The sequence below is a fragment of the Pinus tabuliformis genome, chromosome 9, assembly GCF_031772625.1.
Source record: "Pinus tabuliformis cultivar Carrire ecotype Pingquan chromosome 9, CPIR1, whole genome shotgun sequence".
In the NCBI taxonomy this organism is placed as follows: Eukaryota; Viridiplantae; Streptophyta; class Pinopsida; order Pinales; family Pinaceae; genus Pinus; species Pinus tabuliformis.
Window position 1 is genome coordinate 568,318,506 of NC_142307.1, and position 72,089 is coordinate 568,390,594.

Consider the following 72,089-nt stretch of genomic DNA (forward strand, 5'->3'; position numbering starts at 1 on the left):
AGATAGAGTTGAAATATTCCAATACTGTCCCTTCTCTTTTTTATTCATTTACAACTCCCAATAGCTCGTTGCTAATAAGCACAAAAAACCCCTAAAAAAATCTATACCCCACGGACTTGTGCTAGGGTCTTTATCTTTCTAAAATATGCTTAAAATAAATTTCAATTCCTCTTCATATACCTCCTCCATTAGAGCTCTATTTTCTTCCTCATTCATGAACCTCAGGAATAATTGAGTAACCCTGATTACATCTACAATACTCGCCCCTTCAGGTTCCTTCAATAGATTTTAAAATGGTCTTGACCTAAAGAAGCAAGGCCTTCATAATTAGAAACCTCTCTATATTCCCAATCTTGTAGATTCCATATTGTATTACACATCTTCCTTCCCTTAGCAAAGGCTTGTAATTTTTTTTTATTCTCATCACCATCTTCTAGCTAAATGAATCTTCTTTTTGATGTGAATGAATCTTCTTGCACTTCTAGGATGAAATTATTGTGAGATTCCAGAAGGACTAAAGATTCTATAGATTACACATTCATATATCCCCCTTCCCTTGTTTCAGAAATAACTAAAATATCACACTCTATATCAACACGTGCATAGCCAATCAATAACCATACCCTTCACCTATTTAAGTTTACATGTGAGTTGTCTAGTAGTTGATAATCTATTATCTAGGTCATAAGGAATCCATCCTTGAATGTATGAATAAATTCTTCATCTTTAATCCATGTAGCATTTATCTTAAACGACTAGGGCCATATTATTTAATCTCCATAAGAATGGGAAAATTGTATGACTCTCCACTAGATCCAACCCATTGAGAAATAACACTAAATTCCTCCCCCACTATTTTAGCAACCAAGAATAAGTTAATCCTTTTTTCAATTCGATTGTTCATGATACACCTATTTCTGTAAGAAGTTTTCAGTTTAATAGGTATATTATCCAAAACAAAAATATCCACAAGTTTACTATAATAGAAATAAAAACGTTATGAGGTTTGGCCGTAGGTCCCATAGACTCAACAACACCCAAGGAGAAATTTAAACGCACCCCCCACTCCCCCGCCCCAAAAAAAAAATCAAGTTATCGGCTGAAACCACCTTCAGTGCAAAGAGGTTATTTCATAATTCCACTCTATTTCCATAAGGCCCATAAAGATCTTTGAAAGTAAGTAGATGATCACCCAAATCAAAGGAGAATATTTGAAGTCATATCTTAGAGGTAACTATTCAAATATTATGAACATAAACTTTACAAAACTCCCAACCTGCAGCAAGACCCCCAAAGTAGTGTCAAGCATTGCAGGTAATAAACGAGAACTGTCCCAGTAAACATTCCAATGATTTTGACACTGCCTCACCATCTCCCAAGGTTTCCTAGAGAAAATTGATATCTAGACACTCAAACATAACCATTCGCTTAAGAAAACATTTTTCAAAGGAAATTGTCAAACATATGCAATTGGAGGATAGATTTTTCATTAGGAAACCACCCCTTGGGTGTTTAAAGCTATAAGAATCCCAGTAATAGATAATTATTTACCTACCATCATCTATCTTTAGCTTCCTCTTTGTCTTTGGATAAAGCAGATTTCCTCCCATGAGTCATAAGATAGGACAACACAATTTGTGCTAAACCACTTGGTTGGCTATCAACAAGGGGGGAAATATACATAGATTGAAAGTTATAAAAGATATCCCTCATTTATTGTCCCCCCAAAATAATAATAATAATAATAATAATAATAATAATAATAATAACATTGGTTCTTGGTGAGTAAAGGACTAGAGGTGGGGAGGCGAGAGGGCAATGGACTATGGCAAAAACAACCTTAGAAGGTGTATATGCGACATAAAACCCTAGACTTCCTGAACAAATACCACAACCATTCCCAAAACTAAAAGGATAACTTGAAAGCTTAATTACATGAGGGAGGTATGAAGTAAATCCTAAAGAATGTGTCTTAGGGAGTATCCAATCTACTAGTGGCTTCAGGTGAATTCTCGAAATAAGAAAGAGAATCTTGAGATTGTGACCCAACATCCAAATGATTGGAACATGATGGGTTCATCATAGTTTTTTCCCCTCCTCTGCAACCACTTCTCCATATTTTAAGCTTACCTCTGGTTCAATATATGGATACATATTCATTTTTTTCTTGGTATCCCGCTATTTCGACACTTTTTTTAAATGTGATATTGCAATGGGCAATGACGTGCTTGTATTTGTGACATCATTTACATTGAAATAACAACCCCTTGATAGTTAAGCACTTGGGTCACTCTTCTTCTCTCAAAATGTTTATGAATACATGGAAGCCATTACAAAATCACAGTTAGACAAGAATTTTGGCCAAAGACATGTCCTTAGTCACTTGGAATGAAAAATTTGCTTCTAGGAAGGTCCATATACTATTTTGAATATCTCTAAAACTCTTCGCATTGCACATATTAGAGGGAAAGAGAGGAAATATAACCTATATGGGAACCACATCAAACTGCTCTTAGCATTCATCGAAGAGAATGGTTAATAAGTTGAACACGATAGGGGTCGAATTGATGGACCAAATAGATTTTGCAATTTGAACTGCCTCCACATGAGAGTTGAAATTGATTTGAATCCAACCTCCTACTAAAATGAAAATTTTAGGAGGATTATTTACCTTTGGGTCTATCATGACTAGAATCCACTCCTAAAATGTCTTGATGCTAAATTTTATCCTTCTTTCCCTTTCAACCAATGAAGTTTCTTCTAGATACTTTGCTTGCTCCATTTCCAAACCCTCCCTTAGACTGAGATTGTAAGTGGTAGAGATTTTGAAACTTTAATTCCCTATTTTTCTTGGATTTTTTCCCTAATCCACATGGCGATTTAGTAATAATATGAGATTCTTCCTCCCCCATGCATTCCTTGTCTTTATCATAAAAAAATTAATTCCCTTGTTCGCCACCATTTCCTTCCACAAAAAATGACCTCAGGAAACTACTTGTAGTAGGCTTAAAGTCATTAGCCACCCCTTTAGACATCAAAAGTTGACCTAAGACCAGGGAATGGAAGTCAATTTCAACAAGTGAAAAATGTAAGTCCCCCTCGGCTGCCGAATCAATGGGTTTTCAAACCCATAACCCAGAAATTTCGTCAAATTCACTCCTTTTGAAGAAAAACCTAGTGTTCTAGAGTAAGGAGGTTCCAATGAGTAAGGGGGTTCAAATATTTTAAAAACCTTGACGATGCCAAAGACATCAAACCATCATTTACATGAGTAGGGGTAAAAACATGGGTAACTTGAGGTGAAAATCCAAAGTAACCAAACAAGAATCACCGCTTCAAGGACTAGAAGACCAATATTCCTCTGATGAAAATCCTCCTACTAAGACCAAACCCCTTTCCAAGCACCCAACTAGCTAATTCAATAGTACCCTAGATTAGGGTTGCCAAAAGAATATATCATTTCTCGCACCTCCATTCTACCAAGCCCCTATAAACCTAGACCATATAGTTGTAATAACCTATTTCCCATCACAAATTTATCATGGTTATTATTTCTAAATTTGTATTTTATCACTATTATTAATTCTATTAGTTAATCTACAAATAAGGTGATTTCCAATACAAGGGGCAGGGAGAAGGAGGTTGGGGGACTTTGTGCTACCATTGTGCCACCTGACCTAAAGACTGGGTGGAGCGGAAGACCAACCTTGTGATAGGTTTAATTAATCTAAATTGAATCATGTTGATCATCACTTAGTTCATCTTGCAATACACCCATGGTGCTCACTCAAACATTTTATTTGTCATTTGGGAGCTTGCACGTGTTCTCCAACAGGAGCAACATTTAATCATGGCCCCATGGTTCTATGCAATTCTTTATGCAATGTCATAGTTCCTAGAGGGCAGAAGCCTCTGTCTATTATGAGAGATACGGAATATAAAAAATCCACCCACAACCAAGATATGCTTGGTTCATTGGATATTTTGTTTAGGAAACATCAATTTCCCTAGCTAGACATTTGTAATTTCAAGGAAGCAATTCAATCTCCCATCCAATAACACTATAATGAAAATGCTATATTTCATTTTCATAAGCGTGTTCTTTCTATTTTGAATTCATCCATATTTTGTAGCATGATGAGGTTCATTGTAACTTTTGTGCTCAGAATTCCCCACTTTCATAGGATCCTCTTCATGAGATAAACCAGTCATCAAGAGTCTTATTACTAGTTTTTCATCGGCTCATTAGTCATCTTTGGCATTTCATCCTTTTTCCCATCCCCCAAATTTATTTCGACCCTCATGCACTCCCTTTGATTGACTCCCTGGCTTGTCCTTGACCTCAACTCGTACTCTAACCCTAGGTCCCTTAATGTTTCAATCCACAACGGACTCATCTTCTTTTAGTCTTTGTTTCACTTCCCTTTCATCTTCCACCATATCACCAATTTGAATGGTAGAAAACTCCCTATGGCAATGATTTCCCTGGCATTAAATCTCCTCAATTTTCTTGAGTGACCCGGCATATCCTTAAATTTTGTGTTTCTGCCCCCCCTCCCCCCAACCCCCACTAGAAATTGCCCCATTTAGTAACCCACAGGTTGCATTAGTGAGCCTAGGTGTGTAGAGGAGCGACCAATTATCAAGAAAGGTCCCACAAAGACAATATCCATATGCATCATCTCTTGGGGGAAGCAACCTTCTATTATTGTGACCTCATTCTAAGGCCCATCTAAGAATATTTCGCCTATGTGGAGGGTGAATGATCCTCCAATGGACTTCATCTCTCGAACATGGTGACCCTTGTTATACACATTTTTGGGAAATGCAACCCCAATCATAAATGTCCATAAACCAAGGGCTCTTAAGTCCCTAAAAGTGTCGTTCCAACCCCTAAAAGAATAAGTTCAGCTGTTTACATCATCTCCTAGAAGTTCTCCATGAAAAAACTACTCAGAACTGGTCAAAACTGGGCCATCTCACTTGCTCCATGGTCAAAGTGCGCTGCATCCCACCTAAATGCACATGGGAGGTGCGATGCATACTGAAAAGCCCTTCTATCAGGTGCGATGGGCGAGAGTGGACAAATGGCAGCGTCAATTTGTGAGGTGGAGGATCATGGAATCTTCCAGAAACTTCTCTTGTGACACTAGCGTCTCTGCATTCGCCCAGGGATGAGTAAGAGATCATCAATCTCCAAGTGGAGTCAAGAACTATTAGAGAGAGGACACTAATCAAATCTCAAAAGCTGACTCACCCCCCTTGCAAACATCTATATATGGATCTCTCATCCTAGAGATCCGGAGGCTGGAATTTTGTATGTTGTAAGGAAGTGTTGTTGGTTTCTTGGTGCAACATCACAATGTTGGGTGATCTAAGCTTTTCATGAGGTGAAGAAGGGCTTTCTTGCTGAGAGGATGACACTGGGTCAGAACAATTGGTTGTAATCCTCTTTGCTATTCTTTATTATTAATAAAGCTATTCATGTTTTCCTCCACATTCTTGTATGATTGATGATATATGCATTTGTGTGGTAAATATATCTTTGGTCCTATATTGTTTATGATAGTAGATCTCTATTCTTGGATAGTGTTATGATGCTTTGATTCCATAGGTGCTCTTTGAAGCTGGGTAGACGAGGAAGCGAGTGGCAAATATCTATTAGAAGGGAGAGGAATCGAGCAAGGAACCAAGCGCAAGACAGAGGTTGATCTCCTTTATTCCCCTCTTATCTACTTCTCATAAAGGAAAACAAAAGTGGTTTTAGTTTGTTTGTTTCTAAGGTAGCTACTAGCCTTAGTGGGACTAGCAGCTCTACATAGACACTAGATTTCCCGATAACAAAATGGATACTCTGCTGGGGAGCGAATAGATTGTTTGTTTATCTATATTTTTTTGCTTTATAAACTTACAGATGGAGCCTGAAGTCAAGCTAGCTAGCATTCGAACTACATTTGCTATGCAAGTGTAAAGTAGATCAATGTTGCTTCAGTCTATCTCCGGGTTTTGTTTAAGAACTGAACAATCGATATAAAAGCTCTCTAATTGCCCTTGTGGTGGCTCTAATAACCTCCTTAGATCTACCCCTGTGATTTATTTACTGATTACCACTTGCTCGACCTAAATCCCTGAACTGTGCTGCAAACTGTGATCAAGAACTGGATCAAAAGTCTCGCACTATACCATCGCACCCTCTCTTCAAGGATATCAGTATGCATCGCACTTCCTGTGTGTTGTAGGTGGTATGCATAGTGGAATCCCTGTGTAACAGGTGCGCTGATAAAAAAGGGCTAATTTTGCCTCCAGACTTTGGTTTTTTCACTCTTTTTAGCTCTATTCAGGAGTTTTGCTGTCTGTAGTCAGTATACCTCTATTGGAAACCCCATTCCTTGCCATTATTCCACCTCCATTGTGCAAAGAACTATAAATGTTTTTATGTATTGTGAGCCATTTTCAGCTCTCTCTTACAAATAAGTAGTGTAATTGAACTGTCGTTTCTTGATTTGAAAGTGTTGCAAGTGTCGTTTTTAATCATAGAAGAGAATCCGATTGTTCTTGATAGTCGATTACACTGTTACTCTTGTATTTTATTTGAATTAATATTTTCTTCAAGTGTCAAAAGCAAGTTTTGAATTCCAAATCGCAAAGTGTCGTCATTGTCTTCCTTTTGTCTTGAAAAGAAACTTGTTAGTAATGTCGCTTTGAAAAATAATTCAGATTTGCGCTTAGTTTTCTTTTTATCATTCACACATTAAGAAGGCTAAAAAAAAATACATGCATGTGCATTTTCCTTTAGACTGTTTGTTGGTTTGATTTAGGACAATGCATATAGTGTGTGCTCCCTTCTCTGTGTTGAAAGAATATCATGTCTCTTTCCTTAGTAGCTAGGATTTTCATTGCAAAAATAAGATTAAACGATTGTTTATCATCTTAGATTGCATTTCAGGAATTATATATATACATCACGTGGTGAACCTGAAAGCAGAATTTCTTAAGCAAGATCAACTGTAGAATAAATTTAATGAATCTAAAAACGCTTTGGAACCTAACGCACAACATTTAGAAGTCTAGGCTAGAGACGTATTCTAGTGTCGTAAAGCCTGGTAACTGTTGTTTTCATTGCTGGTTGGGTGATTCCTCCACTTTGAGACGATAAGTGCCAGTATGGACTTCTTCTCCCACATACCGTCGAGTATATATTGGGATACCACAATAGGCTTTATCCTTTATCCATAGGAAGCCATGTGTGCTGCCCTATCGATTGCAATGCACTGAACACAGCATTCGGGAAGATTAACTGCCGTACCATAAAAATTATTCTGCAGTTTTCTGATTGGTTTGGTAATCCCTCTGTCTAGATTTCCAGAGTAGTCTCTTTCATTCCTTTTCAGACTCCTTAAAGGAAAAGGTCCATCTGAGCACTTTTCACTTCAAGCTCATTAAAAATCGAAGGCAGCTAGAGTCATCTTTTGTTTTTTCTTGACTCTTAAAAATTGAAAAAACAAGTTGTGTCAAAGCGTCTAAATTTATTTTAATCAGAATAAACATCACCTTTCCTACGTTGGTCTTAGGTTGAGAAAAATGGATTCCACCAACCAAGGATTCCCCTTGGAGGAAATCCTAGTCCTTTCTCCTCTTGGGGAGATGTTGGTGCACTCCATATGGCCATATTGTCACTTCCAGGATTGACAATCGGCTTGCCCGTATGGCTCTTCTCGACCTCTGCCATTCAGAACACCATGATTCCTAAACAATCGAGTCAGCAACTAAACGATACCAAAGTTACCCCCAACCTTCTACTTCGTCCAGTTCTCCCTCTCCTCCTTCCTCTTCGCTTGATGAAGCTGGTAAAGCAAAAAATCAAGTAACTGAGAAGAAGAAGGAAAAGAAGAAGAAAAAGAAGAAGAAGAAGGAGTCAAAGGTGAAAAGGGGTAACCAGGCATCATCTAGCGAAATTCCACACATGGCACCATCCAAGCCTAAATCGCCATGTTTCATTTGCAAAGGAGACCACTATCATCGAGATTGTTGTTGCATCCCTCGGATCTTAAGTGACTGGTCTCCTCGTTTGCACAATCCGGTGTCATCAACCTCTGACAATCATGTTGAGAATACACCGTCAACAAGTGAAAGTGAAGCCCCTGGACAAAAAGGAAAATGTAAATTTCCTTGTAAACTGTGTGAAGGCGATCACTCCATCCACCATTGTCCTTCTTAGATGAGGCTAAAAGAGTTTTGGACGACTGTTTGGTTTCACCATTACGGCGTCCTCCTGGATATAAGAAACTCTTGCCGAGTCCATCGCTAGTTGAAAATCTGGCTAACACGCCATTGTGGTCGGCCGAAGCATCTATCATTGAAGATAAACCCTTTGAATCCACACTAGATGAAAGTCAAAAGGTCGAGGCGGCAGTTGACCCGGTCTTGCCTTCAGAAGGTCCATCTTCAGATGATACAGTCACCGGAGAGAATAAGAACAACACCGTTCAAATTCTCTTCATAAGCACAAACTTTGATGAACATGGAGGTAGTATACCCGTTCCTTTTTCACAGGAAGGAAGTTCATCAGAGTCGTATCTGGCCGTCTATTCGGTCCCACCTCCAAGCAACCTAGTTGTTTCCTTCGATTGGAATCTACTAGGCAGACCCCGTTTACTAGCTATGTACCATTTCGAATCATTGCTCAAATATATAAAATGGTTATGGCCGGTACCATCATAGATGAAGGGGCTTCTGTGAGTATCCTTTCCTCAACTACTTGGAAAGTGCTTGGTTTTCCATCGCTTTTGCCTGAAATGAGAAATCTAACAGGCTTTGACAAAGGAACCAGTCGACCGTTAGGGATCCTTTCCAATGTGCCGATAACATTGAGAAGGAAAACTGTTCACATGAATGTAATGGTAGTCCAAGGACCCCTGGATTATAATCTACTCCTTGGACGCGACTATATTTATTGCATGGGAGCCATTGTCTCCTCACTCTTTAGAGTAATGCGTTTTCTGCATGAAGGAAGAGTGGTCAAGCGCGTAGACCAACTTTCATTCCCCGGTTCACACATAGCAAATAGTCAAATACCATCCCTGAAAGGTCTTTTCACGCAAGGAATGTCTCGTCAATCCCCAGTCCGTCCACCTGATGAGCGCGAGTGATTTGGAGGACATGATTGAAACCCAGGGGGCATGCACCCTGGTCTGTTTCGACAGGAAAGCCTTGGGTATAGGGTAGGTTTCTGCGAAGGATATATGACTAGTTTATGAGATTAGACTGGAATAAGATTCCTTCGTCAAAGTTATGTGAGTGGAGCCAGTTACACCACTCACCTTTGTTTATTTCGGTAGACATCGCCGAGGAAGTGTTTTGTCCACAGTGCAGATAGAACAATCTTTGGTAACTTGGAAATTTTTCGCTATACCCGGGGGAATGTAAACCTTTTGGCGTGTAAGCGAAGAGTGACCATTTATTTTTTAAATTTGTAGGTCCTCTAACCCTTTAAACGCGTAGGATTGGTCGTTTCCTAACTTTCATAAAGAAAGGATGTGGGGCAAAGCTTTGAAAAAATGCAATTTGAAATGAGACATCTTTATTATACGACTGGATCGAGCAGTTTTAACACAAAATTAAAGCTCATTAAAAAATAAACATAAGCAATGAGCAAACATTCCCCCAGAGTTTAAAATCATTAAAAAATGAACCAATTTTTGATAAATAACCATCGTGAATGCATTATCATCAGCCTTTGAAGCCTTGGTCGTGTTCTCATCATCACCTCCATTATGTATTGGTCGATCATTCACCTCCATTTGATTGTTTACCCTTTTTGAGGAACAGTTGTGAAGAGTGATCCTGTTAGCCATCCTTATGACACTGCCATGATTGGAAAATTCCAAACCTTACCTGGAATTAGTTGCTACCTGAATTTATCACTCGTTCCTCGAAAAACGAGTCTCCTTTAAGCTCTTTTCATCTGACTCGTAAAATATAAAAATATTGTCGAGAAATTGGCCTCTTCGGCTCATTAAAGTGACCGGAAGTGCTATCCCTCCTTTAGATTTTAATCTTTTTGGACTTGAGGGATTATTACACAAAAAGATTGAGCGCTAGTTTCATTCGGCTGGTTAAAATTACCGAAAGTTCATCCCTTTTGTATTATTTTATACTTTTTCAGACTCAAGGGATTATATGATGAAAAAGGATTATTGGAGTTTTCTTTACATCCCTTTTTCAGACTCTCTGAAATTGAAAAGGACCGAGTTATCTTTGTCGTTAAACTCGTTAAAACCGAATAGCGACAAACTTGTCCATACAGACAAGAACGAGTTTCACTATCGCTAGGCTCGTTGAAACATAGCGATGGGTTTGCCCGAAGGGCAAATTATAGAACAAGCATATGCTATCCTCCTCAAGCTTGACAAAAATAAAGAGGTACTGGTCGGCAATGATTGGGGAAAAATTGGGAAGAAAACTTGAAGAAACTTTATTGGTAGCAAGTCGCTCTTGAACATGACACTTTCACTCCGCATCCATGTCAGGTTGGGTTGTTCTGTTCACTGGTGATATCACCATTGGTCCATCACACCATCCATATTTGGGGTTAATGCTACCAATCCATCATGTCAGTGTCACCGGTATGTTCAAGATAAGTCGCTCAGAGAATTCACTTGTGTTTCATCCATTGCAATACATTTACACTCCATTCTTTCATGACCGCCACCCTGAACCTTATATCATCAGATCGTTTTCACCTTCGTTAAAATAATTTGCTCCGTTCTGTGTCATTGATGTGGGATTCACTAAGGCCCTCCTATGACGGATCGCTTCTTGTCGACATCAGCTCATTATCCAGGAAGTCGATCTAGGAACCACCCTTTCAGTACTTTGAAGCTTGCATGCCTCAATGGCAAGTTTCTCACTTCCGGCGACAGGTTTACATCAATGGCCTTCAACCGAAAGATTTTGCGTGGTGTTTGGCGCCAGGTCCCTTATTCACACCACGTGAATTGTACTGTAGTACCTTGAGGGTCATCATCATTATCAGTGATTCCTCTCGCGCCTGTTAACAACTTACATCATTGGCTGGTAATTAGGCGATGTCTTTCCATGTTCGACTCCAGAACATCTCTCACATGGATCGACTTGTACTTTGAGTGAAGATCGAATGAGATTGAAGACCCTGGATCTAGTTTCATCCATCCGGGCTGTGATATATATTAAGGAAAATAAATACATCAAATGTACATCATTGCTGCACAGATAATTATCCAATCCAAGGGATGATGGCTCTACTAGAATCATCAGTCTGAACACAGACGATTTTCTGTCTTATGTACATGAAAATGAAGTTATAAAGTTAAGCATGGGAATGCCCGCCTCAGCTAGATCAGGAAAATTTTGTGAAGATAATTTGTTGTATTGTATCTTATTACAGGTTGCCTCCAGCTTGAAAAAAACTTCAGATCCTCATGATAAAGCATTTCACCGAACATCCAAATATTAACGACCTCATGCTTTAAGGGGCAACTGTTATAGACATTTTTGGGCACTGCAACCCCAATCATAAATGTCCATAAAGCAAGGGCTCTTAAGTCCCTAGAAGTGTTGTTCCAACCCCGAAAAGAACAAGGTCAGCTGATTACATCATCTCCCAGAAGTTCTCCATGAAAAAACTACACAAAACTAGTCAAAACTGGACCATCTCACCTGCTCCATGGTCAAAGTGCATTGCATCCCACCTAAATGCACACGGGAGGTGTGATTCATACTGAAAATCCCTTCTATGGGGTGCGATGGGCAAGAGTGGACAAATGGCAGGGTCAATTTGTGAGGTGGAGGATCATGGAATCTTCCAAAAACTTCTCCTGTGACACTTGCCTCTCTGCATTCGCCCAGGGATGAGTAAGAGATCATCAATCTCCAAGTGGAATCAAGAACTATCAGAGAGAGGACACTAATCAAATCTCAAAAGCTAACCCACCCCCCTAACATCTATATATGGACCCCTCATCCCAGAGATCCGGAGGCTGGAATTTTTTATCTTGTAAGGAAGTGCTGCTAGTTTCTTGGTGCAGCATCATAGTGTTGGGTGATCTAAGCTTTTCATGAGCTGAAGGAGGGCTTTCTTACCAAGAGGACGACACTGGGTCAGAACAATTGGTTGTAATCCTCTTCGCTATTCTTGATTATTAATAAAGCTATTCAAGTTTTCCTCCACATTCTTGTATGATTGATGATATATGCATTTGTGTGGTCAATATATATCTGGTCCTATATTGTTTATGATAGTAGATCTATGTTCTTGGATAGTGTTATGCTGCTTTGATTTCATAGGTGCTCTTTGAAGCTGGGTAGATGAGGAAGCGAGTGGCAAAGATCTATCATAAGGGAGAGGAATCGAGCAAGGAACCAAGCGCAAGACAGGGGTTGGTCTCCTTTATTCCCCTCTTATCTACTTCTCATAAAGGAAAACAAAAGTGGTTTTAGTTTGTTTGTTTCTAAGGTAGTGTTGTGGTAAAAACACAACACCCCCCATTATTGATGCGTCCACTTCGAATAATGGGGACCCTTTCTATAAAAATTTTGGCTAAGCACCTTTTTGGATTTTTATTTTAGTTGATTTCCCTACGCTTTTGTTAATTTTTAGTTTTCTATTGATTCTTGTTTTGATTGCTTTGTTAGAATCGATTTTCTATAAGCTTCCCATTGACGCTTGTTTCGCCTCATTTGGTCAACTGGTTTGAAAATGGCACTCCTTTGAAGTCTCATCATTTATCTAGCCTGGGTTAAAAATGTATAAAATGTACAATATTGCATTTTGTAAATAAATTAGTTCAATAAGGCATTCATTTTAAATATTAACCCGTAGCGAGTTTTTACTAACATTTTTCATTTTTAGTTATGCAGCCAAATTATTAATTATCGGGATTTTAAGAAATTCACTCTAATTTCCAAATCAAACTCTAATCCCAAAATCCAAACATTCAAGTGGCTGTAGTTTATTTTTCATTTATTTTTCAAGTGGCTGTAATTCAGTTAATTTCATAACTAAATTTCATTAAAAACAAAACATTAATTTTATGTATTAAATTTCAAAATAATTAAATTAATTATTATATAAAATATAATTAATTTAATTAAATTAAAATTTAATATATAAAATTAATATATATAAAATAAAAATAATTGCATCGGGACTTTTTATCGCATCGCAAGTCTTATTCGCAACACATTTTCAAAACCCCCGATATACCCCTTGAGCTACCCCCGATGCGATTTGCCGATTAACCAAAGGACAATGTAACATTAACCAACGTTTAAAAGACAAAAATTCAATGCGATATCGGGTTGGAACTCTTGAAGTCTTGTTCGCAATACACATCATAACACCCATAACCCCGATGCGATATCGCATCGGGGAAGTTCACTTGATGCGTTTTAATGAACCCCGCCATTCTCCCGATTGCCGATGCGAAAAGGAATAAAAAACAAGGTTTTATATAAGTGGTTCAAACGACTTGCTTATTGGATTCATACGTATGGTGTAGGTTGGTATATTAGTTTAAGTGTGGAGTTAATAAAGGGTAGGGGTATTTAATGTTAAAATTAATATTTGGTAATAATAAATTTTATATTAATTAATTTAATTAATATTAAAATTTAATTAAGTTAATTAAATTAAAATTTAATTATTATTTAGATTAATTAGATTATAAATAATTAATTATATTAATTAATCAAATTAATCAGATTAATTTGTTAATTATATTAGTTAGATATTAATTAATAAATAGTTTATTGATTAATTAGTTTATGTCATAATTAATAATTAAATTAGAATTAATTAGAAACTAATTTAGGATTAGATTTTTAATTCAAATTTTGATTTTTAGCCCAGCAACGCAATTTCCAGATTCATGCCAGATTTGACTCCTCAGCTTTGGAAGCTCATAGATTGAGTTATAATTGGCCAAATGAGGCCCAGGACAACTCATTGGAAAGATAAAATAAAGGAGAACATTTTGGAGGAGGTTTCACCAACAGATTTACTCATTTATTGAGTCAAAAATCAGGCAGAAGATCAGGCTCCGAATTTTGAAAAACAAAATCGATTTTCTGAGTTATTTTCTTCAATTTCATTTATCCAAAGCCTCTTCTAACTGCAGATCCATTGGCCAATGATATCCTTTGCCAATCAAATCATTCCAAGCATCAATACAGAGCTTATATTTTATTTTCAATTATTTATTTAAATAGAATTTGATTGGGTTTGATTTAATTGTCAGAAATGATATTTTGATTGCATTTTAATTTATTTTGATTTCTTTTGCAGGAAAATAGTGGAAAAGATATGGAGAAAAGGATTTCAAGCAATGAGAATGCTCCAGCAATTGAAGATCAAAATTAGGAGCAAGTAAAATTATATTTGGCAGATTTCTCTTCAACAAACTGTCCTCTCCAAAATTCCTTCACAAATATTATAAATAATAGATTGCAGAATGTAAACAGGGCTGCTCTCCTCTGCAATTTTAGAGACTTCTAAAATCACTATTGTAAAGGGAATTTAGAGTTGTAGGAGGGAGGAGTGAAAAATCTCAGATCTGGGGATTTTTGAGGATTTTCCCTTTGTATATTGAATTATGCATGAAGAACAAAGCTTGCACTATTGTGGCTCTAGTTTTGAAAGCAGAAGTTCAAGCAACGTAAAGGGCTGTTGGAGACCAAGGAAAGAGAAATGGATGCAATAAATTGGTATTTCTAATACTACTATTTCAAATATCAGTTTCATTTTTATGGTAACAGGAATGTCTCATTTTATTCATGTTTGTGCACTATTGTCAATATGGGTAGTTTGTCTCAATGTTGTTATCATGTATCTCTGTTCTCATGGATTAATTTCTGATTTCTGAGTAACTATTTACTCAGAAATCTTCCTTATTAAAACTAATTTATTGAATGGTAATATGTTGTGAACTATTTCCACATATTATTGTTTAGTTATTGGATTTGCTGATTTGATAATCAATATCATTTATGTGAACTACTTCCTGAGTGTTGTTGGTTTATTATTTCAGTTAAAAGGTCTCAATAGGATGTGTTTTGATATTCATAATATCAGTTAATTGAACTACTTCATTAACTTGATATTCATTATAAACAAGACATATCTAAATCCCAACACTTTAATTATCTTGCTCTTAGTTGGGTTAGATCTATATCTGCCTAATTAAGATAGGGTTTAGATTAGTTTCTTTTGCTTGCATCATAGAATAAGCTTGCATTTAGAGTAAATTCTACATTCTTTTAAGTCCTCTCCTCAAAGAGGCAAAACTTTAGTTGTGGCTTGGCTGAACCCAAATCAGCTTAAGGGTCATTCTCTTGCCTGATCAGCAAGAAGAAGTGATCTGATGTCCCTGTCTATTGGTAGTTAAAGATACATTATAAACCAATAGCAATAGGGAGAAGGTAACTGGACCTAGATGAACAGTTGGAGCCACCACACCAAACGGAAAAGGAGCTGCTTTTAAGGTCCGGACCGGGTGGTTATCCCCCAATGTTGTTGCAGCGATTTTCGAGGCATCAACATTTTTGGCGCTAGAAGGAGGGCCTGAGATTTTTGTCTGTTGGAGTCTTTTCAATTTTAATTCTTTATTTATTGTGATGGCTCCTCTTGACCTTCCAATATGGAGTTGTATCCATGGACGTGCATCCTCCAATACTCCACCCGAAGTGGTAAGACTCTTGTCTCAGGCAAAGTTTAATGGTAAGAGAAATTCTTCTGCTTTTAACCATGTCTTTCAATTTATTCAAAATGTTTCAAATTATGATTTTCAAGGAATTGATGAAGGCATTTTATGCAGAATTTTTACTCTCACATTTGCGGCAAAAGCCAGAAACTGGTGCAAAACTCTTCCAGTTGCCTCAATCCATAGCTGGGATCAATTTGTTTCAATTTTCATTTGTAAATTTGACGGCTACGATTATGAACAGGTATGTCAAGAAATTGAATATCTACGAAGGTTTAAAAATGAATCTGTTAATGATTTTCATATTCGATTTCACTTGAATTGTTTAAGATTTAGCGACGAAGATAAACGTACGGAAGAAGAATCATTAGATTGGTTTAAATATATTAGTTCTCTTCCAACCATTCCCAATCCATATGAAATTGATTCAAGCTTTGTTCCATCCCCTTCCAATACAAATGAGAATCCCAATTTGGATGTGCAAATAAATTGTGATAAAGTGGTTTCAAAAAGCTTGGAAAATATTTCCATTCAAATGCAAGAAGACAACAACAGCAATCTTGGATAAAAAGCCGCCTTGAAATATGAAAGCTACTTTGAAGTAAATTCGGAAAATCAAATCGCAAATCAGCAAGTACAAGCAGCAATCAAAATGCAAACTACTGTACAAATTTCTGAATTTCTCTATGATAAGCAAATGCCAAAATCAGAGCAGCAAAGCAGCGTTCTTCAAGAAAGCATATGCACGCAAAGGAATGATCTGCAATCTGAAATTTACAATGAGAATAATGCACAAGAGTTCTCAAACAGAGACAGTTTTAAATGCATTGTTTCAGGTTCACATTTTTCCCTTTATCCTGATATTTTCAATAATGGTAATATTTTTCCTCCTGGTATTAATGATATTTCAGAAATTAAAGAGGATGATTTAAATGAATTACCATTAAATTTTTATCAAGATAAAGAAATAATAATTGATCATTCTTTTGCCATTAATGAACCAGAAATTCTTGTTCCTCCTTGTTTTGATATATTGGATGAGATAGAAGGGAATTGTAGAAAATCTTGTGAAGTCATTTATGATAATTACTCTGACATTGAGGATGTTGATTTCTATTCCTCTTAAGAGAATCCTCATGAGAAAATTCAAATAACATCTGAAAATGAGGAACGCTTCAATTTTGGAATTATCCCAACTAATCCTCATTTTAGAGTAGCAAATTATTTTCATGATTTCATTATTCAAGAAAACATTCCAATTTATGATTCATATCATGAGGATCAAACTCCCATTCCTATTCATAATCATAATTCGTTTTCTATTTCACAAGTTGGAATTCAAAATTACCCAAATTCCATAATTCTGGCCATTCCTTGTGAAAATGAAATTATTTCAAAACGATTCCAATTGTGCTGTAACATTAGTTGTACAAATAGTGATTTCATTTCATTTTTGTTTCCTTAGCTATTTTGTTTAAACTTAGATTTATTTTATGATTTTATTTTGCAAAATTTTCACACTCTTCGCTGGCATATTGAACACCTTATTATCAAACACTCAATTGATGCATTGTCCGATTGGGAAATCGAAGTTTCATATTATAATCATGAGCATGAAAAGATATTAATATTCCAATTTATATCAATGCTAATGTTTCATCAAAAGATTCTATCTTTTCAAAGGCAATGTCAACAAGAGAATGTATTTTTGCAATCTAGCCAGCAATTCAATTCAATTAATAAATTGCCATTTTATTTGAAAGGCTTCCATCCATTTTTCATTGACTCATTTGAAAATTGTTTGGGAATTTTACCTTCAAGTAAAATTGACAATGATTTAACATTTGTACATAACACTAACAAATTTTTTCAGGCCTTTGAATTTAAAAGCTCATCTTCACAATCTGGCCAGTTATCTCTTCCTTTGAACATTTCTCAATCCTTAATAGAAATCCATCCAGATTTTTATGATCCAATTGGTAGTCAATTGGAAAGGAAATTTCAGGAGAGAGAGATTTTAATTAAATTCCTAACAATAACTGTACATTCTGATTTCATATTTATTTTCCTTAGTTTAGCCAAATATGTATTTTTATTACTAACATTTGAACTGTACATAAAAGCGGTAATAAAAATGAGAAAATGGCTACACTGGAAATATGACTATACCTAGTCATTTTCATGTATATGGTTAGAATAGGAGCAAAATTAATTTAGCTAGCTTGTTTTATGTAGTTAATTTATTTGTAATAGTTCTATAGATTAAAAAATAAAACAAAGCAATCAGCCTTCTCATACATGTTCAGTGGAAACATTTTTCCTTATCAGAAAATTTTAATTCTTGCTCTGCCTATTTTGAATAATGTCTTGATTAAATTCAATTAAAATTGCACTTGGTATCGATTGCCTCAAAGCCACTTTTCTTTATTTCGAGATTTCCTTTTAAGATTTTCTTTTGAAATTTATATGGTAAGGATTTGAGGATATAAAAGCTTCATGATCCCATTATTCCATGAAATGTATGACTGACTATGATAAGCCTAATTTTAATTCAATCATTATTAGCCGGTCCAACTTTTCACGGTAATGATATGAAGTTCATATTATCTTCCTTGGAATTTGCTAAAAGCTGATCTTAAGGATACCCATTTTTCCGAGTGCACACATTTAAATCTGTTTTGATATTTTTCTACAATTAGTGGCTTAATCTCATTTTAATCTTTAGTTTATTATCTGATGTTGTAAAATGCATCATCTTTATTTACTGAAGGCATCAATGAACAGTCACTATAATAATACAGATTTTTCTCAAGATTAATTCAGAATGAGCAGAGGAAATAAATTGTTGTTTCACTTCGAAAGGGAAGCATAGCTTAATATTTATTTCTGATAAATTTTATATTCCCTGGACATGAATAAACAGATTTTATTTAGGCTGATTGCACACTTAGCTTTAGAATAAATGATGAGATGATTTTGAACAAAGTCAAAATTTTGATAAATCAAAGGAAGAATTTGAAGATTCGTAAGGTAAAATTCGCAAACAATTTCCTTCCAGGTACGCATTTGCAAGTTCGTTCTCATCTCTTATTAGTTTCTCTTTTCCTTAGTTTATTTTTGATTTGTGTTCTGTTTTATTTGCAGGTTTGCATTTTGTTTTCAAAACTTGTAGTAAGCAGCAAACCCATTTCAAATTTGCAACAAGTTCAGGGAAATTTCATTTTTGATTCATTAGAATTTAAGCATCTTTGTAGATTTTCTTTCATTCATTAGAAAACCCAATTGAAATTTCAAGGAATATCATAAGACCATTCGCATCATAGGATTTCATCGGAAGTGGTTCTTAGTATTTCTTTTGCTAACAAATTGTTCATCAAAGACCTCCGATGTATTATCTTACTCATATGCCATATTGCATTTCACATATCGGAGTTTTCCAAGTGAAGTATACTTCCATGAACATGAATCTTCGATAATCGATTTTACCGATATTGCGATAAACACATAATTCCAGACCCGATATGAAATTCAAATCAAAGTCATAAAATTATCGCGTCCGTTTAATCACAATAATGGTAAGAGCATAACTTTTAAAGGGTCGATGTCTCGGATCCGATATGTTATCAAATTTTCATCATAAAATTATCGGGTCCACTCTTCATCACATATCGGCATATTGAAAATTGTTATATCATGCACTTAAGATTGCCGATTGCGATCGCCGATTAGTTATGTCATTCATCACATCACCGATATCACAATCGCTTCCTTGCAATTTTATTTATGGCCGATATCCTGGATCCGATATGTTATTAAAATCCCATCATAAAAAATTATCGGGTCCGCTCTTCATCGCATATCGGCATTGCAAAAAATATATTGTGTTACATCGGGTACCCAAAGTTTCTAATTGCCGATTAACTACGACATCCATCGCATCACCGATAGTGCAATCATTTCATCACATTTATTATGCTCACGTCACTTCTCTGAATCTACGATGTGCGAAACACAATGTAAATATTTTCTGATCCCCGATATAATGTTTCTTTAATGATGCGATCTCTTCATTTCATTGCACATGTTCTTATCAGCAATTTGCCATTGCAATCTCCGATGCGATAGCTTCCAATGCATGCCTTGAGCCATTAACATTTAATCGATATATGGCATAGCAATAAAGGTGAAGTTTTGCAGATTAAATTTGAAGCATGGTGAAGAAACATGTTATGTCAATCATCCGATACAGCAATGTGTTATTTTAAAAAGCGAGCTTGGGTAACCACTATGGTAAGAAAGCAGTTAATGACCAATTTGCAGCATATTTGAATTATTTCAATTTCTCATACATTTTAGTTTAAATATATAATTCCATAATTAAAAATGGAATTCAAGACCTCTCTATATTCATATTTAAATTTTATTATCATAGATTTGGTCTTGATTCTGGACAATTTATAAAATCATGGGGTTTATATGAAACTTATAATATTATGAGGAATAGTCATTACTGCAAATTCTCATTCTCATTTCTGATGCATTTGTTTTAATTTCAATTCCCCTGAGCACTAAGCATTCTATTTTGACATTTTACTGCTTGCTTTAGTTTAAATAAAATAAATAATGATTTTGGGTTATACGATTTTGGTTAGTGGGATTTCTTCATGTTTTTAATGATAATTAAAATAAGGAGTCAGCTAGTTTGAAGAAATTGATACCTTTCAGGTAAGATCAAAAGCAATTATCCAATGGTAAGATTCATGTGCCCATTTTCATTAATTCTCATTTCATCATTCTAGTTTCATTTTTGTTTTTAAATTATGCTGATATAAAACTCTGTTTTGCAGCTCTCCATTTAAAGCTTTCAATCCTCTGTCATATCATATTTTCGAAGTCCATACTCTTTTCCTGGCTTTATTTCAAGAAGCAGCAATAATCCTCATTGAAACAGCCACACCAGGAAGTTTCTGAACCTTTAGTTTGTTTCTTTAAGCATTCCTTTTATTAGAAAATGATTAAGATGATGCTTTGAAACAAGAAGATTAGTATCAGACATAAAGTTTTCATTGTGGCTGAATTTTACAATCACTGTTATCTAAAAACCTATAGCTTCACAACTCTGCAAGGTATGTTTTTCTAAATCTCAACATAAGAAGGAATGATTACATGCTTATTTTCTTTTTCTTCATATTGTTGGAGACATTGGTATAAACATTCTTGTTTGAGTTTATCTTGTGAAACTTGGATTTTCCTTTCCATTTTTAGAGATTTCTTTGTTTTTATTTTTATTGCTGATTTCTTTTCTCACTTTAGCATAAGACTTCTTTTCTTTTGGTTTTCAGTTTTGATTTTAGTGACTTTGCCATCATTTAAATGGAAGGCCTATTTGTTACCTAACAATGGTCAAAATACGCGGAAAAAAAAAATTGTTAATAGTCACCTATTAACTTTTTCTTAAATCTCTTAGTGAAGTTTGATTTTCTTATAAAGGTAGATATACTTAAGGAAGAGATTACCAATCAAGAGAAGTTGGCAAAGTATCATAAAATCTGAAAATTTCTTTTTCATCAAATTGTAATCATTTTGAGATTTCAAAATTTCATTAGGATCTTTCAAAGTTCTATTATCAGTCAAGAAAAGTTATTTTTAACCAAGTAAAGACACATTACAGCAAAGCACCTTCAACTCTGAAATTGTCATTCTTAACTCTTAAGGAGTCAATGATTCTCCCTGTCCCAAAGAGTTTTATTTTTCTAGAGTATAATCCAGAAATAAATTTAAACTTAAAAGATAAGAGGTCTCATCATGAGCCTGCTTACCATGATCATAGGGGAAAATAGGCTGACATTACCAACACTGCTAAACAAACCAGGGTAATGGCTTATGATTGCAAACAATTATAAGACAAGGGGTCTCATCACGAGCCAGCTTGTTCAGTCTGATTATAACCAGTGAATGGCATTGTCAACTATCTGCCACCAAACCAGGACAATGGCTTTTAAGAGAAATAAAAATAAAATTCAAAGAAAATAAACATATATAAATGGATTTATCTCTAGATCAATAATTCTTAAACAGATGGGATTCTGAATCATTTATGATTAAAAGGTAACCCTGTCGAAACTATAGACGTTTGCTGGCAGCAGTGGCTCTACCTATGACAAGCGAGTATATTTTGAAAGCTAAGCTGTAAAGTGACCCATGCTTTATCTCTACAACTAATTAAGGACTGATGTAGAGTTTTGAAATATTTTAATGTATGAGGAATTTTAAGAAAAATTACAATTAGATGATTCTTGCTTTTATTCAGACTAATGAACTTAATCAAGCATTTCACGCAAAATTTTCTCTTCTTTAATTATTTTTACTTTAATTTTAGGAAAATCTCATTCATAACAAAAAGAGATAACTGGTTCTTCTCCCGTGTGTCACCAATTTTTGTGGTAAAAACACAACACCCCCCATTATTGATGCGTCCACTTCGAATAATGGGGACCCTTTCTATAAAATTTTTGGCTAAGAACCTTTTTGGATTTTTATTTTAGTTGATTGCCCTACGCTTTTGTTAATTTTTATTTTTCTTTGGATTCTTGTTTTGATTGCTTTGTTAGAATCGATTTTCTATAAGCTTCCCATTGACGCTTGTTTCGCCTCATTTGGTCAACTAGTTTGAAAATGGCACTCCTTTGAAGTCTCATCATTTATCTAGCCTGGGTTAAAAATGTATAAAATGTACAATATTGCATTTTGTAAATAAATTAGTTCAATAAGGCATTCATTTTAAATATTAACCCGTAGCGAGTTTTTACTAACATTTTTCATTTTTAGTTATGTAGCCAAATTATTAATTATCGGGATTTTAAGAAATTCACTCTAATTTCCAAATCAAACTCTAATCCCAAAATCCAAACATTCAAGTGGCTGTAGTTTATTTTTCATTTATTTTTCAAGTAGCTGTAATTCAGTTAATTTCATAACTAAATTTCATTAAAAACAAAACATTAATTTTATGTATTAAATTTCAAAATAATTAAATTAATTATTATATAAAATATAATTAATTTAATTAAATTAAAATTTAATATATAAAAATAATATATATAAAATAAAAATAATTGCATCGGGACTTTTTATCGCATCGCAAGTCTTATTCGCAACACATTTTCAAAACCCCCGATATACCCCTTGAGCTACCCCCGATGCGATTTGCCGATTAACCAAAGGACAATGTAACATTAACCAAAGTTTAAAAGACAATAAATTCAATGTGATATCGGGTCGGAAGTCTTGAAGTCTTGTTCGCAATACACACCATAACACCCATAACCCCGATGCGATATCGCATCGGGGAAGTTCACTTGATGCGTTTTAATGAACCCCCCCATTCTCCCGATTGCCGATGCGAAAAGGAATAAAAAACAAGGTTTTATATAAGTGGTTCAAACGACTTGCTTATTGGATTCATACGTATGGTGTAGGTTGGTATATTAGTTTAAGTGTGGAGTTAATAAAGGGTAGGGGTATTTAATGTTAAAATTAATATTTGGTAATAATAAATTTTATATTAATTAATTTAATTAATATTAAAATTTAATTAAGTTAATTAAATTAAAATTTAATTATTATTTAGATTAATTAGATTATAAATAAATAATTATATTAATTAATCAAATTAATCAGATTAATTTGTTAATTATATTAGTTAGATATTAATTAATAAATAGTTTATTGATTAATTAGTTTATGTCATAATTAATAATTAAATTAGAATTAATTAGAAACTAATTTAGGATTAGATTTTTAATTCAAATTCTGATTTTTAGCCCAGAAACACAATTTCCAGATTCATGCCAGATTTGACTCCTCAACTTTGGAAGCTCATAGATTGAGTTATACTTGGCCAAATGAGGCCCAGGACAACTCATTGGAAAGATAAAATCAAGGAGAACATTTTGGAGGAGGTTTCACCAACAGATTTACTCATTTATTGAGTCAAAAATCAGGCAGAAGATCAGGCTCCGAATTTTGAAAAACAAAATCGATTTTCTGAGTTATTTTCTTCAATTTCATTTATCCAAAGCCTCTTCTAATTGCAGATCCATTGGCCAATGATATCCTTTGCCAATCAAATCATTCCAAGCATCAATACAGAGCTTATATTTTATTTTCAATTATTTATTTAAATAGAATTTGATTGGGTTTGATTTAATTGCCAGAAATGATATTTTGATTGCATTTTAATTTATTTTGATTTCTTTTGCAGGAAAACAGTGGAAAAAATATGGAGAAAAGGATTTCAAGCAATGAGAATGCTCCAGCAATTGAAGATCAGAATTAGGAGCAAGTAAAATTATATTTGGCAGATTTCTCTTCAACAAACTGTCCTCTCCAAAATTCCTTCACAAATATTATAAATAATAGGTTGCAGAATGTAAACAGGGTTGCTCTCCGCTGCAATTTTAGAGACTTCTAAAAACACTATTGTAAAGGGAATTTAGAGTTGTAGGAGGGAGGAGTGAAAAATCTCAGATCTGGGGATTATTGAGGATTTTCCCTTTGTATATTGAATTATGCATGAAGAACAAAGTTTGCACTATTGTGGCTCTAGTTTTGAAAGCAGAAGTTCAAGCAACGTAAAGGGCTGTTGGAGACCAAGGACAGAGAAATGGATGCAATAAATTGGTATTTCTAATACTACTATTTCAAATATCAGTTTCATTTTTATGGTAACAGGAATGTCTCATTTTATTCATGTTTGTGCACTATTGTCAATATGGGTAGTTTGTCTCAATGTTGTTATCATGTATCTCTGTTCTCATGGATTAATCTCTGATTTCTGAGTAACTATTTACTCAGAAATCTGCCTTATTAAAACTAATTTATTGAATGGTAATATGTTGTGAACTATTTCCACATATTATTATTTAGTTATTGGATTTGCTGATTTGATAATCAATATCATTTATGTGAACTACTTCCTGAGTGTTGTTGGTTTATTATTTCAGTTAAAAGGTCTCAATATGATGTGTTTTGATATTCATAATATCAGTTAATTGAACTACTTCATTAACTTGATATTCATTATAAACAAGACATATCTAAATCCCAATACTTTAATTATCTTGCTCTTAGTTGGGTTAGATCTATATCTGTCTAATTAAGATAGGGTTTAGATTAGTTTCTTTTGCTTGCATCATAGAATAAGCTTGCATTTAGAGTAAATTCTACATTCTTTTAAGTCCTCTCCTCAAAGAAGCAAAACTTTAGTTGTGGCTAGGCTGAACCCAAATCAGCTTAAGGGTCATTCTCTTGCCTGATCAGCAAGAAGAAGTGATCTGATGTCCCTGTCTATTGGTAGTTAAAGATACATTATAAACCAATAGCAATAGGGAGAAGGTAACTGGACCTAGATGAACAGTTGGAGCCACCACACCAAACGGAAAAGGAGCTGCTTTTAAGGTACGGACCGGGTGGTTATCCCCCAATGTTGTTGCAGCGATTTTCGAGGCATCAACAGGTAGCTACCAGCCTTATTGGGACTAGTAGCTCTGAATAGACACTAGATTTCCCGATAACAGTCCTTGTTGAATTAGTAGACTATGTACTAGACACTAGACACAATCAAGATAGATTTAATTACTACATGCATATAATTGACCTCTACTAGCATATGAAGTTCTTCCTAGGTATAACTCTATTGGAGTGACATGAGCATTGATCAGACAACCTATATTCTCTTACGAAGCTACACCATGATATGAAGGACTTGGAATAAGAGATGGAGTGCATAGAAGAACATTTCAGAATACCTCCCTCAATTGAGGGTACTACATGAGACAACAAAAACCCCATATAGGTTAATTCCATGGACTGTGATCCTTCTATGTGATTATATGTCATGATATTGTTATCTTGTTCATGTTTCCCATTGTTTTCTTTTCAACCAGATAGGTTTGTTACATTGTATTGCATGCTCAATTTTAATTATGGAGTCATTAAATTACTTGTACCTCTCTATGGAGAGTTAATTTTTTCCTATGGTGAGGTCTCCCTAGTGAGATACTCACCTCAAACTTTCCAATATTATTGTGCTCAGAGGTGTTCTATAGCCCAGTATGAGGGAGATGTTGTTATGTAATGTTACATTTAAAAATAATAAAGTAATACCTACATTAACAAATTAAACAATAATAATAACAAAAAGAAATCAATGTGGGACATAAACAAAATACTTCAATTTCCATATTAACTTTACATCAAATTTTATATATAGAGAGAAAGTGATTGAAAGTGAAAAGATATAACATACTTTAGAGTACGATGGAGATATGTAATTTCTTCACTAGTTAATATGGAGTTGAAAAATAGCATGTAAAAATAATTTTTTTTATATTTCATGATCAATTGACATGTGACATTAAAATAAAAATATATTAATAACAAAAGAAATATTCTACTGTTCAATCACAAATAACATAATTTTATATCAACTTTATAAAGAGAAAAAATAAATTAAAAAATAATTTTTTCCTTATAATTTCACTTTTTATTATGAGGTGTATGTCCAATTTATTCCTTTCCTAATATGGAGTTCATATATAATATCTAAAAGATATTGGACAAAAAATTAATGCGGATTGTAAATGTTACACGACATTTTGTCGCCATGACACTTGACTGTTAAAATGGATCTCTCGCCATCTATAAACATGTTTCATTACACTCCCTTAGAATTCAAACAATAGAAAAACCCTTGAAGATAATGTGAATTTGTGTAAAATATCTTTATAACTTGTTAAGTATGATGTGCGTGCTTTTCCTAGTTAGTTTCCGCTCATTTGCATTTTCTATTCCTAAAACCTACATATAGTTGCGCTCTGTCTTCCACTATAGACACTCACATCACTTAAAGAAAAGTAAAAAAAAAAAAGGTGAATTCCATAACACATTCTGGGTGAATATATCCCAATTGAAAGCTTCTAGGTCATATCTATTCGAGCCATACCCCTCATATCGTGGAGCTAATTCCCTCTCGTCAAGGAACCCTAATAACCCAATTAAAGGATCTCATCCTTCCCTTTTGGATCGTAAACTTCTTCGTCTTGGCCTATAAATTGACTATAGGCTAGAGGAATTAGGAGGTTCATAAAAGTTACACTTATGTTGTTGGATTTATACTGGAATGCTTATCATCTAAGGAGAGGGTTAGAGGCATTTGGGAGGAATCTCATGACATCAAGGGAGAGGTTGTAAAGATCTTTTCTATCCTTGAACTATTAAAAATGAATCCTTTTTTCCATTTTATTGTCTTACTAAAATGATGAATGATTTATGTCTCTTTTTTGTAGGTTTTAACCCCGTATAGAAATTGCCTGCATACGAATTCTAAAACATAGAAAATAAACAATACGAGAGCATAACACATAAAACACATATACATAGAGATTTTCCCGTGGATCCAAAAACCGAGACTGCCAGCGTGATTTTTCATTATGTTCCTTTCAATCTTATAATACATATTTATACACGCGGAAGCATCCAATACCATGGACCGAAAACCATCGTTTCCAAAACCATGGACCAAAAACCATCGTGTCTAAAACCATGTACAAAAAACATGCACAAAGCCATAGGTAGGTCCGCCCAACCTAATATAGGGTCCAAAAAACAAATTTTTCTGGGGCGCTACCCCAGACGCCATAGAGGGGGGTTACCTGCACCCCTCAAACCCCCTGTGACCCCCCCACTATGCAATCGGTGCAACAAAGGGGGGACTCCGCCCCCCCTCTAACCCCCCTGTTAACTACATGGGCTAGTCGTGGAAAGAATATAACACAACCCAACATTCTCCCACTTGTTGTTTTCCTTGCACAGGGAGCCACAAGAGAGCTTAGTCATTTATCTAGCCCTGCAATGCCCATTGTTTCTCTACACCAAGAGAACTTCTCAGAGCTCACATATTTTGTCAATGTATCTGTAGTATTCTTCAATGTGTCCACCTTTACTAGCAACATCTTTTTTTCTTCTATCACATCCCTCACAAAGTGATACTAAACATCAATGTGCTTTGTCTTTGAATGATATGCAGGGTTCTTCGCCAATAAAATTATACTTTGGCTATCACAGTCTATCGTTATAGCTCCCTATACTTACCCCATACTTGAATACAATCTCTACAGCCAAAATTCTTCCTTGCTTGCGTGAGTGGTTGCCATGTATTCTGCCTCTGTATTTGATAGTGCCACTATAGATTGTTTCTTACTCATCCAACTGACTGCACCTCCAAATAGGTTAAACGCACACCCACTTGTAGATCTTCTCTGATCCAGATCTCCAGCCTAGTCTGCATCAAAAAAGCCACGAATATCTAACACTATGTCCAATACTTCCTTGGTAGCAAAAACCATAATCACTAGTGCCATGCAAATCCCTGAAAACCCGTGTCACTGTTATCCAGTGCTCCTTCCCTTGTTTTGACATAAACCTGCTCAATACTCCCACTAGATGTGCAATGTCTGGTCTAGTATAGACCATTGCATACATTAGGCTACCGATTGCACTTGCATATGGAACACGGGACGTGTCCTCTTCCTCTTCTTGTGTCTTGGGACACTGTTTAGCAGATAACCTCACACCTACATGAATAGGAACCTTCACTGGTTTACTATCTTTCATATTAAACCTTTGGAGTATTGTCTCGACATACTTCCTCTGGTCTAACGAGAGCTTCTTCTTTTCTCGATCTCTTTTAACTTCCATGCCCAAATATAGTTTGCAGCACCAAGATATTTCATGTCGAATTTAGAGGATATTTGGGTCTTCAAATCCTGGATAATTTCTTTGTCATTTCCAACTAGCAACATATAATCCACATACAAGACCAGATAAATAACACGATCACCAATTAATTTAAAATACACATAGTGATCTTCTTTTCTTCTAGTGAAGCCAAGTCCCTGTATAAATGTATCAAATTTTTGATACCACATCCTTGCTGACTGTTTTAACCCATACATGGACTTCTTTAACTTACATAACAGTTCTTTCTTACCCTCCACCACAAAACCTTCAGGTTTCTTCATGTAGATTTCCTCTTCCATATCCCCATGAAGAAATGTTTTCCTCACATCCATTTGTTCTACTTCAAAATCAAAAGCAATAGAAACAGATAAAAGTAATCTAATAGAAGTTACCTTGGAAACACAAGAAAAATTATCACCTAAATCAATTCCCAGCACCTCAGAATAACCTTTTGCTACCAACCGATCTTTGTATTTCTCGACCTTTCCTTCTGCATTTGTCTTCTTCTTGAACACCCATTTGTTGCCAATGGGTTTCCTTCTAGCTGGCAACTCCACTAGATCCCAAGCCTCATTTTTGTGTAAAGATGCCATTTCATCAACCATGGCCTCTTTCCAGAGTTTGCCATCCTCTGAATCTACTGCTTCCTTCATAGTTCTGGGATCATCATCAGTAATAGATAAAGCAAAATTTGAATGGAAAGCAGATGGACTATACCTTTCTAGTTGCCTTATTTCTTGAACTAGTCTTCTCACACCCGGAGTTTGTGGCTCTTCATTTTCTGATTCCTCCTCTCTTGTAGAGTCTGATTCTTCCTCCTTTAGCTCAAAATCTATCTTCTCAGGTTCCTTTGGTTGGACTTCATGTTTAATAAAATCTTTCACCTCTCTGAACACCACATCTTGGCTATACACAACCTTCCTTGTTACTGGGTTCCAAAGCTTATAACTGTTTAAACCATCCTTATACCCAATAAAGATGCACTTTTCAGATTTACTATCCAACTTGGTTCGTTTCTCCTTTGGAACATGTACATATGCATCACATCCAAACACTGTCAGATGTGAAAGAGAGGGTTTCTTACCAGTCCATACCTCTTGTGGAGTCTTATCCTCTAACACTGATGAAGGTGATCCATTGACCAGGTAACATGTTATCTCCACCGCCTCTGCCTAGAATTCTTGTCCTAACTCGACACCACTGAGCATGCTTCTTACCATTTCCATCAACTTCTCGTTCATCTTTTTCGCAACTCCATTTTTCTAAGGTGTATATGGAGTAGTCTTCTACCGTGCTATACCACACTCCTTACAAAATTCTTCAAATTCCTTACTGCAAAACTCTCCATTGTCATCTGTCCTTAGCACATGTATCTTCTTCTCTGTCTGGTTTTCCACCAAATCCTTAAATTCTTTAAACCTGTCAAAGACTTCAAATTTCTTCTTAAGGAAATATATCCATGTATTCTTGAGAAGTCATCTATAAATGATACATAATACACAGACATACTCAGTGATGGAACCTTCATAGGTACAAACACATACTTGTGCACAAGCTCTAATATCTAATTTTCTCTCTTACCACCACAGGGGAAATCCACCCAATTCTACTTCCCATATACATAGTTTTCACAGAAAGCAAAATATAGAGAGCTATTACTCATACCTTCTACCATACCTTTACCATGAAGTATTCGAAGGCCCTCCTCTCCAATATGTCCAAGCCGTTGATGCCAAATCATGGTCTTCTCTCTAGAGACCACTAGATTTTCTGCTCCACTTTCAGGAAGCACAAAACTGTTGCACCCATCAACAACAGTGCTACCTTGCAGCTTGTACAGTGTTCCAATTTGAACTCCCCGCATCAATACCACTGCCCCCCGAACCATCTTGTAGGTATCCTTCTCGAACACTGTTTTTACACCTGCATCATCCAACTTGCTTACAAAAATCAGATTTGTGGTTAATGCAGGGATATGCAGAACACCCGTAAGTGTTCTAACCCTTCCACCTTGCAACTTCAACTTTACTATTCCACGACCAATGATTCTAGCTTTCCTATCATCCTCCAATAAGACATCACCACCATCAAATTTCTCATACTCACAGAACCACTCTCTGTGGGGAGTGAAGTGAAAGGATGCACTTGATTCAATCAACCATGCCTCATGATCTACATGTGTACTTGAAGAAGCCAAGTACACATCCCCACCTTCATATGAGGTGGTTTTTGCCTTTACAAAAGGAGCATCATTAGATCTATTTCCTTTATCAGGAGCTTTAGATTTACATCCCCTTTTGTAGTGCCCTTCCTTTCCACATTTCCAGCACAAAACCTTTACAGGCTTTCGTGGAGATTTAGACTTCCCACTTGATGAATTTTTTCTTTTCTTCTGTTCTCGGACCGTCGTTGTACAAACAAGGCATCCCCATTCTGGCTCTCCATATTTTTGTGTCTCGTTTCCTCCGTCAGCAAGGATGAGGCTATTTCATCAAACTACAAGGCAATTGCATTGCTACCTATTGCAATAACCAGATTACCCCACGAATCTGGTAGAGAACACAAAAAACTGATGCACTTATCTTTATTTGAAATTTTAATATCAACAGATGATAACTGACTTACCACAGTATTAAATGCATTCAGATGCTCTGTCACCAACTCTCCATCTTTCATCCTCAGGTTATATAGCTTTTCTCGTAGGAGCAATTTATTCACTAGAGACTTAGATTGGTACAAAGTCCCTAACTTGTCCCAGAAAGCCTTCGACGTAGCTTCCGCTGATACATTCAACAATACTGAATTTGAGACACCCAATTGTATTGTGCTCTTTGCCTTTCGATCCAACTTCTTCCATTCTTCATCGAACACTCTCGTTGCTTTAATACCCGAATCTACCATGATCCACTGATATTTATCCACCAAAAGATCCTCCATCTTCAGTTTCCACAACTCAAAACTCTGACCATTAAATTTCTCGATCTTTATCTTTCCACTGCTCACAATCTTCTTTCACTACTAGAATCAATCTGACAGATCTCCCACTGAACAAGGTCTACCATAGGCCTGAGTGAAAACCCCCAGCAAAAATGGCGTCCCCTTGAAGCTAAAATAGCTCTGATACCAAATGTAGGTTTTAACCCCATATAGAAATTATGTGCATACGAATTCTAAAACACAGAAAATAAACAATGCAAGAGCATAACTCATTAAAACACATATACACAGATATTTTCCATTGGATCCCAAAACGAGGACTACCATCTTGATTTTTCATTATATTCCTTTCAATATTACAATAAATATTTATACATGCCGAAGCCTCCATGGACCGAAAACCATTGCATCCAAAACCATGGACGGCAAACCATCGCGTCCAAAAACATGTGCGAAAAACATGCACAAAACAATTGGTAGGTCCGCCCAACCTAATATAGGGTCCAAAAAACAAAGTTTTCCAGGGTGCTGCCCTAGATCTCATAGAGGGGGGTTACCTGCATCCCTCAAACCCCCTGTGACCCTCTCACTATGCAATCAGCACAACGAAGGGGGGACTCTGCCCCCTCTAACCCCCCAGTTAACTTTGTTGGCTAGTCGTCGAAAGAATATAACACAACCCAACATTCTGATATTCATTAAGATAATTTCAATTTCTAATCTCCTTGATCATTAGATTAAGCTTGTTTGAGTTGTTATGTTGCATATGCCTTTGATCTCTCTTATGTTTGAGATTACAGGGCTTTTTGAGCATTGAGAAGTTGCATCGAGACGGAGTAGAGATCTCCATGAAGCATTTCGAAAATAGGTAAGAGGCTTATTCTCCTACTCTTGTATTTACAATTCATACAAAATAAACTTAGGAAATAAGCCATTCAATTGTCTCCTTGTTTTTAATTTTCTTTAGTGTCTAGGTAGATCGCTTTTTTTAGCGAGAGGGATTTATATGCCTAATATTAAAACAAATATTTCATACAATATTTCAATATGCATGATGAGTATAATATTCTAATATAAATAAATATATTAATGAATGTATAAACATTTGTAAATTTCATCCTAACACATTCAATATAAATTTAGTTAATCATCTAATCATATTTTTTAAAAATATTGTATATAATAATGCTACTAAGAACCACCATATGTGAAAAGAAAAATTAGATGTGACATTTAACTACAGAGGGAAATAGAGATTGATATATCCTATATCATTAATCAATTTTTAATATGAAGTTGACATGTAACATTTTAAAATTAGTAAGAGAAAAAATATTTGTATATATTAAATAAAAAAAGTAAAAATTAAAAGTTTCTTATAATTAAAACCTTTTATTACTGTATTGCTCAAAACCAATATACATCCATCTTAAGTGCATGATCAACATGAGAGAAATCAAAACTTATGAGGGGTAAAACCTTACTCAAGTTTTTCTCTCAAAAACGAGGTTTGCATCTTGAGAGATTTGATCCATCTTGATTCCTATTAGATCTTGAATTAAGATGGATCTATGGTGGTTATATAATCATAGGTTTTAAAGGAAGTATAGTTTACCATGCACAAAAAAAAATCTATTAAATGATATTTACATATTAATTATTAAGGGTTAATTTATTAAAATTATTTTTCTAGTGGTAAAAAAACCTAATGTTATTTCAAATTTTGAAAAAAGAAGGAATAAGTTACATTTTCTATATGCTATGACATTGAGTAAGAGCATCTTCTAGCCTTATATGCATAAGAAAAAAAAAACAAAGAAGTTAAGTGTGATAGTAATCACTTAGCTTCACTTTCTTTCTTTATTTATGTGCTTCCCCTTAGTTGGCCTTCTCTATAACCATTTCTAGATTGCTCATGGTTAAATTTGGTGGGTGTTCAAGGTCTAAATGTGAACTATCTCACACATCAACTCTCTTAATGCCCACTGTGCCACAATTTTATGTTTTGGATAACTTTTGATTTTGTACCCTTTTTTTTTGTGTATGGTGTCCCTATTTTAGAGCTGATTATAGCCTTCTTATTGGTTTGGAGGATCCTCTTTTATTTGCCCTTCTTCCTCCATAAGGTAGGGATTGAAGGGCATGCCATACTTTTGCTTTGTGGGCTTCCCCCTTTTTCCTTTTAGGGTATTTTTTCTTGAGGCTATGTGTCTCCAGTTTGGATCTAAATGTCACATTTCCATAATCTAGAAGTTGGGTTCCTTTTTTAAGGTCTATTTCTACACATATTCTAGCAAAGGTAAAAAAGCCTTTCTAAGTTTTCTCTAAGTAAATCCTTTTGAATGAACCCACTATGTTTCCAATTTTTTCAGGTACCTTATGATGCTACCAAGGAAGGGAAAGATATGGTAGTATCACCCATACTAGCACTTTTTATGCTACCATTGTTGTAGAATCAAAATATGAGAACCAAGGGGTGATAACTAAGGGGTAATGAAGACAATGTACTTTTCGAAAATTATGGCCCTTCTTTCAAAACTCTCTCCTAATCTTCTTGGGTATTGAACTAAAAAATGAAAGAAACCTTTTGAGCATAGTTGTTGGTCCAAGTTATGGCCCTTCTTTCAAAACTCTCTCCAAATCTTCTTGGGTATTAAACTAAAAAATGAAGAAAGCTTTTGAGCATAGTTGTTGGTCCAAGTTGTGAAAAATGAAATATGTCAAAAACCATCGAATATACAAATGACTTCACTAAAATGAAGAACAAAAAGATGTTGATTAACTTATATTAAGTTTATCTCCATAGTAGATGCTTGTAGGTGTGGTTGAACAATGTAATGTGTGGAATTGTATTGTGGTGGATCCAATGAATTAGAGACTTTACCCTTCACTACATCCTTAAAGCAGGTTGAGCCAAAGCAGCCCCTAGTAGCCTTAAATTGAAAACAATGGTGGAATTTCTAAAATGTTAATTCTCCGGTTAAAAAAGATGATGTAACTCTTGCCCTTCATGCAGGAGAAGTATATCCAAAAGAAATCCCAACTAATTCTCTATCTGTTTCTGGAGATTTACGACATAATCTGAGATCCAAAAAAATTGAATTGTCATGAACAGTCTTAATAAAGATGTAAAAGTCCTCTCCCCTACATTTCTCCGAACCCTCCACTGAACCTAGATCGATTAGCACAAATGTTTTTTTCTAATAGATATATACTATTATGAGAGCTTCCCAGATTGTGTAAGCTTAGATCGGGGCTTCCGATCCAAAAAGATCAGAGAAGTGAGCCAAAACCGACCTGATCTGAATCAGCAACAAACAATGGATCTAAGAACGCATTTGACAGTTCCGGTGGCATGGATGACCAGACATTTTCACTAGAAGGTCGCCCCCTGCAAGGAAAAAGAAAACCCTTCACGCTACGAGAAAAGCGTGTGTGGAACGGGCCAGTTAATCCCCCTTCAGCCCACATCTCAGATCCCGCCACCCTTCCTTCTAAGATCACTGAAGAATTGCGGTGCCCTGAGGAGAAGGAGACCCTCGCGTTCACCAATATCATCCGCGTTTTGAGTGACACAAACCTGAGGAGAAGACACCCTTGCGTTCACCCATATTATCCGCGTTTTGAGTGAGCCAAATTTCTTATGCTGATATCTATCAATTGCGTGGCTCTGCCGCGCGACAGCCAACCGCACTTGACCAGAACCCATAAACGCATCCTGTGCCAAAAACCCTAATATCCAGAACTATAGCTATCGTGTCCTCCAACCTATTAAATAGACTATCTATCAATTATTTCTCCAATATGCTTTCACATCTTTATTAATTTCTTATTATCCTGGAAATGATTATATCTATTTCCAACTGTATGGTTCGAAATATCTGTTTCTTTTTTTTGTATTTTTGTTTCTTCATTTATTTTTTTGCCAGAAAAAATTTCAATGTAATAGATATTGAATTTCAAATAGCTTTCTTTTAACTAAGTTGGGAAAGTTATGTAAATTTCGGCTATAAATTTCAGTTATATTTAGAGAAAATCTGGCAAGGATTTTTGTAAATCCAAATTATAGTGAGTAAACTTCATTTTTGATGGTGCTGAATCCCTTTCCACCATAGATACTGTCAGACAAGATTTTTTAAAATTTTTTTGGAGATTCACGGCACTTTTGACGATGGCAATTCCTCGGCGACTCCTTTCAAATCAATTCCAATCACAAAAGTGAAAAGTTAAAACACAATTCTACATAAATGCACTGCGGCTATATTCCTTCACAGAGAGCACAAATCAGAGACTGAAATTAATGTCCCCTGTAGTACAAAGAGGGTACAACTTCGTGCATTTATCTTTGCCCATGCAAAGCTCGTTTTCTTAGCTTAAATGACAAACCCTACTTTGAGACAACATTATTTACACAGTGTGCCTTTCGAGTTTTTCACAACTCTGGGGAAACTTGGTGATAAATATCCATACAAGGCGAGGCGTCGTCGACGTGCAGAGCAGGCGAGTACTAATTCAGAGAGACAAATATCGATTTAAAATTAAGCGATTTAACAACAAATTCAGACGATGCAGCAGGCGTTGGGGTCCTCGTGGCTGCAGTAATAAGTGTAGCGGGGGCAGGGATCACATGGGCTTGGTTGAAGAACGACACAAGCTGTACTCGGAGTCCAGTCGACCTTTTCGGGTTTCTTCTCCGGCTTTTTCGCAGGCCCGACGCTCACCAATTCGGCGAATCCACATGTTCTGAGACAATCGACAAGGTTAACAGGATCTGGATCCCCAGTTACAGTGATCTGACTATTCTTCTCGTCAACCTCTATAGAGTCAACCCCTGCGATGGATAGATAGACCAAGTAAAATTTAGGACAAAACATTGTAAACATTAGTACAAAATTTCAGATTTTAAGTCCAGTTTCTCTCTGTCCAGCAAATAATAATTAAACTGAAATTTTGCCTTCAATGCCTGCGATCTTCTGCATGGCTCTTCGTTTGCATTTTTTGCAATTTAGTTCCACCTTCACTACGATTTTCTGCACAATTGTGCCCATAATTAAGATATATTGACCACGTAAGAAGAAAATGGATGAAATAACAATTAGCGCTAGCATACCTTGGACATATCTGAACGCTTTTCTTGAAAATACGAACCTAGGACACCTGAACGGAGCCGCTTTTCTTCTGCGTTCGACGTTACCGATGGTACTGAATATATCACTTAAATAATAAAGCCGGTGAATTAAAAAAATAAAATTTCCACCAACATACGTATGGAGAAATTGATTTAATATTTTGCATTACATCATCGAAAGGAAGTGAGTAGGAAACGTGGGTATCGAGAAATTGATTTAATTTTTTGCATTACATCATCGGAAGGAAGTGAGTAGGAAACGTGGTCTGCAAATGAAAATAATTTCAACTTCCAGGCGATTGATTGTATACCCATGACATCACTCCATGTGGACAATTTCACAAACCCTGATTGGGATGGTGTTTTATAAACACTAAGTTTTGAAGTATTTGTGAAATTTTGATGTTCTTTTAGGTTTTTGAGTTTTTTTATTTCAGTTTATATATATTCAGTAATTTGCAAAAAGAAAAATGAGATATTTAGATGGCAGAGAATTCATAACTTATGATTACGATAAATCTATGCAAAATTATACTGTAAAATAAACCCAAAAAAACTCACAAAATACAATAGATACACTACTACTATCTAAATTACAATGATTATTACATATATGTATGACCATTGCAGATTTGAGCATGCAACGGTCATGAAACCATGATAATTAGTGTGCCGATTCAATGTATCAAAAATCGAGCATCAATTGAATACAGTTATCTTTTACTTTGCTCTCTACTTTGCTTAGTATTTAAGTTGCCGCAAAGTAAACTCTTATTCATATTCTATGAAATTATTTTTTTAAATTACATTTTTGCGAAGGTACTAGGTATTAAATAGTCAATTGTTGATTTTTATCTCACACATAAATTTTACAATATTTATGATATATTTTGAAATATTTTACAATTTAGATAAATATGAAGAAATCAAATACTTAATTTAATTTTTATAGGTCAAATTTCCAAAATATCGTGAAATCTCTTAAATCTGCTCTTTAGAAATTAAAGATATGAAATCTATGAAATCTGCAATAGCCATAGACTGAAGTGTAGCTAGCAAACTTAAGCACAAATTTTAAATAGAATGGGTACATTAATGGACACAAAAGATTTAAATGGGTATCTAATGGTTAATCAAAATATATTTATGGTTGAAAACTGCAAATTATTGATTCTATCTTGTTCATTGTCTATGGATAGAAGAATATTATAAATTGTAAATATTAAGTATTATGTAGTAATTAGATCATGAAAATAATATTATATTTAATAAATATTGTAAACTGCGAACATTAGGTATGATGCAGTAAGTCCATTATTGATTTCATTTTATTTATTTTCCATGAATGATAATGAAATTATGTTGGATAAATACAGTAAAAAATAATAAATCAATATATTGATTCCATTTTATTTATTTGTTTATGAATGATAATAAAATTATATTTAATAAACACAATAAACCAAAAAAACAAAATAATAAACCAATAATTAATTTACTTTGTTCAATATTTAGCCCTTTAGAAAAAACAACTTAAAATCAATAATTATTTTACGAATTTATTAAAATACTAGGAAGTCGATGCGACAATAATCGGCGAATCAACGAATATATTTTTAATTCATTAAAATACTATGAAGTCGATGTGACACTAATCAATGAACGTATTAGAATTAATTAAGATGCTACGTCGTTTTATTTTTTAGAGTGGTGTATATCAGGAAGTCCTTCCTAATTTCTTTGACATGAACAGCTATTTTATAGGTAATAAACAATACCGTCTCCTTTTTAACCTTACTCGGAAGAGGATATTAGAAATCATTATGAAATTCCGTAGTTGATTTCAGAATAATGAACGGTAATATATGAAGAAGATCACCAAATCATATTAGACATAAAAAAACAATAGTGTTTCCTCGGAACTCGATCATAATTAAATAAATCATTTTGATATTAAAAGAAATAGCATCTTATCGGAACATCATAAGGCCTACAATTAAATGAGGTCATAAATCCTATTAAATTGCTAAGAAATGACAAATTAATTAAACTATATATCTCCCTCAACATGGGAAAACCTATCATCAAACAAACAATATACCTCTGTATGGACAAAACAACTATTTTATGTATAAAAAAATACTTTTTATACATTAAAAAACAATAGTCTCCCCCTCGAGTCTCACCGCCCATTATTTCATTATCACATAAAGCACGATAGCGTCTTCCCCGAACATGATAAGGCCTGCAATTAAATAAGACAATAAACCCTATTAAATTACAAATTAATTAAACTATATACCTTCAGCATGAGACAAAATCGAGGCAAGGTACGTTATTGGTCTTTATGTAATGGGTTTTTTAATTAAGACTTTTCCACGTTATATGATTTTCAAGAAAATGATTTATTTGTTTGTGTGAACTTAATTAGATATTCCAGTGGTAATGTTTTTATTGCAGCTTAACCCTGACAATCATGTGCCACTATTTCGCATCTTCATCCTCTGTGTATATATATATATTTTTGGGTTGATTTATATATATCTAGATTTAAATATAATATATTTATATTTTATATTTTATATATCAATTAAAAATATAATTTCAATAATAAAAATTTATATAAAAAACTATTTCAATATAATTTAAATAATAAAAAATTATATATAAGTATATATCGAAAAAAATATACAAAAATTAAATATAAGTGTATCTCAAAAAAATTATGCTTATTAATTTTAAGCTGAAATTAATTTTTAATATAAATAATTAGAAACCTAACCACATTTCATCGTTGAATGAATATTACAATATAATTTAAATAATAAAAAATTATTTAAAAAAACCATTACAAGTGTATCTCAAAAACATGTAGGGTTATTAATTTAGTTTTAGGATGGAATTAACTTTTAATATAAATGGTTAGAAACCTAACCACATTTCATCATTGGATGAATTTATACAATATGCAACTATGTATAATGTAAGACATGTAAGATAGTGCACCATAACTTTATGTTAGCTTTCACTTTGTTGGTCATTTATTTTATATATATATATATATATATATATATATATATATAATATAAAATGCCTAGGATAGTTTATTATAATTTAATGTTAGTTTTGATTTTGTTTGTCATTATATGATTTTTTTAAGGGTGGTTTAAAGGTACTAGTTGGCAATTTTTTTTTAAAGGGTGGTTCATGGGTATTGCGTGGCCGCTACATTTAATAGAAAATTCACTAGAAGGGATCTACTCATTCCTCGGTAAACAAACAATACCTAACCAGAAGGGCTTCGAAGAGATTTGCAACTGTGACCTCCCAACTCGCCAGGTACTTAGCAACAAGAAACCCTTGGGGCTTTGGTTATGGCATGAATTATAATAAAGTCGATTGCTAATGCTTATTGCTAGGTTTGGCAATGCCATATTATTTTTATTTCTTAAGGTGGATGAACATTTCTTGAATTTTTATTTTTATTTTTTTAATTGGCGTATAAATTATTTCTCAAGAGAATATGCTCACCATATGCTTACTCTAAATGCTTATCAACAGTTGTAGTGTGTTACACAGTTTGTTAGATTACATTCACTTTCTAAACATACCTAATTTTAAAAAATTGTCTTATAAAATAAAAACTGCGTTAAGGAAGTCATTCACGTATGACGATTTCCATGAGAGGTAGTCGTAATTGACTAATTTCTCATGATTTTTGAATAGTTCACTTAGCAGTCATTGCATCGGGTGATGGTTACAGGGGTGAAGAAGTGGGATTGAATCACATAGCTCTTCCCGGGCTTGCACCCGGTAACGAGGACTTCCGAGGAGGTCACCCATCCCAGATCTCCTCTGGCTCAAGCACGCTTAACTGTGGAGTTTTCCCCACAATCAAGTCCACTTAGCTTGCTACCCCATTTGCAAAACCTTAACAATTATTGTGCCTCATGAATGCACTGAGTAAACCCCATACTTCAATTCAAAAATAAAAACTCTTCAACACTTAATTTATTTATCTTGATATTATTAGAAGTTAAATAAAATTAAAATTAATGATAATATTTTTGTTTCAATAATTAATAATATTACTAATACTTTTGCTACGATAGTATTTTTTCTCATCAAACTTTCCACTATATCAACGAAATTAATATTTTAAATATAATTATATTAGTAATATACCTAATATTATTATTCTAGTTCTAGACTAGACTATGTACCAGCCTAGTTGGCTCGAGTTTCAATACGCACAGGTTGCGGAGGGTTCCATGTCACACCTCCTGTACTTACCAATGCGATGCAGCAATAGATCTAACCGTAGATGATTAGGTTTTGGGATATTACAGCTCATAGTGGTCAAGGTTGGTTAAAGTGTGTAACCATCCTCGCCCTTGCCACGTTCTCGTTTCATTCACACCCTCTGTGTGTTCAGCGGATCTCTGCTCCAGCGATTCAAACCTTGGCTCATTGTTTGGTCGATTACTCTTTTTCAATCTCGGATGTTAACCATCCAGGTATATCTCTCTAGTGTTTTTCGCAATTCTTTGTAAATTGTTCTATTTTTTCGAGGAGTTGGGGTTATAATCCAGAGTTGAATTCCTGCCTAAAGACATTGGAAGCCAGGGTTTCCAGTCATGTTTCACTGTGTAATTGTCGCATTAAATTCTGCTAGTAATGAAGGGAAAACCCACCTCCGATTGGTCAATATTCCTGGAGTTTGGAAGTTGTTTGCAAATTTTCACAATGGCAAGTTCTCACCATAATTTAACGGAATACAATCCTCGGTTTTCTAATGTATTGTTACATGATTATTTAAAACATCTTTTTGCTCTAGGGTTGTTACCGTATTAACCCTGTTAGGGTTTTGTAGTCGTTGGTCAAGAGCGTAGGAATTCATGGCTTACAAGTAATCCTTGGGGTTTTAACCTTTGTTATTTAAGAATTCAATTTCTATATTTCAATTACATTTTTTTTCTTCGGACCATTGTGTTGTTTGCGATTGCGAGTTTTTCTTCCTACAGTGATTTTTCTTTGCATAAATTTAGTATCTGGGTTTTCAAGGTTGACTTATATTGTGGGGTATTGACCGCTCGGAATGATATTATTTTTAAGACCAATTTTCTGACCCATATCAAGTTGCCTTAAAAATCGTTGCTTTTTTATGGAAATTGGTCCTTGGCTTCGTGCAAATGCCTCCTCGGATTCTATTTCCATGTTTGATCTGCTTATTTCCCATGTCCTTTTAACGGGGCTGCCTAGGGAGGTATATGTGGCTGTGGTGCTTCCATGAGAATTGTCTCCTCATCACATTATAGGTTATGCTAGTCTCGTGGCAGGGGAGACAACACAAGGACCAAGATGATCGCTTTATGGGGTGCCTTACAATGTTCCTTATGGATGGACATCCAGCGGATTTCAATTTTTGGGGATTCCCTTACTTTGATTCAATAGATTTTGGGCCACTCCACCCTTGGGGTCTCCTCCCTCTTCAATTGGATGATGATTTAAAGGCAACATTTTCTCACATCTCCTTCAAACATGTCTACCATGAACAAAATCTCGTTGTTCCCTTGGTTTTTTCCATTTTGAGTGCTTTGTTGCTGGTTCGTTATGCGGGTAGGGATTTTTCGAATTTTCATAGGTGGTTTTTGGCAGGTTTTTTCTATCTCTCCTAGCCTCTGCTACGTATGTTGTATGGTTCAATGTCTATCTTTCTTTTCCTCTCTGGTTTTGATGCCATCTAAGTATGCTTACGGCCATGCTCTCTGAGGGTTGCTCTATTTTTATTTATTTTCTATAAATTTTGGTCTTCGAGGCTCATTACTGAGTGAACTGCATTTCATGCAAGTAAATGTAAAACTCTTCCTCATTTCTAATGAAGAATGGTTATGTTTTCTTCCTTAAAAAAGGTTGACTAAGGGTTTGCTTTCGAGTTCCTTCTGTAACATTTGCTTTGTTTTAATTTAAGATAGTTTCCAGGAAAAATTATCCATTTTCAGTTTTGTACGTGGGTTTTCCTGTCGGTAAAATTATGTAATTTTAAAGTGAATGGTTGTTCAGCCCAAACTCTTTTCTTGGGTATTACAATTTTTCTATACAGTTAGGGTTTTGGTTTTACTTAGTACAAAAAAATATTGATAGTTGTGATTTTTTTTCCTCGTGATAGTGTGATGAATTTTACTATTTGGTCCAATAAACTCTATATCTCCACACTATTAATAGTTGTACAGTTCTAAGACATCGTTTATGTCCAAATAATTTTGTAGTCCTTTTTATTTAAATTGTTCCTCCTGTATAACACTTCTGGGTATAGTAAGGGTTATGGCATTCTGAACCCTCCAATTTTAATTATGAATACCATATTTGTTAGAGATAATGGAGAATATCCTAGAATAGTGAGAGTTGGTTCACGAGACCTCAAGATAGGAATTAGTTTCTATTTCTTAGGTTATGGTTCTAACTTCCCTAAATCTATGATTACTATATAATGTGTGTGTACATGGACAATGTAGAGCGTTCTACATAGCCAAACTCCCATAGTTCAGACTCTCTTTCGTAGAGCTGACCAATGGGTGTTTCTTTTATTAATACAAACATTGCATTTTTAACATGGTATCAAAGCATCAGGGCTGAGGAACCTGCATGCTGAGTGAACGACGTGCCTAATGTGAAATTGTCGCGTGGTTTGGAAGAAAAATCGCGTCAATCCCACTATGAGACTTACGCACATTTTTATTTTGCCGGCAGTCGCAAATTTGTGTTGTACAATTGCAAGGATTGTCACAAACCCGTGTTGGCTAATCATGCTGACTGTGTAAACAAAAAAAGGAGGTGGATACACATCTCTGTTGGCTATGGTAAGAAGTCGCAGGGTCAAACAGTGTTGAAGGCCGTTTGGATGAGGCCGCATAGTGGAAGCCTGAGACATGCAAGAAGGTTGCGTGGAGAAAGCTAGAAGGAGGTCGAGATCAACTTGAGAAAGAATCCACGAGAAGAACCAAGACTCGTGGAGATCATAAACACTGTCTTTCATATAGATCTGGGGTAAATCTAACATATATCTTTTTACCTGTCAAATATTTTTTTTTAAATCGTCAAGATAAATAATCAAATGATTGAAGCATACCTAAATGAGCATAACAAGCTTGATGGATCCAATTATGTGAATTGGAAATTCAAGATGTTGACTCCGCTAGAAGTGCAGAGTGCTTGGACGATTGCAAATGGGTATGAGTAGAAGCCAACAACTGGATCAGCATCGGTCCGAGACTGGGAGAAGTGAGAAGGTAAAGCAAGGATGCTGCTGAAGATGTCAATGAAAGAATGCATCATACCACATATTAGAGAATGTAAATCAACAAACGAAATTTGCGGAATATTGAAGGATTTGTATGAGATCAGGAAAATAAATCGTCTTCTGTTCCTAAAGAGCAAGATCTTATCCTTGAAGATGGAGCATAATGAAACAATTGTTACCTTCATAGCGAGGATCAAAGATCTGAAGAACAAATTGGCAAACATTGGTGATACAGTTGCAGATACAGATCTGGTAACCATTACCATGAATGTTGTGACCGATGACTACCAAATGTTTATCACTAAGATAAATGCGAGAGAGAAAATCCCAAAGTTTGATGAACTGACAGGGATATTAATGCAAGAAGAAGAAAGAAGATTGACTCTAAAGCCCGAGAGTGCCAATCTTGCATTGATGGCGAAAAAGAACTTCTTCAAAGGAAAGGGAAATCTGCAACAACAAAATCAAGGAAACTCACAGAAAAGACCAAATCAGACTGAAGGTATGCATCCGAATAGAAACAACTCCAAAATTAAATGTTTTTAATGCTGAAAACTTGGTCATATAGATAAGGAGTGCAGGAAGAAGAAATATCATGAAAAACAGAAGAAGTAGAAACGACATGCAGGTCATCTCACAAATGATAATCATGAGTAGAACTCCATATTTTTCATGGCAGAATTTTATGAGAACGTTGATGCATACATCTGTTATGTAGATTTGGGAGAATCAACACATATGATGCAGAACAAACAATGGTTCAAATATTTTAAAGAAATCAACGACAGAGCATAAATCTACCTAGGTGATAATAGAAGTCATCAGAACAAAGGGTGTGGGAAAATTTCTGTCATTTTACCTAATGGTACTATAAGACAAATTCATGATTTCATATATGTTCTCAGTGTAGCAAAGAACTTGATTTCTGTATCCATGATTACATATCAGAAGCTCAAAGTTGAATTTTTTAAATCTAACTGTTATATTAAAGATCTGTTAGATTCCATGAAGACTATTGCTACAGGAATTTGAACAGGTGGTTGGTACAAATTGGATGTAAGGCCAACACCAGTTCAAGCTTTGACAGCAATGATTTTGACTACAAAAGAGTAGTGGCATCAGAGATTTGGTCATATCAACTACAATGATTTGCTGTTACATCGGAGAAAAGAAATGGTAAGAGATCTTCCTATGTCAAAACAAGTGCATAATGATTGTGATGCTTGTACATTAGGAAAGATGCATAGAGAGGAATTCCTTGTTCGAGCAGAGAAGAAACAGAGAGAAATACTTGAATTAGTGCACACAGATGTTTGGGGACCCATGCAAACAAAGTCATTAGGAGGTGCACTGTAGTTTTTAGTGTTTATTGGTGATTGCTCAAAGTTTTCTTGGGTATATTTTTTGAGTAAGAAAAGTCACACATTTGAATACTTTAAGCAGTTAAGAAACATGATTGAAAAGCAAACATTTAAGCATATAAAAATTCTTTGCTCCGATAAAGGGGAATACAAGAAGGATGAACTTATCAAGTATTGTAAACACCATGGGATATTACAACAATTCACAGTACCCCATACTCATTAGCATAATGGAGTAACGGAAAGAAACAATAGAACATTGGTGGAATGTGCTAAGAGAATGTTGAAAGGTAAGGATCTTTCAAATGGTTTTTGGGCTGAATCATTGAATACTACAATTTATTTGAAAAATAGGAGTCCTACAAAGAGTCTTGAGTTTAAAACTCCTTATGAAGCATTATATGGATTTAAACCGGAAGTAAAACATTTAAGAGTGTTTGGGTCTAAAGCATTTACCCATATTCCAAAGGAATACACAAGAAAGCTAGATTCAAAAGCCATCAAATGTACCTTTATAGGGTATTGTTCACAATATAAAGCTTATAGATTATTTAATCCCTCTACTCACAAGATTTTTGTTAGTAGAGATGTCATATTCCATGAGAAAGATCATGAAGAATTTGATAAGTGCAATGAGGAATGGGATATTCTGTTTTTTGTGGAATAAGGAAGTGATGAATGAGGTGACGGAAATGAGCAGCAGCACCAGCAGTAGACAAAAGTAGAAGAGAATTCAGATGTAGCAGTCAAGCCGAGTCCAACAAAGGAAACTTAGAATAGGTCAGAAGCTACGCCAACGCTTAGGAGATCAGGTAGGAAAGCTCAATTGCCTGCTAGATATAGGGAAAATTCTTTTATAACTAGTATGATGAATGTTGTTGAACCTTCTAGTTATAAGGAAGCAAATGAATGTAGTGAATGGAAAACATCTATGCAACAGGAATATGAATCTATAATCAGGAACAACACTTGGGAGCTGGTTGAACTTCCTAAAGGGAAACAATACATAGGTTGTAAATGGTTGTATAAACCAAAGATTAATGTAGATGGAACCATAGATAAATTAAAAGCTAGATTGGTAGCAAAGGGGTATTCACAAAAAGAAGGCATTGCCTATGAAGAAACCTTTGCCCCTGTAGCTAAACTAAATACCATCATAATGTTGATTGTTTTAGCTACTAAGAAACATTATATGATTCACCAACTAGATGTAAAGTCTGCATTTTTAAATGGAGAATTGAAAGAGGGGGTTTATCTAGAGAAACCTGAGGGGTTTGTCCAGAAAGGGAAAGAACATTTATTCTGTAGATTAAAGAAAGCTATTTATGGACTAAAGCAAGCACCCAGGTCCTGGTATGAAAATATTGGTTCATTTTTTTTGCAACTTGGCTACAATAGAAGTAAAAACAACCCTAATCTGTATACCATGAAAGATGAACAGGGGCGTATAGTGTTGATTTCTTTGTATGTAGATGATTTAATTATTACAGATGATGCTATTGCTCTAATCAAAGAAATCAAGCAACAAATGTCACAGGTGTTGCAAATGAAAGACCTTGGTGAATTAAGATATGTTTCGATCTTGAGATTTGGAGAGATTCAAGACAAAATTTTCTATCCCAGGGTAAGTATGTCAAAGGTCTACTAGAAAGATTTAGGATGGATTAGTGTAAGGCTGCAGTAGTACCATTAAAACATAAAATTAAACTTCAGAGTGAGGATGGCTCTAAAGAGGCAGATGAGACACTTTATAGACAACTGGTTGGGAGCCTAATCTACTTGACCATTACTAGACTAGATTTGGCTTACGAAGTCAGTGTGTTAAGTCAATACATGTCCAAGCCACTTGAGAGTAATTAGAATGCAGCAAAAGGTGTTTTGAGGTATATACAAGGTACTGTAGACTATGGTATTAGTTATACTGATTTCTCTGATGTTAGATTTATATGATTTACAAATTCAGACTGGGCTGGAAATGTAGGCAATTGCAAATTCATAACAGGCTATGCATTCAGCATTAGATCTGGGGTGATTACATGGAGCAGCAAGAAACAAAACACTATTTCCTTGTCTTCAGCGGAAGCAGAGTATCAAGCCATGTGTGCCGCAACATGTTGCAGATACTTCTCTAGGATGTCAGGGAAGAACATAAAGATGCAACAATAATAAGATGTGACAATCATAGTTCAATCAAACTTGTTAATAATCTGGTGTTTCACGAAAACACTAAACAAATTAATACACTATTCCACTTTGTCATGGAGAAAGTGCAATCAAAATAAATCCATCTTGTATATTGTAATACATTTGATAATGTTGCAGACATTTTCACTAAGCCTCTTGGCAAAATTAAGTTTGAAATGTTTAGGGAGATGTTATGCATATTTGTGAACCCCTTCTGTATTAAGGGGGAGTTTTAGAGATAATGGAGAATATCCTAGAATAGTGAGAGTTGATTCACGAGACCTCAGGATAGGAATTAGTTTCTATTTCTTAGGTTATGGTTCTAACTTTCCTAAATCTATGATTACTATATAAAGTTTGATGTACATGGACAATGTAGAGCGTTCTGCAGAGCCAAACTCTCTTGGTTCAGACTCTCTTTCGTAGAGTTGACCAGTTGGTGTTTCTTTTATTAATACAAACATTCCATTTTTAATAATATTGCATGTTTGTTTTTACTACAACTATACGTTTTAGATATTACAATTTTCTTTTAGGGACCATATTTGTGATTTTAGTATGTTCATTCATATTATAAGTTAGAAGCAAAACGAACAGTCACTTTATTATTAATGTATTTTTTTGAATACTATGTTTAGGTTCTAATCATGAGTTGACTCTTTCGAGTTTACGTCAGCTTAAATTAAATTAGTTCTATTTCTCAATGCAGTTGTTAATTTACAATTCGTGGGCTACAACACTATTCACGATTTATCATTTATTTACTTCAATTATTTTGTCACTAAAAAGTGATTACTATTGTTCTAGTGAATGAGCGTGAATTGATCTCTCTCAGACTTTCCTTTCACCATTTTGAGCATATTATATAGGTATGTATTTTGAAAAATGAGCATTCTAGATGGAATTTTTTTGTTTGTCAACAGGTACTAACCATTGTTCATCAAATCTTATACCAAAAAATATATTATCCAATTCATTTATTCTCAGTATAGTATCAATATACCTTCATATTACTTCTCTAACCAATTTTTCAAACCAAAGCTCCCCATTCGTAAAGAAAACCCACCATTTCATTCAATGTCCATACAGTTATTCATACCATAATCTTTATAGATATTATTTATACTACTGCGATTACATAAAAGAATTGAAATTCTATACTATCATCCAACCATGTAATTCTCATTCTACAACACTACTACACCAAGGGCACTTTTAAGACATTTTTTTAAGACAAAAGAAATATTTTGTATTAAAAAATCACTTTTTATTTTAGTTATTTTACATTAAAATTTAATATTAATTGAATTGTCTTAAATATAAAATTTAAGACAAAAATAGTTTGAGACAAAAATATGCTAAGACAAAACTTTATATTTAAGACAAAAATTGTTTAAAACAAAAACATTTTATGACAAAAGTTGTTTGAGACAAAGATATTTTAAGACAAAATTTATATTTAATACAAAAATAATTTAAGACGAAAATATTTTGAGACAAAATTTTATATTTATGACAAAAGTAGTTTGAGACAAACATTTAAAGACAAAAATTTATATTTAAGACAAAATTATTTTAAGACAAAATTATATTTAAGACAAAAGCAGTTCCACACAAAAATATTTTAAGACAAAACTCTATATTTAAGACAATGGCCACTTTAGATGAAACCTATTTAATACAATTAACAATTAAGACTCAAACATGTCAATTTAAGACAATATTATCTAACAACTGCAAAATTGACTTTGACAATGCGCACTAAGTCCGCCAGCTTGCAAGAAACTACTATCTTGCGCCTATACCGAGGTCGTTATTTTACTTACGATTCAAGTTATCTTATATAAAGACAACGATTTTTTGGTCTTTTTGTTTTGTGCGGACCGTAGTCAACTAAGAAGAACGTCACAACTTTTACTGACAAGATATCTCAAACATCAATTCCCATTCTGTCCCTTTCATATATGCTAATACAATTAGAGACAACTTGTCTATCGTTGCATTCTGCACTGCTACATGAAGGGGGATCTTAAGACAATTTTTAAAGGGAAAATAAATATTTTGTCTTAAAATTTTCAATACGAGGTGCTAGTAAAAAAGATAAAGGTAAATGATTAGGGGTCGTTCACAAAGTGTTTGGTTTACCATGGTTGTGAAGTGATATTCAACAAAGGAAAAGTGTTCCTGAGACACATAGCCATGGGACAGGTGAAGCAGATCGGGGTTCATGTGAAGAACCTATACAAGCTAGATGTGGAAGACTATGCTGCATTAAGCACTAAGGTAGAGAAAGTGCAGATCACGATGTCGATGAACTTTGGCACAAAATACTTGGTCATTTGCATCATGGTACCTCGAATAATATACAACAAATAACCACTGGCCTCCCTAAAGGAGCACTTAAGCAGTAGGATGTATGCAAAGGATGTACGTTATGGAAGTACACAATATCCACATTCCATGATTGGGACAACAAAGCACATGTAGTCCTAGAAAGGATCAACTATGATGTTTGTGGACATTTCTCGACAACATGCATTGTCAGACACAAATATTTTTCATTTTTATTGATGACTTCTCATGAAAGTGTTGGATCTTCTTCATGTGGAAGAAATATGAGACATTCTCCAAGTTTGTAGAATTGAAGACACTGGTTGAAAAAGAAGCTAGCAAGAAGGTGAAGGCTTTGTTATGACGACTGCAACACCCTCCAAAGTTTTGGTCTGCTTTTAAATTTCGGAGCCTACTATGGATATTGTGATCGATCATTCCTTAGTCACTTATTGGTAAGTTGATGATCTCAAGCTCCCCTTTTCGATATTAAGAGTCGTTCATGCTTTTATCTTTACATAGAATGTGTCATCTTTGGGCATGGGGGTTATCCATTGTCATGCAAAGGGAGGTTTTTTTTAATTCAAGGGGAAATATTTATGAGAATGGGTTTTCGTCACCAAATAGACATGTTTCACACTCATTTCACACACTCTTACACAAATGTTGCCTTTATCCTCCCAAAGTCTATCATCATAGTTGCACTTGCCGTACGCTGCCACAAATTTTGTTGCATTAAGTGAAGTATGTGTTATATGTTATGGATGGTCTATGTTATATCACTAATTTTTCAAGTGTGTGATCATAGTCAAGTTTTATCACTGTTCACATCAATTCCATTGATCTCTTACTTTAGCCAAATTTTGGAGTTTCCTTAGCAACTTAGCCTCATCCAACTTTCTTGAACTCTGCAGTTCACATACGTAACCATTAATATTTTCCCTTTCCTCTTGGAAATGTGCAATGCACATAAATCCCAACCTCCCTTAGCATTCAAAAATGCATTGTGGTTTCCTCCAATGTCCTTCCCTCAACCGAAACTCACTATCTCAAGAAACTATGCAGTTTTGTCCCTTGACTACCCAGTTTGCCTTGCATCCTGAAAATGCGTAGATGTGTCTTCCCAGGGCCTCATCCCATAGCAGTGCTTGGCATCCTAAAATTGTGTAAATGTGTCCTCCTAGGGCCTCTCCTGCAACAGTCACTTCCTGCTGAAACTACACAATTATGTCTCTCAGGTGCCACAAAGAAAGATGACATGATAGATGACTCTGAAGGAGCTGAGGAGAAAAATAAGTAGACCAAGGAACCCAAGGTATGATAGAATATCAAGACCAAATGAAGACTTCATTTGATGCATAACTCTTTGGAGGCTAGGTATGGAAAAAAAGCACATCTTTTGAAATACACTTCTTACTGTAGCTTAAAAGTTTGCTTATCATTGTCGTATCATTATGTCTTTAATGACATGCATGGTTGCAAGAATTGAAATCCATTCCATGTGTTTCCTCTATGTGTCTTTCTCCCTTTCACTTGTTTATTGCATAGATTAGAAGACGAAGAGTATTACCACTTGTTTATTTAAGCTACGAAGGTTGTGACCAACATGATCTTATGACTAACCAGGCACGATGCAAGGCATCCTAAGTGGGATGAAATATGTTTGATGATGTCTATATAGTTAGTACACTTCTTTGCATTACTCCTTTGCATTAATACTTGTTGTGTACCTTGCATGTACCCTCACTGCTTGTCACATCTGGCTACCTGCTACTAGTAATCTCTTAGCTCCTTCCTGACAAAGAAGGGGAAGGAATTTCCTTCAACCTGATTTCTTCAAGGCTTTTCATAGAAAGTATATAGATAAGAGAAGGAGATGTGGAATCTCACTATCAAACTCTTGAAAATACTTTGCATGTTTGAATCTATCCAAACAATTAAGCAGCCACTCATCACCATTGTGAATCTTGGAATACTCAAGAAAGATCACATCTCTAGATATTATAAACTTCTTACTCACTTAATCATAGAGATGGTATGCTTTGGAGGTATGAGTACCCAAAGATGGTACATTTGTGACTCCTTGCACTAAGTTTTTTAATATGTTCCTTAGGTATGAAGGCATAACAAGAGGAACCAAAAACCCTGAGATGTCTCACTGAAGGAATATGGCCATACCACATTGCATAAGGAGTCTTGTTTCTAATAGCAAGAGATGGACACCTACTCTTTATATACACAACACATAAAACCACATCAGCCCAAAACCTTATGAACCTAACATGTGAACTATGCCAAGTTCATAGTGAAAGTAATACATTCCAGTGAACTATGTGTTGAAAAATGCAACAAGAAATTCTCAATTTGATTTTTCCTTGATTAAATTGAAAATTTTTAAATTTCCACATTAACAGACAACTTGCGTGTTGTTAACTTGTGTGACATGGCTTGTGTCACCTAGTTTACTCAGTAAATTCAAGTTGAGGAGTTAGAGTTCAGTTCTACATATGTGATTGCTAATTTGTAGCAATAAAGGTCAATTATATGAGGTTGTTGTCAGTTGAACTAGTTCTAACTTTTGGAGGAACCAGTGGAAGGTCATTTGAGCAATGGGACTTTAGTCAAACTTAGTTATCATCTAGTTAATTGATCATTTCAACCCAAAATAGTTGGGGCATGTAGAGAAGTCAAGCTCCCAAATATTGGTGGAGATTCCAAGGAAGTTTTAATTTCTTGTAGCTCACACAGTTGCAAGAACTTACTATAACCATAGTGGAGGAGGTACCTTGAGTAGGAGATTCTTGTGAAATTGGAGAGGGAATTATTGTTGGTAGCATTAATAGCTTACCAACAATTAGTTTTGAACCACAATTCAATGTTTTGGGCAGGGTTTTTGAGGGTGGATAGTTTTTTCTAATGCTTTTTCATCATGCATGTCCTCACTAAGTATCTTGGGAGGTCTGTAATAGTCCCTTGCATGCACGTCCTCACTAAATATGTTTTGAGATGTCCGTACTAGTTCCTTGCAAATTTATGTTTTTCAAGGCTTAACTACTTATGATCTTAGGTGCACACAATAGTCTGACAGTTTATGGCACTCTCAAAATCACCATTCCTGAAAGGATCCAACAAAACAACTTGAGAGGAAGATGAGAAGGGCACACTCTTATTGGAACTACCCTAGAACTATTGGAATTGGTTGGGCCCAATGGTTTTAGAGTTTTATTAATCTAGTTTGGTGGTTCATATTGGCTAAGGTTGGTCTTGTATTGAACTTACCTTAAAACACCAAAGTAACTAGTTCTCTACTAAACTGACCAATTCTGAAGAATGTACTGCAACATAGCAAATGACCACAAAATATTAATTTTTTAATAAAAAATACTTAAACTGAAAAAAAAAAAATAAAAATAAATAAATAAATAAATATTAACCCTAGGGCCCTACAAAACTTCACCCTAGTGATTAATGGTAATATTTCATTTTTAAAGTTAAAGTAAAAGTTGACATTCTTCTTATTTTTCCTTTTTGAATAGGAAAGAAAAGGATAATGTCAAATTTTACATAAATTTTTAATATTAACATTAATTATTTCGAGTTGTTTCAGAATGGTTCCAACCTCATTCAATTTTGAGAAAGTCAAATTTTAGATCCCATTAAAAAATTAGTGGTGAATGTTTGAACCTCTTCTTTGTAATGAGTCCTCGACTTTGACTTCCAATTTTTCATGTGCATTTTTTGCATAATCATATTCGTCGTGAGACTTTGCAGCAGAAGTTGATCTTTAATCCATTACAAGCAATTAACCTAGCCTAGGGAACAATCATATACCCCTCCCAAGTTTCTCCTCAACATTGAAATTTTCTTTGGAAGAAGGCATTCATTTTATCCATTAGATAATTTTTCCATCCAACAACACCCCTGCCAGCATATGCTTGATAATACATCTCGTCTTTACTGCTACCTTATAAAAACTCTTAAATATTGTGTCTCTAATCTAAAAGAGGAAGAACCAAAAAGGGCCTTCTTGGCCCTCTTCTCAACCCAAAATATGTTTAGCTTCTCTCTTGTGCTTACATTCTTGTCTTGTTGCAGCTTCAAAATGGAAAATCTTGAACACAATCTCATGATGTGCATTAACGGAGGCATAATTCACCCTTTCTTTGCATCAAATTACTTCCCTAGCATTCCCTTTACCTTTACATGCAAGCATATATTTTCCTCATGTAGGAATGTTAAGCTTCCCATCCCTATTTCACCTCCCTCTCCTACCCTCATGAACCTGATAAGCTGAATTTAACCAATCGCATTGTATCTGAGATAAACAACCCATCCAATTGGGTAGATTGAGTTGAGACCCTTTTAGAAAATAAATCCATCCATCCACAATGATATGTCCCTCTCCAGCAACACCATCATGTTGTCTTAGAGATCTATCATTCCCGTGATCATCATAAATTTCCCAGTCCTTCACTTACATCTTTGGTAATGTCATCAATCAGATCACTTATAATTTGTTCTATTGTTTCTTTTGTTATGATTCCATTTAATGGAAATATCTCCCTAGTAGGCACAAGTAACCAATTTCAAGTTCTTATTGAACTCTTGTGTTAGCATACTTAATTTTCATTTTGACCTATTCGGTTTCAAATTATAGTGTGGTTGGTTTACTGGTTGACTACTAGCATTCACCAAGTGGTTATTGATGATCATAGTTAGTTTAGAGTGAATGTTAAACTTTGCCTTGAAAACCAAGCCCCAAGAATATGGAATTATCATGGAACATTTCAGAGCTCATACCTTTCTACAAAGGAATACACTATTTTCATTCATCAAGAAAAGTTATATGAGAAAGAACCAAGTGGTTATGATTTTCAACATTTTCACCTACATTTCCTATCTATCGTTTTCTTATTGAATGGGAAAGTTGGGTTTTTGGGATTTTCAAATTAAAGTTCTATGTTGGTGGTGTTCATCTTGCATTTTGGTCTCCTTGTAAAATCCTATTTGGTATGTGCAAAACGAGCATTGGTGCTACTTTTAGTGGTGCAATGTCTAAAGATATGAAAATTATATATTGATTTAAGACATGCAATGTTCAATATCTACATGATACCTTTTCTTGACATTCCATTCATAAATTTGAAATGTGTAACAAGTATAAATTTTACTAATTAATTATTATATTGATTATTACAAAATTGAAGACAAAGGAAGAATAATATATAATGTAGGTTTATCTGAATGTAAAATGTTAATACAAAGGAATAATTATATAATGATAGGTGGACCATAGGGGTTGGGTTCATTACCATCGAAGTATTGTATATGAGGGAGAAGAAGGAGAAGATGGCATCACTTGTGCTTGTGTAATTAAGGACAAGGCTAAGAAGAGACAACATAGTAATGGATCGATGGCTCATGCATGACTTGTTTGTGAAATATGTGGAGCAATAAGGTGTATGGCTAGGTGAAGTGTAGAACTCCAAATATTTTTTGCAATAATCAATCTTGAGTGAATAGAATGCCATATCTACATAGACCTTTGTCAAAGTACTCTATTCTAGGTGACAATAGAGTACATCATTTCCTTATTGGAGGTAATTAAACTTTTATCAAGGTATAATTTAATTATAAATATTTAAAATACTAGATGTTTATAGTCAATTTTATAAAGGGTTATGGACTTCTTAATTTTTTTGCTTGAAATTTAAATATTGAGATAGAAATTTGTAACGAGAATATAATGACCTCAATTCCTTGTGAATGTTATAAGTATCTACTATGTGTATTTTTTTCAAATTGAATAGAAATATGATCAACTTTGTTTTTCCTAACGAAAAAACACACAAACATATTCTATTATATAATATTTTTTGTTATTGCTAACAAAATTATTATCAACCATGGTTTATTTAGAAAATAACATATATTAAAGTATATAATTAATTATTAGACTGGTAACTATTTAATATGGGTTGACTTTTAATGATGTTTCTATGGGTCATCTTATGATGTTGTGGACTATTTAGAATTCACGTCACTAGTATGCCAATTTTTCATGTCTCCTTCTCGTGTTTATACAAAATAAAGTAGAGAATGGATGGGAATAATTAATTCATGATACTAAAAATGGAATCACAAATTATCTTAAGTTTGCACACAATATATTGACAACATTTCCATGTGAGAAGTACCAGAGTAGATGGATTGGATAAACCAATCCTTTTCAATATATGAAAATATTATGCTTTAAGAGTTCATGTGTTGTAGTGATGGATGCATTAAAGAGGGACAATCAAATTAACTCAAACTAATAGAATGGGATATTGATGGGTGGAGGTTAAGTTGTACCTATTATGGGAGCCTCATCTTTACTATCTCCTTCATCTATATGTTCTCCTTAGCTAATGGAAAATTTTCACAAAACTATTTTGAGCATTAACATTTATTGATTGCATAGCCATATTGTTCCATTAATAGAAATATATTTCCTGATAAAACAAGTAGAAAAAATCCTATTGGTGTGTTACGATTCAAAGTAATTTTTCCTTCCCCTAATATTATTTTTTAACTTGAGGAAGTGGAGGATTTTGAGGATGGCATATTATGTTCTTCTAAGAAATGTGAGCAGGCCTCAACAAAATTTAGGGCCTCAATTGAGAAACTTGGTGAAACAGATAGTTGTTTAGTAAAATATGTTGATATTATTATTAAAATCTCAGATGGCACCTCCTACCTAACCTAGTCACACCTAACCTAGTCACAGTAAAACAAATTAAACTTTGAAGTTCCACTTTAATTCTTCTCGCTAAGTTTTCACCACAATATTAAGGGACATTGGTAAAATAAGTCTTCTGATGATTAGTCCTGACATTCTGGTGTAATAATACTTATACATGCCATAGAGTACATAACTTCGTATCAATAACTAACCTTTTGTATCTATGTTGATGATATTTTAGTTATGGATGACATAGTATCTTGGTGGAAATATGTTTGGATCCATATGACCATGGTGATAATATTTAACGGAATCCTCATGTCTATTCATCAATTTCATGTGTGATTAGTTGAGACCCAACATGCACATTGTACCTAGGATGTAAGATTATGTAATCCTTTCTTGGATGACTTCATTGTCAACATCGAAGGAAACATTTATACCTGATAGTGGATGTTTGGATGCATTTCTTCGATGACCTCATTCTTAGTGTGGAGTGTAGTACTTTTACATGGGACCTTAGTTTAAGGATGATCCCTTATGGACACACTTCTTGGACTGCTTCACTCTTAAGGTTGGGGGAAATACCCATACACATGAAATTGGCTTATGGAGATACACCATAGATATAAAATTTGAGAGAAATGTGTTTAAAAGGGGATGAAATGCTGGGATCCCCCCCTAGTGATGTAATGGGGTCCATAATGGTTAATAATATTATAAGTATGGTGGTCATTTAATGTAATGTATATAAAGTCCATTATGTTAGTTATTATTAAATAATTTATACTAGGTAGTTTTCATGACATAAATGTAATATATCCTATTCATTAGCACAGTCACCAATAGTGGTTAAAATTTAGGTTTTATAAATGATAATATTTGAGTCCTCCTTATTGGATTTGTCAAGTATAGTGATTATATTTGAGCACTAGTTCATTGGGAGGTTGCCCTTGAAGAGGAAAATGAAAAAGAGTTTATCTTTCCATAAAGTGATTACCATAGTTAACTTACCGTACCTTGATGATTTTGGATTCAATGAAGTAAAATTATTTGTTATCATATTCTTAGAGACATTACCCCACAGTGAATTCACGCACTAGAAACTTATGGAGACCTTTTCTAATCCTTATACCTTTCTTTATCTCGGGAGTTGGATCTCATCAATAGTCAAGGATGTAGATGCCCATCCGACGGTGAAGGTTTTCTTGAGTTTGGTCACAGTAACTACCTGCCCGATCCATGCTAGCTGAGGTTCATTCGCGCTATTTTCAACAGGGTTTTCAAACAGCTTCTCCCTTGTAGGTTCTAGACATTTAGTAAGGTAACCTCTACACCTTTCCTTGCAAAATTTTATAGCTATTTTCCATAATGACGGTGTAAGGTTTTCTAATGAACCTAATGCTGTTTCTGTGCTAAGTTTCCAAATTTAATATTTTTTTACTTGGGGTTCTGATACTAATATGGAACCAGACAAAGTGGCTTGGTTCTAGTTTCCATGGGTGATGGCTCTAGTAGAAAGAGGTCGAAATTAGGTATCAATGTTAAGCCTCACTGGGTTACCCGAGACTCCGTTATTGCTCAGTATTATCTACGAAGTTGATGGAATGGTTATGATATGTTACGTACAATTCAAAAACCCTCATTTTTTAAATCATTTCGGGTATGTGTAGGTGTTCCACCTCTCATTTTGCTTATGTTCAACGAATTTCCAGTAATCATGCTCAAGATTATATTACTCTACATTTTCTAGGTATTACATAGACTTATGGTGACATGAAGAGTGAGGGTTTGCTTGTCTTGTTTCCTTAAAAGTGTAAATGGTCATAGTAGCCACTTGAGGATGAGAGGCTATACTTGTTTTTGGTCTCCATTGATTCATCTATTAGTCTTGGTTATTAATTTAGGGTCTATAATGTAATTTCCTCAAGTTTCACTCCATCTCAGCTAGTTAGGTTTTAGAAGGAAGATTAACTCGAGTCAAAACATTTTTTTCAATATAGTTGTGCTAGACTCTGGCATTATGGATTCAACACAATTAGAGTGACTCTATATGGTTAATATTACTACAATCTTAATTTTTTAATGGTTATAGTAATTTCTATATTGTGAATGGTGCTACCACGTCAATCATTATAGGGGTTGAAATTGAGAATTTGATTGAGTGTATTTTGCTAAGATTATGAATGTGGTTCTTATTACTATTTGTTACTTCCTGCAATTGTCTCATTCTTTATAGTATAGTAGAATTGTTCCTCTTGAATTTATGGGCCATATCACCTCTCCAATCCCCAGGGTTCTTGAGCCATATTTCCAGTTCATTTCGGTTCCCATTTGCCATTCAGTTTTTTTTTATCTCTAGTAACATAGGGAACTCCAACGTTTCTTTGTTAGGTAGTGGGAATGACCTACATCTTAATATGAACATAACCTTTCATTTTACCCAAATAGATGGCATGAAACTCCTTATCATGAAGATAAAGTTTACGATGTTCTGCTAAGAACAGACTACATTTGCAGTCTATATTTTTCGCTTAAGACAACCATAAGAGAAGGTGGTCATATTAATTGTGTTCAAAATTGCTTACATCTATTTGCATCTTTGCATGCAAAGAATGATCCGCGTATGAAGGGAAAGGATTCCATCTCACATTTTTCATAAGATATATGGACTTGTTTTAGGAGATGTGATGGCACTGCCATGTCCTATGGACACTGGATATTACAAATAATATTATTAATCCATATGTGTGGTTTATAGGGCAGTGAGGAATTTTGAATTTTTAAGGTGGTAATATTAATTGTGTTCAAAATTGCTTACATCTATTTGCAGCTTTGCATGCAAAGAATGATCCTCATATGAAGGGAAAGTTTTCCATCTCATGTTTGTCATAAGCTATATGGACTTGTTTTAGGAGATGCGATGGCACTCCCATGTTTTGTGGACACTGGATATTACAAATATTATTATTAATCCATATGTGTGGTTTATAGGGCAATGATGAATTTTGATTTTCTAATAATTGAATGGATAAAATTTGATTCCACAACAACAGGTAATCAATATTCCACATCTAAAACACCCTAACAAGATATAAACAACAACAAACCCACCAGAAAAGTGTGAGTTCAAAAGAAATGAGAACAAATTTCAAATCCAAACCACAACACCTAGAAAAGGTCCTACTTCAAAGCACCCTGACTAGATCTCAAAAATCACGCATCTAACTAAAAACATATATTAAAAAACAACAAGCATCAAATAAATGAGGCAAGAATCCAATCCAAATCACAACATATAAGAAATATCCCATTTCAAAAACTCTAGACGAGTCCTCAACATCCCCACCATGCCCACCTGAAAACATCTATTACAAAATAACAGAATGTTTACAAAAAAGGACAGAGAGCATGGATATGAAATTAGTTGTTGAAATTGGACATTTTTATGACATGCATGACCCACTCCACCATATGTTGCATTATTTTTAATGTAATGGGGCTAGGTACATGGAATGGGGATTTATGGTAAATAGCAATGGATCATACGCAAGAATATAATCAATGGATTGGTATGCCTAAGAAATATAGTATGTATAAACAATGATTGTAGGGAAATAGAAATATTTACCTTGTTTATAAAGGAGAAATACATGACAAACCTTGGGTGGCCAGTTGCAGAACGCAAGTTCATTATACGTCCCTCTGCAAGAACAACGATGCTACCGTTGGTGTCAAGGAACACCCACCTATCAGTTTGAGGTTTGATGGTAATCTTCTTAACATCAGGGAAAGTTTCAAGGCCTTGCATATCAATCTTTTTGTCAAAGTGAACATTGTTACAAACAATGGCATTGTTCTTCATTTTCCTCATGTGATCTACCACGATGATGTCCTTGTTGCTAGTGGTTTTCAAAAAGATATTAGCAGTGCTAACTACATCCTCAAGGGTGAGAACAGGAAGGCCTTCCATAAGTGCTTACAGGGCACAGATAGGATCAATCTCTATAACAATGACCCTGGCTCCAATGACTTTCAAGGCTGCAACACAACCCTTGCCAACATCTCCAAACCCACAAACAACAACAACCTTACCAGCAATCATGGCATTTGTGTGTCTCATAAGACCATCGCGGAGAGAGTTCCTACATCCATACAAGTTTTCAAACTTAAAAATAAGGAAGAGAATCACAATCAACAAAAACAACATCTCAAATAGAAAAATTTTGAAAAAAAAAAGATCCAAGAAATCTGGGCGTGGATCTATAATTCAAAATAATTCAAAACTTCGGTACAAGTCAAATTAGCTTTCAAAACCTTAGCTAATATTACCCATCATAACCAAATAATTGAATATATGTAAAGGTCCTTGATTTTAAATATGACGATGCTTCTACACCCACCATGAGATCACATTCATTCAACACCCCAAAAATTGATTTTTTTAATGTAGTGGAAACTAGTGAATCCTAAAATGTAATGCAATGCAATCTAACTATACCGAAATCATCATGATGTGATCCCAATGACATTGAAGAATCAAGGCAACTCACAAGAGTAGTGAAACTCATAACATCATGAATGAGACCAAAATTCCCCCAAGGCCATATCAGATCCAACATCAAGAAGTTGGCATTGCATGACTAAGGTTAGCATTAAGATTAAGATATTTCTTAATGCTCTAAACATATATAAGATAATAATGTCAAAACTAATAAATAACGGTCTAGAATTTACCATATTATACTATAAATTTGTATAACAGTTTGATGATGCGATCCTAACTGCTTTAAAACAACCACAAAACTCATTGCTAGAACCAAAAACACAACAACTAATCAAGACTCCACATCTCAAACACCCTAATAAGATCTAAACAACAACAAACCCACCATAAAAGTGTGAGTTCAAAAGAAATGAGAACAAATTTCAAATCCAAACGACAACATATAGACAAGATCCTACCTCAAAGCACCTTGACCAGATCTCAAAAATCACACTTCTACCCGAAAACATAAACAACAAGCGACGAAAAATGAGGCAAGAATCCAAATCCAAATCACATCATATAATAAATATCCCATTTCAAAAACTCTAGATGAGATCTCAACATCCCCACCACGCCCACCTGAAAACATCTATTAAAAAACAACAGAATGTTTATGAAAAAGCACAGAGAGCATGGCTATGACATTAATTGGTGAAATTGGACACTGCTATGACATGCATGACCCACTCCACCATATGTTGCATGATTTTTAATGTAATGGGGCTAGGTACATGGAATGGGGATTTGTCACAAATAATAATGGATCATACACAACAATATAATCAAGGGATTGGTATGCTTGAGCAATCTAGCATGTAGAAGCAATGGTTGCGGGGATTTAGAAATATTTACCTGGTTTGAAAAGGCGCAAGACATGAAAAAACTTGGGTTCCCAGTTGTACAACCCAAGTTCATTAGACGTCCCTCTACAAGAACAATGATTCCACTGTTGGTGTCAGGAAACACCCACCTATCATTCTGAGGCTTCTAATTAGGAATAAATAACAATTTTATGGAAAAAATAATGTTAGCTTGGGAATAAATAAATTTATAAAATGTAAATAGAACACACATTTGTTTAGGGGCTGAACAAATAAAGGGAGGTTACATCAATAGACTGGTAATGGACCACCAAAGTGAGTTGAGCATGAAGATGTGTGTAATTAGGGCATGGTTTGATGGGAGCCACATGTAGCATATACCTACAAATAGAAATTTCTTTTGACAACAATTTATTGATATTATAAGTATTACGATAACTCACAGTGATATCACTTACCATTTCACATAAATATACATATATCACTTACCATTTCAAATATATTCAAATATCACATAATATTTTGTTTTAAAGTTATGGTTCGAAATATTATCTGCATCACGATGAAGTCCATAATATTTTGGCTTATGATCTAACCCTCACCCAACAAACCTTGGGTTTCTGTAACCCAGGCTCTGCTAAAGTTCTAGGCTCCCATGAGTGCTGGCCACCTAGCGCTCTCTCCTCCAAAGGATCAACAACAAACCAACACCATCCAATCACCTTGGGATTACCCTCCGATCAACGACTGCGATGTTTTGGGTCTCCATCATCGGTTGAGGAGGTTTGTAGGTCAATAAAGAGTAATTACCCTTGGAGATTGTGCGAACCAAACCCTCATTCTACCAATTCCAATCTTTCTACACCCCATTATGAAACTCTAGTTAGTTTGTGGTTTTTTCTATCAGTTTGTTGGGTAGAGTGTCTCACTACTACCTTCTGACATCCTCAACATGCTAGGAAATACCCAAATTTACACTCTCCCTCTAGAAATGCCTCGATACAACCTTGTTCTCATAATTATTAGTTAGCATTATAGCCTCTAGGCTTAGTTTAATTACTTATTTTGTGTACATATGCAAGGTAATGCCATTGTGGAGGTCTTTGTCAACGGAAAGCCCTTGGACTCAAGGTACCCATTTTCCCCTTTCAGCAATCAATCAATGATGTGGCTTGCAATGTTTCTCTCCCTATTTCAAGGTAATTGTCATGATTTTTGTTTTCTTTCCTGCATCACTGCTAATTCCCTATTTTCACTTATTACCCATTTCTCTCTCATGCGACAAGGAACCCATTGCGCATTTCAACCCTTCATGTCAGCCATTTCACCGAGGTTCCTTCAAATGAGTTGGCTCTAGTTTCCAATTTTTAGTTCTATTAAAAAATTGAACTCCACAAGGGTAATGTTAAACCTTTATTAGCATGAGGAGGAGGTGTTGCTACAAGTTGAGGGTTTCTCCTCTAACTTGAATCCCTATAAGTTTCATATAGTTTATGAGGAAGAAAAACTTTTACTGATCTCACTATGGGAGGGTATGTGTTAAGTTATGGTTTGAAAATATTTGTTTTTTACTGATGCCAAGTGTGGTTTTAACCCTCCTCCTTCATTTTACTATTATAAGGCTTGCAATGTGATCATTTCGGTTGTTGACTGTGATAATGGCATAACTTATTTTGTTTATACTGGAATTTTCAACCTATGAGGTGTATCTTCTACAATGGCAAATTTGAATAATGATTTAGCGAAGTACACAATTTGTGTTGATTTCTATAGGTTTTGATGATGATATTATAATACTAATGAAATGAAAGTTCCTTGCTTTTCTGTCAAAGGTTATGTTTCTAGTGGTTTCTTTTAGTTCTCTTGACTATTCTTTTTATTAAAGAAACTACCCATGAAATTTTTGGGTTATCTATGGCTAGACTCTATCTTTATACGAGGAACTTGAGACTGTTCGTAGGCTATTTAAACTTTAGGTAAATTAACATAACTCTGAACTATGATGGACAAAAGAATTTAACATATACAAGGGTAGTAGTCCAAGGCTTCTTTAGCTAGTTGAGCTAAAAAAGTTGGATGACTTCAACTTGTCATTTCCATTCATTCTTAATCCCATCAAGAAAAGTTAATTTTTGTGCAAGATTACATGACTTGTGGGTGTGGCAGCCCCATCCTGAATTTAGGAATCAAGGTAATTTTAGAATATATATATATATATATATATATATATATATATATATATATATATATATATATATATATATATATATATATATATATATATATATGGGAAATTGGGTAAAAAATCCAAGAAACTGAGAATTGTACATTTTTTTCTAGACATGATTAAATGATGTCACATTCTAAAAGAAATAAAATTTTAGTGATTAGAAGTTAGAAATTATTCAACTAATATATATTTGATGGAGTATCCTTCATGTTAACAACATCAAAATGACTTTCTTTTGCTCTAAATATATTTTTCTTTTGGTCATCTCTATTAGCAACAATTAATTATTTTGTTGCGGTTTCATTACCAAGAGGATTTATTGTTTTCTTGTTTGAGAAGGTATGTATTAAAAATAATTTACAAGTACCATTTCTGCTATACTCTATTTTTCTTTTTCTCTTTTTCTTAGAACATGGCATCCATCTCTGACAATGGCAGAACATCTGTATGTATCAAAAATAACTTCGAAGTATCATTTCCACTGTATTCTCTTTGTTTTTTTTTTTTTTTATTGTAACATGGCATCCAGCTTTGACAACAAGCAGAACCAGTGTTTTTTCGTTAGAAGTGACTGTCTCAAATATATTACCTTAAGGCAAATATGTGTTCTTAACATGCATATAAGCTTTGGCAATGTGATTTTGTGTTTATTTTTATGCTATAAATTGATTGAGAGTATTTATTAGTTGGCCCAGGGAACTAACGCATCTTCCCTATATTGCTATACAAATTTGAATTTGATAATTAAATAGGAAATCCCTATGCCAGTTTCACAGCTAGTTCATCTTTCTAAATGGGTCAAAATTCTATTCAATTTGTTCTATAGGAAATGTATGATTATAGATACTTTTTGAGTATATACTTTTCCAGTTTGTATTCTTGTTAATGTGCTCTTGTTACTATTCAATGCTAGAACAGTAATTATCAACGCAATAAAAGGGTTGCAATACTATTTCCTTGCGAATTCACAGATTATAATGCTACTTATATTGATGTAGTTCAGAGCCTTCTATATGGAATGGGTAGAATTAGAAAGAAAGATATAGTATGTGTTTGTTTAATTATTTTTACATTTATTTTTACATTTAGATCTTAAATATTCAAGAGCCTTCTATATGGAATGGGTAGAATTGGAAAGAAAGATATCGTATGTGTGCTTATTTAATTATTTTTACATTTAGATGTTAAATATTCAAGTTTAGTAAAACTTATTACATTTAGATCTTAAATATTCATGTTTAGTAGAACTTGTTTTAGAAATGAAGCCAATGAATTTTTGTCATAATTTGTTCATAATTTTAGTCATAATTATTTTATAATTTTAATGTTTGCAGTGGAGCTACCTTGTCAAAATAATACGTTTTTAGAAAAGCTCTATAGGAGAATCTTATCTTTGCAAACCATGTAAAAGTAGTTTAAATCAACCATTTTGTGAATACTTATGTTGTGAATAGTTATGATGTGTTATGGTCTATAGAAAAATTTAAATTCTCTACATCAACATCTTCAGAGTTCTAAAATTGTATTTACACCAAAAAGAAAAAAATAATGTAAATGTCATTTCAAAATTGTAGGACTGTCATATACTAGCATGAAATTCATTAATCAACCATTATGTGAATAATTTTGGTGTGTTATGCTCTATAGAAAAATTTAAACTCCACGAATCAACATATTCAGAGTTCTGAAATTGTATTTACCAAAAAAAAAAAAATGCAATTGTCATTTCAAACCTGTAGGATTGTAATATACCAGCATGGCATGTGGTCATATACTCCAACTACATGTTTTATATTTCATTAATGTCACCCATGGATTTGTAAGTTGGTTGTATCTGGAAACCCCCTTCCTGTCTGTTGACATAATTTACGGGTTTGTAAGTTGGCTATATCTAGAAGCACCCTTCCTGTTTGTTCACATAATCTGCGGGTTGGCCATATCCAGAAACCCCTTTCCTGTCTGTTGACATAATCTGTAGGCTAGCCATATCTAGAAAGTCATTTCCTCTCTGTTGACACAATATGGGGTTTACAACGCATGTGGGACTACTTGCAAATCTAAAACAAGAATTTTGTTGATTTCAGGGGTTTAGAGCATTTCCAGAAGCATTTTGTTGATTTTGAGACATGTAAATGGATTTCAAACACCAAAACACAAAATCATTTAGTTGATTTTTGGGTTCAGAGCATTTTGTTGATTTTTCCTAGCTGAGTAATTTGTCAGAGGGGTTTGTCCAAATTTTCACCGCTAAGTTGCAGTCATCTACTTCACATATATGTGAAATACGTAGAAGTTCTAGACCTAGCTGCAGTCATCTACTCTGCATATATGTGAAATGTGCGAAATTTCTAGACCTAGCTACAGTAATTTACTCTGCATATATGTGAAATGCGCAGAAGACCTTCACCTAGTAGGGAACTAACCATAAAATCATCACATAATATCCATACCGTTTGATCCCCACTACTCTCTGTAGACTCAGCCAAATCCATTAAACCACCCTGCAAGACTTTTAACGGTCATGAATTTCTACTGATATTATGTCATTTTTCACCTTTTATGGTTGGGATTTAAACTTATCCACTTTTTTTTATTGTTGGGGATTTAAAATTAACCACTTTTTATGGTTGGGATTTAACTTTAGCCAAATAATCTATTTGGTTAATTTTTTGTGTTTTTTTAACTAAATAATATTAGTTTCTTTTGCTCTTCCTCGTAGCATGTGTGCTTCTTCTCACAACATGTATGCTTTTTTTACTAGCCCAATTTTCTATTATTTATTTTCTATTCTTATTTTTACTAGCCCCATTTACTACTCCTTAACCACATTTTTTGTTTTTTTACTAGCCCCCATTTTGTGATTGCTGCTAAGGTAAGGTTGTTGTTGTTTGTGGGTTTGGAGATGTCGGCAAGGGTTGTGTTTCAGCCTTGAAAATCGTTGGAGCTAGGGTCATTGCTACAGAGATTGATCCTATATGTGCTTCTTATTCTCTACCTGAAAATTAGTATATTATTCTCTTCCTGAAAAAAACATGTGCATCTCTTACTCTCTTCCTGAGAAAACATGTGTGCTTCTTCTCACAACATTGTATGTTTTTTATTTTTTAATTAAACTAGTCCCTTATGCTCTATGTGAAAATTAGTCTTTCATTCTCTTCCTAAAAAAACATGTGTGCTTCTTCTCACAACATGTACGCTTTTTACTAGCCCCATTTTCTATTCTTTTTTTTACTAGCCCCATTTTCTATTCCTTAACCACTTTTTTTGTTTTTTTTACTATCCCCCTTTTCATGATTGCTGGTAAGGTAAGGTTGTTGGTGTTTGTGGGTTTGGAGATGTTGGCAAGGGTTGTGTTGTATCCTTGAAAGTCATTGGAGCTAGGGTCATTGTTACAGAGACTGATCCTATATGTGCCCTGCAAGGGCTTATGGAAGGCCTTCCTATTCTCACCCTTGAGGATGTAGTTAGAACTACTGATATCTTTGTCACAACCACTGATAACAAGGGTTCCATCATCATTGTAGATCACATGAGGAAAATTAACAATTCCATTATTTGTAACATCAGTCACTTTCACAATGGGACTGATACGTGAGGCCTTGAAACTTTCCCAGGTGTTAAGAACATTACCATCAAGACTTAGACTGATAGGTGGGTGTTCCATGACACCAACAATGGAATCATTGTTCTTGCAAAGGGACATCTGATGAACTTGGCTTGTGCAACTAGAAACCCAAGTTTTTTCATGTCTTTCTCCTTTACAAAATAGGTAAATATTTCTAATGCCTTGCAACCATTGCTTGTACATACTAGATTGCTCAAGCATACCAATCCCTTGATTATATTATTGCGTATGATCCATTGCTACATAGGTGGATGTTCCATACATGGTGCATAATCTCTACTTTTTGTTGTAGGTCATTGGTTAGTTAGAGCTATGGAATGAGAAAAAATCAGGGAAGTATGAGAAGAAGGTCTATGTGCTCCCTAACCATCTAGATGAGAAGGTGATTGCTCTGCACTTGCCCAAGTTGGGTGCCAAGCTAAAAAAGCTTTCTGCTAATCAAGCCAGGTATATCAACATGCCTATTGAGGGACCTTACAAGCCTGCTCACTATCGATACTAAAAATATCTGAAATTTGGGATGGCTTGTTGGACGAGTAGCACATGTCCTCTTATTTTTACAAATAAAAGAAACTCTAGCATTTATTTTTGGCAGCTCTTTTATTTTAGGGGAACCTGAAAGCCTCCTGAATACATACTGAAGAGATGAAATTTCGAGTGAGACCTGGTTGGTGAGTATCAAGTAGCAATGCTCCTCGACATATAAAGATTTGGCCTGTCTTGGTATGAATCTCCATTGTTTGGGTAGAATTATGATAAAATTTTGTCATAACTCTTCATGTAATTCTTTAAAGTGTGCTAGTTCAAAGGAAGAGCGTTTGCCTTACAAACGGGAGGTTGGTGGTTCGATTCCATTGTGTGCTAACACGAATTAATCAACCATTTTTTTAGTTTATTTTAAAATAAATGTTTTTTATATCAATTTATTTTAATGGTGAGATATTTATGGATTCATTGTTTTATATTGTCTTTAGAGAGACCAAAGTGATCTTTAAATAAAACTTTTAGTCTCTCTAGAGAGACAAGAACTAGTATTAAAGACATATTGGCTCTAATCTGAGTGTTGTCTCTTGAGAGACAAAAATGAAATTGTCTCAAGAGAGACAAAAATGAAATTGTCTCCTAATAGACAAAAATTCTTGTGTTATATATTATCTTTATAGAGCAATTTTTTTAAGACAATAGTTTTTAAGGCAATAATCTTTAAGACGATAATTTTTCAGATACCCGCTTAAAGACAATATTGAAGACAATACACAATTTTTTTTTTTGTCTCAAGTTAAGACATTTTACCCAAAAAAATTCTCAAATATTGTCTTAAAACACCCCTTTATGTAGTAGTGTGCAACCTAATAGAATATGCTCATTCCAAAGTAATAAAAAAATAAATATAGATTCTGTAAAAATAGAAATACTTATCTATTTAGGTGTAGGATACTAGGGAATTCATAGAGGAAAAACACCACTCCTCCCAACCAATGAGAATGGTAATCACTACCAGTTCTCCCCTCAGCCATTTTTCCACTTCTAGAATAGTTGTTGATAGTGACCCGACCAGTTTTATCTCAAGGCATCTAAGAATATAAAAAGTTCAACCGAAGAACTCACACACTTAAAATTTTGACTTAGGGATTCCACTAGCCAACCTACTGAAGAATACCCTAACTAGAAGCATCATTCCTTCCCTTCACAATGTCCCATTCAATGTACTTGTTTCTTTTTATCTCCCCTCTTAGTTGCATCAAGTTTTTTTCTCATACCCTCTTGGCTTATCTTCCCGTCTCAGATAATTTATTTCTAGGGAAAGGGAGTAATTTTCCTCAAAATATATGGTATGTCAAACAAAATTCCTTTAGTGTCTCTTCCTTCATAAATTTCATAGCTTGCCACATCTAATTTTTAAATAAAATCAAAATAAGATTTAAATATTTAAATGTGTCCACTAGGTGTCCAAGTTTACCAAGTTACTACAATAAAAGTAAATAAATAGATTATTTACAATGATTGATGGGCATTACATCTCCCACCTCTTGAGCAAAACATTGTCCCTCGTGTTTACTCTACCCCTTGGAACATGTTAAGATATGCTTCTTGCATAAACGTTTTGTCTTCCCATGTTGTCTCTTTCGGGCTAAAGTGCATCCACTTTAGTTTAACCTGGGTGATAGCTCACCTCTATAACATTATTTATCTTTATTCGAGAATATGGTAACGCTCTACCAAGAATTCTCTCTCTGGTTACAGTTCGCAAGGTTATCATTAGCTTATATTAATTATTATATAAAAGACACGTACATATCAAAACATTTAGTATCGACTTTATCTACACATCTTGCCATTTATGGTATGCTTAGAATCATATACATACTTCTTTAATAGAGAAATATAGAATACATTATGTATTTATATGTGACTAGGTAGTGCCAACTAGTATGTTACAGGTCCAATTCTAGCAAATATTTGGAAAGGGGCCACAGAAGCGGGGAGTTAATTTTTCACAAACACCCCACCTCAAAGTGATGTTTTTGGGTTTGATCCTAACTTAGACATGATCTCCCACCCAAAATTCTCTATAGTTCCTCTTCTTATTTGCATAATAATTTTTCAATCTTGAAAAACCTTCAAATTCTACCAAACCTTTCTTATAGTATGTTCTATTTCTGCTAACAGATCGAGTCCCATTATCAACTTATCTTCAACATTGTTCCAATTAATAAGTTTCCTTCACTTCCTTCCACATAACACTTCAAAGGGACTCAATTTTAATGAGGCATGGTACTTGTTACATGTAAATTCTACTAGATGGAGATAGTCTTCCCAGTTAGTTTGTTTTTGCATAACATACATCTTTAACATATCCTCAAGTAGCCGGTTTGCTCAGTCAATCTACCCCTATATTTGCAGATAGTATGTGATACTCAATTGGACTTGAGTACCTAATCTAGTAAAAAGAGTCTTCCAAAATGTAGAAATCAATTTTACATCTCTATTAGAAATCACTACCTAGGTATAGCATGTAACAAAAAAATTTCTTTCATAAATATAACAATTTGAATAGTCTTATAAGTGGATTTTATAAGAACAAAATGTGTTGATTTACTCAAATTGTCCACCACAAGGATAATCAAGTCATTCTCTTTCTTTGATCTAGGTAAACCTATAATGAAATCTAACATAATAGTTTCTCATTTCTACTAAAGAATGAGTAGTGAGTGGAGTAGATCAGCTAGGTGTTTATGTTTAACTTAACTCACTTTCATTCCAAACACTTTCTTAAATATTTTACAATGTCTTTTCTCATACCAGGCCAAAAAAATTATTCTTTATTGCAGAAAATAACTTATGATATCTAGGATGGGTAACATGGAGGCTTTTATGAAATTCATCCAAGGTTAATTGTTTAAAAACCTGTCGATTAGGAACATATATTACTTTCCTATAGGTCAATAAACTATCATAATTAATGCCATACTCTAGCTAATTCTCAAAGTTGTTTCTTGTTTAATCGATTTTCATAGGAATTCAAGTTATGGATCTTTTAAGATAGTCTCTTTAATCTAATTTGAAAAAATAAATTTTAATTGAGCATAGGGAATTTCATACACACATTGAAACTTCCTACTTAATGCATCACCTATCTGATATTCCTTCTATTTCAAATGTTTGATGTCAAAATCAAATTCCCTTAGAAAGGTAGTCCATCAAGCTTGACATGCATTAAGGTTTGGTTGTTTAAAGAAACTAGGGAAATTGTTATCGTGAGTCATTAAGATAAACTTTTTACCCAATAATTAGTTCTTCCATAACTTCAAGGCATGGACTACACCCATGAAATCTAAGTCATAAGAAAAATATCGTTGTTTATGATCTTTTAATTTCCCAGATTCATAAGTTATTACTCTAACTTCCTGCATCAACACCCCTCCTATTCTTTCCTTACGTTCTTCTAATATTTTCTAATAGATGAGAATATCACCAATAAATATTAAGACAAATTTATCAAGATAAGGACTGAAAATACCTTTCATAAGACCCACAAACATAGTTAGAGCATTAGTAAGTCCAAATGGTAGGAAAAAAAACTCACAATTTCCATAATGAGTCCTAAACAATGTCTTATAAATATCATCTTCCTTGATTCTTATTTGGTTATATCTTGATTGTAAATCAACCTTGGAGAACATTGTAAGACCTTTGATTTCATCAAATAGATCATCAATCCTAGGCAACACATATTTGGCTTTTAATAGTTAATTTGTTTAGTTTTCGATAGTAAATACATAGTCTTAAAGGGCCATCATTTTTATTACCAAATAGCATAAGGGCTCCTCAAGGTGACACACTTGGGTGAATATACTTCT